General features: G+C 39.0%; 4 protein-coding genes across 5 annotated transcripts; 1 reads left to right on the top strand and 3 right to left on the bottom strand.

The window, feature by feature from the left end:
- Positions 1–11,121: 11,121 nt before the first annotated feature.
- Positions 11,122–21,510, bottom strand: LOC134302022 (cytosolic phospholipase A2 gamma-like). Its single transcript, XM_062987001.1, has 12 exons — positions 21,485–21,510; positions 20,594–20,702; positions 20,232–20,374; positions 19,945–20,146; positions 18,852–18,957; positions 18,498–18,638; positions 17,694–17,792; positions 14,720–14,827; positions 14,367–14,453; positions 13,748–13,896; positions 12,618–12,774; positions 11,122–11,291 (listed from the first exon to the last, which is right to left on the bottom strand). The coding sequence occupies exons 1-12, from the start codon at positions 21,508–21,510 to the stop codon at positions 11,122–11,124; spliced, it is 1,497 nt and encodes a 498-aa protein (XP_062843071.1).
- Positions 21,511–23,249: 1,739 nt separating this feature from the next.
- LOC134302014 (cytosolic phospholipase A2 gamma-like) lies at positions 23,250–41,017 on the bottom strand. Its single transcript, XM_062986988.1, has 12 exons — positions 40,992–41,017; positions 38,573–38,681; positions 38,230–38,372; positions 37,943–38,144; positions 37,486–37,591; positions 37,269–37,409; positions 32,890–33,006; positions 32,098–32,226; positions 30,991–31,077; positions 29,675–29,823; positions 24,340–24,395; positions 23,250–23,259 (listed from the first exon to the last, which is right to left on the bottom strand). The coding sequence occupies exons 1-12, from the start codon at positions 41,015–41,017 to the stop codon at positions 23,250–23,252; spliced, it is 1,275 nt and encodes a 424-aa protein (XP_062843058.1).
- Positions 41,018–49,155: 8,138 nt separating this feature from the next.
- LOC134309273 (chromosome alignment-maintaining phosphoprotein 1-like) lies at positions 49,156–51,859 on the bottom strand. 2 transcript variants are annotated; one of them, XM_062990927.1, is made up of 3 exons: positions 51,729–51,859; positions 50,257–50,327; positions 49,156–50,174 (listed from the first exon to the last, which is right to left on the bottom strand). In XM_062990927.1, exons 2-3 carry the CDS (start codon positions 50,317–50,319, stop codon positions 49,215–49,217), a joined length of 1,023 nt encoding a protein of 340 aa, XP_062846997.1. In that variant the 5' UTR covers positions 50,320–50,327; positions 51,729–51,859; the 3' UTR covers positions 49,156–49,214. The 2 variants fall into 2 exon arrangements, with proteins under 2 accessions (XP_062846997.1, XP_062846998.1); XM_062990928.1 differs by lacking the exon at positions 51,729–51,859 and adding an exon at positions 50,768–50,844.
- A 1,183-nt stretch (positions 51,860–53,042) lies between these two features.
- On the top strand, positions 53,043–63,867 carry nol12 (nucleolar protein 12). The gene is made up of 6 exons (XM_062990926.1): positions 53,043–53,181; positions 60,066–60,171; positions 60,298–60,346; positions 60,826–60,968; positions 61,284–61,384; positions 63,267–63,867. The coding sequence occupies exons 1-6, from the start codon at positions 53,072–53,074 to the stop codon at positions 63,463–63,465; spliced, it is 708 nt and encodes a 235-aa protein (XP_062846996.1). The 5' UTR covers positions 53,043–53,071; the 3' UTR covers positions 63,466–63,867.
- Positions 63,868–67,441: the final 3,574 nt, after the last annotated feature.

Here is a 67,441-nt window from a genome sequence, read left to right as displayed (position 1 = left end):
TTTATTAACTGATAAATATCCAAAGAAATGACTTTTAATATTTAGGCTGAACACTTTGGTTATATTTTGTAAAAATAATTATGTGTGATGCCTGCAACACTATAAAAGAGTAAATAGTTAAAATATAAAGTAATCAGGTAATCAAGGTAAGTTGGTAACAGGTGAAGGAATCAAAGAGAATCCACCAAAGGCTCAGCTTTCCAAGCAGAAATAGGCAGTGGCCACACCAATCAGCCATAACATTAAAACCACCTCCTTGTTTCTACACTCACTGTCCATTTTATCAGCTCCACTTATCATATAGAAGCACTTTGTAGTTCTACAATTACTGACTGTAGTCCATCTGTTTCTCCACATGCTTTTTAGCCCCCTTTCATACTGTTCTTCAATGGTCAGGACCCCCACAGGTCCACCACAGAGCAGGTATTATTTAGGTGGTGGATCATTCTCATCCTGACCATTGAAGAACAGCATGAAAGGGGGTTAACAAAGCATGCAGAGAAACAGATGGACTACAGTCAGTAATTGTAGGATTGTAAAGTGCTTCTATTATTTTTACATGAACTATTGTAAAAATATACATTACTGACTGAAATGGACAGCACCTAATGAAATATATCAGAAATCGATTCTCCGAGGGTGGGGACCAGCGATTTTATAAGGGTGGCCGTGTCCCCCCTCCCCTTGACAGCACCACTGGAAATAGGTCGTGGCTCACCACTTTGTGTCAAATTTCAGGAAAGAACTGCTAATCAGTTCAATCATTTCTCAACAATTAATTTAATTTAGTTGGGAGACTGGGTCTTCAGTATTGGAGTTTTATGAACACATACAGATGTATGGGCACAGCTTGGTCGACCAACAGCAGTAATAGTTCTGTCAAATGCACAAAGAAAGAACACAACTGTGCTTTGTCACGACTGGTCTTGCGTGCAAGTTAAAAAATCAAAATGTGCCCTCATATTTTTGTCACGTGTTTCCTCATTCTCTCTACTCAATAGATTATCATCAGCATCCTGAAGAATGACAGATGACTGTAAAGTGTGTTTCCTGAGTGCTTGATGTTTAATAATGAGGGTATTGTGAAACCCCTGTGGCAGTTAGACCAGTTAGAATGTTGAATTCCTTCCGAAATTAATAATAATAACAATGCATTTCATTTATAGGCGCCTTAATAAAACAACAATACACAGACAATACAAGACATATACAATTAACTCTGAACAATCAAGTGAATTAATTATAGGCTAGTTTGAATAAGTGAGTCTTTAGGTGGGATTTAAAGGTGGAGAGGGAATCGATAGTTCGAAATTCAAGCAGGAGAGAGTTCCAAAGATAAGGGGCTGAGATACTAAAAGCTCAGTGGACAGACGTATAGAGGGAATAGAAAGCTGAAAAGCAGAAGAAGATCTGAGCGTACAGGAGGGCGTGTAGATTTGGATAAAGTCAGTGTAATATTGTGGTTCTAGGCCATGGAGAGCCTTAGATGTAAATTACAATGTCTTAAAATGTATGCGGTACTGGACAGGAAGCCAATGAAGCCGCTTGAGAACCGGAGTGATGTGTTCGATGGAAGGTGTTCTAGTGATAGTCCGAGCAGCAGAGTTCTGGACCAATTGTAGTTTTTGGAGAGTTTTTTGGGGTACACCAAAGAGAAAAGAAAAGTTTGGAGTATCTTGCGTTCAGTAGCTTCAACAGGCTGAGCAAACGTGTTCCGTAAATACAAAGACAGTTATTGGGGGGTACAGTACCAGCACACAGGTTACATAAAGCTTCCCCAATATTCACAAAGCTCCTGTACATTAAATCTTTAATGTTACAAATTACTGATCACCGTTCCAAGACTTTAGGCTGGGTAGTCGAGGCTTAGGTTAGGCTACCGTAGTACTGTATGATATTTTTAGCTTACAATGGGGTTATTGAAACAGACCCCATCAAGTGGTGGAGTACCTGTATGATTAAAAGAAATTTTCTGGTTACCAGTGTTTTTTTTTTCCCTTTGTATCTCAAATACGTAAGTACATCCTTTCTACATAAGGCCAGGTAATGTTGAATAATCATGTTCTTTTTTAAATAAACTGTTTGATAACTGTATTTTGCTTTTACATTAATAAAAGGGGCCAATTATTTTACAGTACTACGATCAAAATTAAAATGGTTTAACTCTTTTGTTTACAATTCCACCCTCCAGCTTCTACAAAACTCACCAGGATCTTACTGTTAGGGAGATGTGGATCTGGAAAAAGCTCCTCAGGAAACACAATACTGGGACAGAATGTTTTCAAGAGTCCAAGACGCTACAAAGAGAAAGTGACCAGAACATGTGAGGAACACAGCTGTGATGTTGCTGGAAGGAAGGTTTGTGTGATCGATACTCCAGACCTGCTGAATCCAGATCTTACTAAAGATCAGCTCAACCAGGAGAAAGATAAACTGCTGTCTCTCTGTCAGTCTGGTCTCCATGCTGTACTGCTCGTGCTTCCTATCGGAGAAGATCTGCAGAATGAAGAGGAGATCCTGGAGTTCAGTAAAGGATTATTCGGTCCAGACATCCAGACATACACCATCACGCTCTTCACACGAGGGGATCAGATGGAGGAAAATGAGACGGTTGCAGAGTTTGTGGAAAGAGAAGGAGGTATGGAGCTCCAGCAGCTTGTTAAGGATTGTGATAACAGAATCCATGCCTTCAGCAACACCGACAAAGTGCCAAACCAAGTCACTGAACTACTGAATAAAATTCATCTCATGATCACCAGAAATGGAGATGCATTCATAGCTCTACAGAGAAGATCCAGCATTCAAATAGACATTGGATGTAAGTCAAAGAAAGACATTTCACCACTCATCACTAAAGCATGTTCAGATTTCAAAAGGGGGGATGTTTGCAAAAAAAATTAGAATAAAAATACATATTTAACCCAGGGATTGAAGAAGGTTTCTTCAAGCTTTAAAGACCAGTGTTGTCCAATCTTAACTAAAAAGGATTGGTGTGGCAACCGGCAGGAACTGACTTGCTTAGTAGTAAGACCATAAGCAATTGGTTAAACAGTGGCAGTAGCTCAGTGATTAAGGTACTGGAGTAGCACTCAAAAGGTTGCCCCACCACCGCCCCACAAGTTGCTACTCTTGGCCCACTAAAAAGGCCTTTAACCCTCAATTGCTCAGACTATACTCAGTCATAATCATAAGTTGCTTTGGATAAAAGCATCTGCTCAACCAACCCTTTGTAGTAAAGATTAAACACCATGATCTAGACTTTCCAAGTGATCTGAATGTCAAAAAAATCTTCTGTTGTAGTTTCAGGTGCAAGCAGTAGCGTGATGAGGAGTGCTGAAGAAACCCAGCTGAGACTGGTGCTTCTGGGAAAGACCGGAGTCGGGAAGAGCGCATCGGGAAACACGATACTCGGAAGAAACGTGTTCCAGTCGGCCTCTAACTCGTCCTCACAGACCAGAGAGTGCAGCTCTCACCAAGTCCAGCGGGGCGGAAAAGAAATCTCCGTCATCGACACGCCGGGCATCTTTGATACCAAGCTCAAGAAAGTGGACGTGATCATGGAAATCATGGGCTGTCTGACGTACTCCTCGCCGGGACCTCACGTCTTCCTCATAGTGATCAGTTTAGCGGCACGATTCACAGAGGAGGAGAGAAGCACTGTGGAGGAAATCAATAAGACTTTTCTCGATGCTGAGAGGTACACGATGATCCTGTTCACCTACAAAGACAATCTGGAGAAGAACATCGAGCAGTACATTCATGATGGAGACCCCAATCTCAGGGAGTTAATAGCACGGTGTGGAAACCGTTACCACTGCCTAAACAACAAAGCGCCGAGCTACAAACAGTTCAAAGAACTGATGTGGAAGGTAGAGAGGATGGTCCATGATAACGAAGGGATGCACTACTCAGATCCCATCTATAAGGATGTGGAGCAAGCCGTCTGCGATATTCAGAAACAGATCCTGAAGGAGAAAGTTGAACGGTGCAAAAAAGAGAAACCACATGTCTTTAAGACTGAATGGCAGATGATCTACTGGAAACTGATGCAGGAATCAAGGCACGAGGCACAGAAGAGGCTGTTGAAGGATGAACACATTATGAAGTTGGCCAACATGTTTGGAGCTCTGCAGGTGACTTCAGAGGAGCAGGAAGGGGCAATAAATACTGCGCTGAGTGAAGGAATTGGACCCATTCAGGCATCACAAACAGCTTTCAAGGCCTCAGTCCAACTGGCTAAACAGAAAATATGCACAATTCAGTAAATTTACACTATCAGTTTCATACTGTGCTCTCGTCCCTGCTACATGCCCAATACCTATGAACACTATGAACACAATGAACGCTGTACTCTCAGTATTCCTTTACCGCGAGAGCAATCAACTCAACCAGACTAGAAACTGCTGGTGCAGTTCAGAGGAGGTGAATCCCAACTTGATCTTCCCTTCTTTAGACAATGGTGTCTGTACAACTGTACAACAGCAGCTGTGGTGAGCTAGTGTAACTGACTGCTGGTTTTTTTTGGTCTGTCGGTCCTGGATTGTGTAAAGTTGCTTTGAGACAATGTCCACTGTAAAAAGTTCTATACAAATACATTTGACTGGACTGGACTTCTCCAGCCAAAGGTATTAATTACCCCCTTATTTATCTCAATATTAATCAGCTAGGAGCAAGGTTAGTTTAGGTTCCCCCAGTGATGGTTTAGTTTGCAGTATTAGTTTAATGTCCACCACCTAGGGACAGTGGTGGTGCAAGTTGTTCAGTTCCCACCAGCTAGGAGCAGTGGTGGTCCAGTTTCTCACAAACTAGGGGCAGTGTACGGCAATGATTGTTAAATTCCCACCAGATAGGGGCAGTGATGGCTGAGTTCCCATAGGCAAGGGACAGTGTTGGTTCAGTTTCTCACCAGCTATGTGCAGTGTTGGTTTTATTCCCAGCTGCTATGGGCAGTGATGGTTCAGGAGGTCTTATAATCTGGTACAAATCACACCTACACACGGTAATAAACACCATGAAAATTGGAAAATACCACATTTGGCTGAAAATAAACAAAATTATACTATCATCACAGAAGGATCTGTTTCTCTGTGCCATTTATATTCCTCCGTCAGAATCTCCATACTACTCTGAAGACATGTTCTCAGAGCTGGAGAGAGAGACCTGCCATTTCCAAGCCCAGGGAAACGTGCTCGTCTGTGGAGACCTGAACGCCAGAACAGGAACCCAACCTGATATTATAAATGAACAGGGAAACAGATTCATCAATAACAACCAAATTCTTAATACCAGTTCGACCCTAATCCACAGAAACAATTATGATCATGTTATTAACAAAAATGGTAAAGACCTTCTGCAGCTCTGCCGAACTTTAGGTCTGTACATCGTCAACGGTAGAACACGAGGGGACTCATTAGGAAGGTACACGTTCTGCTCACCTCTTGGTAATAGTACAGTAGACTATGCAATAACAGATTTAGACCCTTTCTCTCTCAGTGCATTTACTGTTAAACCTCTAACCCCTCTGTCTGATCACAGCCAAATTACTGTGTTCATCAAAAAGACAGAAACTAACCCCACCACACACACACAGCCCAGTAAGCTGTACAGCATCTCCAGATCCTACAGATGGGCCGAGAACAGCGCAGAGGAGTTCCAGAAAGCAATTAGCAGCACAGAAATCCAAATTAGCTTAGACAACTTTCTGGACACTGCGTACATTCACAGTAAAGAAGGAGTAAATCAGGCAGTTAAAAATAATCAGATCTTTAAAAATACAGCAAATAAAGCTCAATTAAAAATTAAATCTAAATCAAAACCTAAATCTACAAAAGATGACAGCTGGTTCGACAAAGACTGTCAAATGTTAAGAACAGAACTCCGTAAAATATCAAACCAAAAACACAGAGACCCAAACAACAGTAACACACGACTTCTTTACTGTGAAACCCTCAAACAATATAAATGTACACTCAGAACCAAAAAAGCTCAGTACACCCAAAAACAACTAACAATTATTGAGCAATCAATCAACACACATCAATTCTGGGACAATTGGAACAAATTAAAACATAGAGAACAGGAAGAATTGGCCATTCAGGATGGGGATATCTGGACAACCCATTTCCAATCACTCTTTAAAAATGTAGAATTAGATTCAAATCCTGAACAAAATCAAATTATTAGTAAATTAGAAGAACTGGAACGGGCTGTTAAAAACCACCAGAATCCTCTAGACTCTCTCATTACTGAGCAGGAACTTAAAGACAACATTAAAAAACTAAAATCAAAGAAATCATCAGGACCTGACGGGATCCTGAATGAAATGATCAAACACAGCAGCTCCAAATTTCACCTGGCGATGTTAAAAGTCTTTAACCTGGTTCTGAGTGTCGGTTCCTTCCCTGAAATCTGGAATCAAGGTCTCATAACACCCATCTACAAAAGTGGAGATAAATTCGACCCTAATAATTACCGGGGCATCTGTGTGAACAGTAACCTGGGGAAGTTATTCTGTAGTATAATTAACTCACGATTATTACACTTCCTTACCCAACACAACGTCCTGAGTAAAAGTCAGATTGGTTTTCTACCAAATTACTGCACTACCGATCATATTTACACCCTACACACCCTGATCGAAATATATGTAGTTCAAAATAACTCTAAAATATTTGCATGTTTTATTGATTTAAAAAAAGCTTTTGATTCCATTTGGCACGAAGGATTGTTTTATAAAATGTTAGAGAGTGGTGTAGGGGGTAAAACATCTGATCTTATTAAATCCATGTACACAGAAAACCAGTGTGGAATAAGAATCGGCAGTAAGAGAAACATCTCATCTCTCAGGAGCGTGGAGTGAGACAGGGCTGCTGTTTAAGTCCAACTCTATTTAACATCTATATTAATGAATTGGCCTCCATGTTAGAGCACTCAGCCACGCCCGGTCTCACTCTACACGACTCAGAGATTAAACTCCTGCTGTATGCAGATGATCTGGTCCTGCTGTCCCCCAGCGCTCAGGGTCTCCAGCACAAACTGGACCTGCTGCAGCAGTACTGTCAGACCTGGGCCCTGACAGTCAACCTCAAAAAGACCAAAATTATGACCTTCCAGAAAAGAGCCAGATCTCAGGGAACCAAACACACATTTAAATTAGGACAGCATGAAATTGAGCACACTAAAGATTATACTTACCTCGGACTGAACATCAGTTCCACAGGAAACTTTAACCCGGCAGTAAATGAACTGAGAGAAAAAGCTCGCAGGGCGCCGACGCCATAAACGTCAAACATTCGTGGAAATTCCGATTCGAATCTGGCTTAAAATTTTTGAATCAATAATTGAACCGATTGCTCTATATGGCAGTGAAGTTTGGGGTTCGCTTACACACCATCAATTCCATAATTGGGACAAACATCCATTAGAGACCCTGCACACAGAGTTCTGTAAAAGCATCCTAAAGGTGCACAGACACACCACAAACAATGCATGCAGGGCAGAATTAGGTCGATTTCCTCTAATTATAAACATACAGAGAAGAGCAATCAACTTCTGGAACCATCTAAATGAGAGCGACCCCCAAACTTATCATTATAAAGCCCTGAAACACCAAGAGCTGAGCAAACATACCAGTCCCCTCATCCAACTGGTCCTGAGTCACTGCACCCACACACCACTAATACACACAGATACACCACTAACACACACAGATACACCACTAACACACACCGACACACCACTAACACACACAAATACACCACTAACACACACCGACACACTAATAACACACACTAACACTCTAACACACACAGATACACCACTAACACACACAGATACACCACTAACACACACCGACACACTAATAACACACACTAACACTCTAACACACACAGATACACCACTAACACACACAGATACACCACTAACACACACAGACACTCTAATAACACACACTAACACAATAAAGACTCAGGAACAGGAGAAATCTGCAAACCCAATTAGAATAAACCAAATGACACAAAAACTCAGAACTAAATATCTGAATTATTGGGAAACTGAAACTAAAACTCAAAGTAAAATGCAGTGTTATTTATTGTTATTATTTATTGTTATTTGTTATTTGGCCCTAAACAGACACTACAGTGCAGCAGATTATCTGAGCACAGTATCCGACCCTAAATTAAGAAACACCCTGACGAGGTACAGACTGAGCGCACACGACCTGGCCGTGGAGACGGGGCGACACACCCGGTCCTGGCTGCCCTGGAAGGAGAGGTTGTGCCAGCACTGCTCTCTCAGTACAGTAGAGACGGAGCTGCACTTCCTCACCCGGTGTACCAAGTACCACCACGTCCGCTCCCAATTCTTCCCTAAATTTAACAACATCATCCCCAACTTCACCTCCCTCCCAGACCCTGACAAACTGCCCCACCTACTGGGGGAGCACAGAGAGAGCTGCACACTAGCAGCACTCTATACTCACACCTGTCACCAGGTGAGGGACAGTGGGTGACCATGTCTCATACACACACACACGCACACACGCACACACACGCACGCACACACACACACACACACGCACAAACTGATTGTTTTACTACCTCATTATTGTAAATATTATACTTTTTATTGTTATTATTTTGCACTGTTTTTATTAATATTTTATTCTATTCTATATTTTTTGCACATGTAACTGTTCTGTATATTTTTGTTCTTTCTTATTTTTATTGTTTATATTTCTCTGTAACTTGCTTTGGCAATACGAATGTCATTATTTGTCATGCCAATAAAGCTTCTTTTGAGTTTGAGTTTGAGTTCAGTTACTCACCAGCTAGGGGCAGCATTTTTTTATTTCCACCAGCTAGGGGAAGTGCTGGTTCAGGTTCAACCTGCAAGGGACAGTGGTGGCTCAGTTTTTACCAGCTAGGGGCAGTGTTGGTCCAGTTTCTCACCAGGTAGGAGCAGTGGTGATTCAGTTCCCACATGCAAGGGGCAGTATTGGTTTAATTTCCACCAGCTAGGGACAGAGAAGGTTCAGTAAAGAATCTAGATACAGTCGACCCTTGATTTAGTAACGCTTTACAACATGAACATTTCGGGTTATGAACGATCTTTTCGCGAAATACGTGACGTCACGAACAAGTTGACTCCGACCGTCTCTCTCTTTCTATATATATATATATATATATATATATATATATATATATATATATATATATATATATATACAGTACAGGCCAAAAGTTTGGACACACCAGCCAAAAGTTTGGACACACCTTCTCTTCAATGTTTTTTCTTGATTATTTTTATTTTCTACATTGTAGATTAATACTGAAGACATCCAAACTATGAAGAATTATGTAGTGAACCAAAAAGTGTTAAACAAACCAGAATATGTTTTATATTTTACCAACTCTACCTCTGCACAACCCAACTGATGGTCTCAAACACATTAAAAAAGCAACAAATTCCAAAAATTCACTCTAGACAAGGCACAAACATTCATTGAAAACCGTTCCAGGTGGAAACCTAATAAAGCTGGTTGAGAAAATTTCAAAGAGTGTGCAAATCTGTCATTAAAGCAAAAGATGGCTACTTTGAAGAATCTAAAATATAAAACATATGCTGGTTTGTTTAACACTTTTTTGTTTACTAACATAATTCCATATGTGTTCCTTCATAGTTTGGATGTCTTTAGTATTAATCTACAATGTAGAAAATTTAAAAAAATTAAGAAAAACCACAGGAATGAGAAGGTGTGTCTAAACTTTTGGCCTGTACTGTATATACTGAGCGAACATTCGGACAGCGGACAGTGTTTTTTTTGGTATTTTCTTTATATTTCGTAAAATTCTATATTAAAATGGCCAAAAAGAAGCTGCAGAGAAAGCGTTGTTGTGTTGTATAATTACTCCTGCTAGTAGGTGTCACGGTGTATCAGACAGAGGGGACAGTGAGTGAGAGAGAAGAAGGAACTCGGCTCAGTAAAGTATTCTTTCTTTCGTGCAGTTACACCTACAAAATACAACACTACTGAAATAAAGAAGGAAATAATAGAGAAATATGAGAGTTATTGTTGTTTCTGGTAGATACATTTTATATAAAAAAAGGAAATGTATTATGGTGTATGATACAGCACACGTACTGAACTGAAATGTGATGTATGTGTTTTATGTACAGTACTACTGTGTATTGTTTATTATTGTTTATTACAGGAATTTCTATTCTATAATTTAAGATTTAAGGGTAAATATACTTGTATTTATAACAAAAAAGACCATTTAAGACATTAGAAAGGTTAGGTAAGGGGGTGGTTTGGGAGGTCTGGCACGGATTAATTCTATTTACATTATTTCTTATGGAAAAATAGGTTTAACTAACGAACATTTTGACTTAAGAACAGCCCTTGAGAATCAATTAAGTTCGTGAGTCAAGGGTCTACTGTAGTCTGATAGTAGATAATAATATTAATAATATTAATATTGCATTGGTGTACTTGCATTTTAGAACCAATCAGTTGAATTTGATATCTGGTTTATTATATCTGAGTTAAATGTGAGGTTTTAGTGGGTTTAGTCGGTTACACTGAATGGGGTGGAACAAGTGCAGCAGTGGAAGTTCTAATGTGAAATGTTGATTATTAAAAGTAGTGGCCCAAGAACAGAACCCTGAGGAACACCTTGCAGAGTGGAACAGCGGTGGATTCGTGTTTCTGGATGGAGATAATGGATGATGGAGATTCATGTTTTCATATGATTTATTTAATTAAGAGTTTTAAAATTTTGTGGAAATAAAAGTTCCACATCCATGAGAGATCAAACAAAGAAAGTGAAAAAGTAATTATAATTTCAGTACATCGCTTATAGAACACAATCATTTCTGAGCTTAACAAAGCATTAGCTGTAAATTCAAACTGAACAAGTGCATTGTGGGAAACAAACAGGCATAAGAAACACCAAAGTAATACAGGTATTAAACTTTCAGAACCTTTTCCATCATTTTAGAAAATCCTTTTAACATCATGCATTAAATGATTAGTGTTGAGAAAGAAAAGTGATTTGTATGCAGTATTATTATAAATGCTGGCGTTGATTGAAGCCTTTTTCCCTTTTTAAAGCTTTTTTAAGCTTTATTTTTCTTATTCTGTTGAACGATTTCTTTAATTTCTTTCAGAAGTTTCTCCTTGTTGTTGTGGATGTTCAGTGCTGCTTTCTTCATCAGGTCTTTGATCTTATTATCAGAGTAATTGAGTTTTATTGTGCTGTATTTGTCCCTGTACTCCTGGACTTGTCCTGATAAAACAAATATATATAAAAACATACAGCTTTGTTATTAACATATATACTGATCAGCCATAACATTAAAACCACCTCCTGGTTTCTACACTCACCGTCTATTTTATCAGCTCCACTTACCATATAGAAGCACTTTGTAGTTCTACAATTACTGACTGTAGTCCATCTGTTTCTCTGCATGCTCTGTTTGCCCCCTTTCATGCTGTTCTTTAATGGTCAGGACCCCCACAGGACCCCCACAGAGCAGGTATTATTTAGGTGGTGGATGATTCTCAGCACTGCAGTGACACTTGAATGGTGGTGGTGTGTTAGTGTGTGTTGTGCTGGTATGAGTGGATCAGACAGAGCAGCACTGCTGGAGTTTTTAAACAGTGTCCACTCACTGTCCACTCTATCAGACACTCCTACCTAGTTGGTCCACCTTGTAGATGTAAAGTCAGAGACGATCGCTCATCTATTGCTGCTGTTTGAGTCATTTTCTAGACCTTGTTTAGTGGTCACAGGACGCTGCTCACGAGGCGCTGTTTGCTGGATACTTTTGGTTGGTGGACTATACTTAGTCCAGCAGTGACAGTGAGGTGCTTAAAAACTCCAGCAGTGCTGCTGTGTCTGATCCACTCATTCCAGCACAACACACACTAACACACCACCACCATGTCAGTGTCACTGCAGTGCTGAGAATGATCCACCATCTAAATAATACCTGCTCTGTGGTGGTCCTGTGGGGGTCCTGACCATTGAAGAACAGCATGAGGACTAACAAAGCATGCAGAGAAACAGATGGACTACAGTCAGTAATTGTAGAACTACAAAATGCTTCTATATGGTAAGTGGAGCTGATAAAATGGACAGTGAGTGTAGAAACAAGGAGGTGGTTTTAATGTTATGGCTGATCAGTGTACATCTTAATTAAACTGATATCACAGCAATAAAATACTCGTTCCTGATTGGCACTGTGCCACCTGTAAAGTTTGATGGTGGTAGTATTAAACTCTGGGTTGAAATAGAATGGAATGGAAGGAAATACTGATTCATGGCACTATGCGTTAAAATGTAAAGCTGAACCCACTGATCACATGTTTGTCTGAGCACATTACACGCATTACACGCACTGGAGATGAGAGAGTAGATACACTGATGTTATTATTTCAGAAATCTACATTTTTAATTATCTAAAATGACATTAAAAAAAAAAAACAACAAAGGGATAAACTACGTTTAAAAAAAATGATGTGTTTGTGTGTGGACAGGACCGTAGTCCTAACAGTCCCAAATGAATGTAGAAAGATTATTATAGGACTGTCTTGTATCAACTGTATTTACCTGGACAGTTAACAGAGTTGAACAGGGGGATGTGGATCACGGTCGGACCTTCACCTTTGAACACGTAGAAGTCCAGCGGATTCTCTTTGTCCCCACTTTTAACTTCAGGGAAGGGAATGTTCAGCTCCTTACATTTATCAGCGGTTGTTGTCAGAGTCTGCAGAAACAAGAAACAAGGGAACATGTTAAATACACATCCCACAAAAGGACTGATTGTTTGGACAGCTGGTAGTAGATATATAGATATCCTTTATTTGTCATACATACATATACATGTGTACAGTACAATAAAATTATTTCTTCGCATATCCCAGCTGGTTTTGACCTGGGTTAAACACCAACCTCTGCTCACTATCTTTGAGACGTTTGGACAGTGTCCATGTTGGTTGTCGAGTACTTTGATTTCCTCCTACCTCTCAAAAACATAAGAAGGCGAATCAGACACCTGAGCATGTTTCCCTTCCCATCTAATCTAGTCATTTCCAATTCTCTACTGCAGTTCTTCTGCTGCCTTCAGCCACTGACTACCACCCAGCCTGTCCAACGTGTATAGTCACCAACCGCTTGTTATCCATTTTGGTTTCGTGTATGGAGAGCGACACTGTGCTCTATGTCAATCCCCCACCCTCACGCCAGTGCTTAGATCAGTTCTGCATTATTGCAGCAGCAGTGAGAAGAAAACCTGCCCGACCTTCTCTCCATCCCTCCAACACCACCTAATTTAAACTTGAGAGCTAGAACTCAATTGGATTAGATCCTGTAAAATGCCCCCATGATGGACTTGTGTCCTGTCCAGGATGTATTTCTGCTCTGCTCTGAAGGAATTGCCTATATTAAGTTGCAAATCTAGAGGTTACAGGTTAGTTACAGCTTAAATTGCTGAGTGAACCATAATAGCAGCCAATTTTCAGGTCAACTATCTAGCCTGACCCCACACACTTTGCGAATAGCCATAAAGTACAAGTTTGTATAGTAACCAGGCCCTTACCCTAACTTAAACCCAAACCCTAAACCATATAATTATAACATTTCAGTAACCTGTTGTTACCTGTCCTATAAATCTATAATAAATTCTTTCTTTTATGTTTTTCTTAAACGTAAATACAAAGAAAATAAACTGGGCCAAATACCTCAAAGGGATCTCCATCACTGAAGTCGAGGGAAATGATGAGGTCAACTTTACGTTCTTCTCTCAGCATTGAGAAGTACGGGGAGTTCACTAACAGTGCAGTGTCCTCGTACCGTCTGGTCTCAGTTTGCAGATTACTGCAGCAAGGGTCTGTACAACAATTATAATAAACTTTTACATGGTATATCACAGAAACAAATTTATTTACACCTTAAATATCAACTGAGAAACCAGATCAGACTCAGCAGTGCTGCTGGAGATTTTAATCATCATGTCCACTCTGTTACACACTCTATTACCTGGTTGGTCCACCTTGCAGATGTAGGTCAGAGACAATAGCTTATCCATTGCTAAACAGGTTGAGTTGCTCATCCATTATCGAAGGATGCTGTGTTTTCTGTAGGAACTTCAGACTGACTGTTCTACCGAAGATGTTTTCAAATAGAATTCAGTGAACTGACTAAGAAAGTATTAAGTACAATTGTGAAGAATTATGTCCTTTGTAAAGACCAACAAGTAGAGTTATGGCTGGTAAAGTTGTAAATTAGAAGGTTAAGGTCAAGTGTTTTTTTTTTTTTTTTTTTTTTTTTTCTTTGAGTGATTGTTCCTACATTTCATACCTGTCATGCTGTAGAGAAAGTTGTTGGTCGTTCCCCATGTCCAGTTTAAAAGGAGCTCCATGATTTTCTTAATGAGACTAAGCAATCCTGAAAAAGTTGAACAAGATCACAAATCACTGTCCTATCTGATCTCAGTTCTGGTTTTTATAATCAATGGTTTCTTGTGTTATCTACTAATTTAAGTTTTAACAATATTTGAAAAACAATATTTGCCTCTTAAATAAACAAGTTTTGCAGTGACGTCATGCACATTAACTTTATAATGTTCACAGAGTGTAACACAGTTTAACTTCTAATAAACATAACACAGTTTAAATAATGAATGTAGAAGTAAACTGAACTAAACAAGCTACGTTTTAATGTAGTAAAAGGTCTCCAACTCTGGGTTGCCATAATCATCCCTCCATCCTGAAACTTTGGTGGATTTTGCTTTTGTACCAAACAATCTCCAGACAACAAATCTGCAGACAACAAATTTAAATAAAAAACATTCAAGAATTATAAAATATAATTGTTTTATCATAATAATCTATTTTACAGCTATTAAGAAATTGTAATCAAATAGTGTAATAATTAATGGAATTCACTGAGGAACATGAAATAAAATTTTAAAAAAGAAAAGAAGTCAAAAAAATAAGTTGGGACTGTGTGAAAAATGCAAATAAAAACCTGCAGTGTTTCTTACATTGACGTTTTTTTAATTGCAAAAAGGATTTACCCAAGATATTTCATGTTTTAACTTTATTTTATTTATTAATAAACATTCATTCCTGCATTTCTGGCAAGCAGCACATTCAGAAAAAGTTAGGATGGGGGCAATTTAGGGCTAGTAATGATGTCAAAAACTAAATAATGATGTGATATCAAACCGGTGATGTCAACAGGGAATTGTAATCATATTTTGGTACAAAAACAGCTTCAACAAAAGACGATCTCCAGCTTGTTTGTGTTCCATAACATTTCAATAATATTTTCACACATTTATTGACAATGTTCCTCCGTCTCAGAACGATTGGAAGGGATTTGCACATTTCTCCCTCTACAGTGCATAATATCAAGAATTCTTAAGAAAATATTAGTACGTAAAGGGCAAGGGTGCAAGCCTAAGCTGAACACCCAGGATATCTGATCCCTTAGGGTACGGGTACTGGACTGGCCTGCCTGCAGTCCTGACCTGTCCCCAATAGAGAACATGTGGAGAATTTGGAACCCTGTGCTGTTTCACAACAAAATATCTTTTAGATGTTGTGAGAAGGAACGTTGACATTATACATTGGTAAATGCATTAACGTTTCAATTTTTTTGGAATGTGTTGTAGGACTGAAATGCAGAAATGTTTATTAATAAATAACATGAAGTTGACCAAACAAAACATGAAATATCTTGGGTTCAACCAAACAAAAGGCAAAGTAGATGTAAGAAACATTTAATTAGCCTTTTCCACATTTTCCCAACTTTTTATGATTTAAGTTTGTACATTCGAAGTAAGAAGGTTTTATATTAAAAGTTATACATCAGCAGTAGTGTCTTACTCACCACTTTCACTACATCTTTTCTGCAGCTCTTCACACAGTTGCAGGGTGTGTTTTATTATGTCCTCCTCAGAGACGGTGCATTCAGATAAAATCCAGCTGGTTTTGAAAACTTCCACCCCGTCAAAGTCTCCTAAACACACAGAATTAAACCCAGTGTCTGCATTTGTAGTAAATGTGTTTCTCTGTTTATTAGATTGGTACATTCATGTTACACTGAGCTCCTGATTTATGACAAACATGCACATGCATTATGCACAGCTTAATATGACTGAAGAGCAGATACTAGTCTGAGCTACATTTCCACAGTGGCTTCAGATATTATAGTGAAATAGATTAAAGAAGAACCCATTCACCACACATGCACACAGGGCTGAGCTATTAACTTTTATTCATCAAAGTTGCTTAAAGAAGCCCAAATCCAAACACACAATGATGTAGACACTCAGTTTGAATAATAAAACAGTGTAGAGGTAAACTAAACCTTCTATCAGTTCTTCTTTCAATGTCGTCACATGAATGGATGGATTTTCAGCTGTTAAGGCAGTAAGATTCCACTGCAGATGCTGCATGAGGTGCCGGCATTCCTCATCTGTTTCTGCATCCAGCAACTCTGATGAGCTTTGTCTTTGTCCTTGAAGGCTAGCAGAGTATGTCTCTGTAGGTAAATAAATAAATAAATAAATAAATAAATAAATAAATAAATAAATAAATAAATAAATAAATAAATAAATAAATAAATAAATAAATTATATATATATATATATTAATTTAGGGCTGTCGTGCGATAAAATTTTGTAATCGAGATTAAAACTAATCATTAAGCAAAATTTGAACAGTTATGCACATTTTTATTGCAAGAACATGTTTACCAATAAAAACATTTATAAAATTATTATTTTTAGAAATCCAGCCAATGCCTATATAGAGTTGTTAACAGCTATTCATCTTTCAGTCAGTCATTTAAAATGAGTCTGTTCACATTATCTGATAAAAGTGAGGATCTTTTCCTGTTCATAAACCTGACACTGAAAACAGGTGCTCAGAATATGAACCATTTCTAGATGCAACACTAGTGGCATAACTAGGAGCTCAAGGGCCCCAGTGCAAAAACATTTTGGGCCCCCTCAACAAATTGCATATGCTGATAGCTGATCAGAATGAATTAAAGGACTCACTCAGAAGTTACACTTCAAGTCCAAATTCCCCCCACCCAGTTACAGGGGTATGCAACAGTATAATGTCCTGTCAACCCACATTGTTCACTATGTTAAAGCGTTTATACAGTCCATTGTGATCCATTTAACACCAGTCAGTGTTTGTAATGCTCTGTGTTCAGTTCATAAGCTCTGACCAAAGATGATATTAAAGCGTAAATTACTCACGCTTTCTCACGCTTTTTGAAAATGATTATTTAAAACACCCGATATTTCACAATATGTAGCAGCAGCAGCTCGAGTCATTTGTAACTCGCGACACCTGTTGTGCCCGTGTTAGCATTACAGTATAAACACAATGTTGCTGTGTTAAAGCAGCTCAAATTACCACAGTGACGCATATTTACGTGGCACAAACTTAAACCAAAAAAATAGTTTGATAAAAATGTTTAATCGCGATTAAAATTTTAACGCGTTAATCACTTTACACAGCTATTTACACAGCAAGTATTATATATATATATAATCATTAATTACATATTTTTTTCCATGTACACAAAAAAGTAATGTTTTGTTCTTTTTTTAAATATGTTATACAGTATATGTCGTATATTTTCATCATGTTAAACTTTCCATACTTGGATGCGAAAATGAAACTGTAGGCAGGATTCCTTTAACGTGCTCTGATATCCACTTGAATATTGCCGTCCTGTCAGCCAGTGCGCTGCCACACAGACCTGGACATTTCACACAGAAAAAAACCCTGTCATTAGTAGGACAGAACCAGGGTGGTCAGCTAGCACAAGTATGGCTGGATATCTGGGTGGATCTTGAACCAGAGACCTCCCAGTTTATAGACCAGTACACAGTACAAGAAGCCCAAATCCAAACACACAATGATGTAGGCACTCAGTTTGAATAATAAAACAGTGTAGAGGTAAACTAAACCTTCTATCAGTTCTTCTTTCAATGTCGTCACATGAATGGATGGATTTTCAGCTGGGCAGTAAGATTCCACCCCACATTAACTAGGGTTTGAGAACTGAGAAAATGAATTGTTGCCATTTTAAAACCTAAATGATTTGCAATATTTCAAAGAGATGTTCTTTTTGAACTGACACTTCTTAGATTTCTCATCCTGATCATGATTCTCTCAACTGTTACCAACATACCTGCTCATTGTGGAACATTGTATTGTGTAAATTATAAAAAGTATTTTATTTTAAAGTAAGTTGCATGAAACTCCTTCTTTTAGTTTTTTGTTAAATAAAGGTAAATAAAGAGTATTAACAACACACATGTAACCGGAATTTGTTTCCAACCACAGCAAATGGGAGAATATGAACTCCATTCCTCCAGTCAATGCAGAGTAAGAATTAGCATAGTAAAGTTGGGCTGTATTTAGCATGTTAAATACATAACAGTATGTTTTAATGTTTTACCTTGTAGGTACAGCATGTCCATCTCAGGCTGGGGCTCAGTCGAAGATCCATTCTTAAATTTACTGCCTAAATGTTTCGTGTCCACAAATGCTCCAGTGTGTGAATAACCAGACAGATGAGGAGTGATCTCGAACCAAACATCTGTACAGAGGAGAGACACTTTCATTATCTCACACGTACACTAGGGGTGATAAAAATAGATTGGCTCTGATGTTTTTTATTTTTAGTAAGGTTTTAGATGTAGTGTTTTTGTGTGTGTTTTTATCTGGTTAGTGGTACCATAATATACACTCACACACACACACACGCACACACAAACACACACACACACAAACACAAACAGATGTAAAATACCTTTATACTGTTTCTCGTGTTTACACTTCTGATCAATCACAGTGTAGATGGGGTACGGATCTTTGGTGGAGTACCCCTCCTGCCATGTAACACCTTCTTCATCTATCTGTAGAGAACACACAGTGCTGGCTTCACCAATCTATTCATCACTTCTACATTCTACACTTCCAATATCTGAAACTTTCACACCAGTGTAAATAAATGTGCTATGTGCAAAACCTATGACATGTTTTATATTTTACACTGTTTATTTGTGGTAAAAAAAATTCAGCACATAAAAAAGCAATTGTGCTGTACAGCTTACCATGTTTAAATTTTAACCTATTTTTCATTAAAAAATCAAACCGTGGAAATCGACCAGGGGGTCTAAACTTTTGCAAAAGATATACTAAACAAATAACATTATTAAACAAATAGAACTAGAAATAGAACAAAAAAAGATCCTGCTTCTCATGAGTTTATTATTATTATTATTATTATTATTATTAATGTAAATAATAATAGTGAAAAATAATAGCAATAATAATAATAATAATAATAATGGCAATAATTATAGTAAAAAAAATTTTGCAATAATAATAACAATAATAATGGCAATTATAATAGTAAAAAATATTAGCAAAAATAATAACAATGATAATAATAGTAAAAAAAATAATAGCAATAATAATAATATAAAAATAATAATAATAATAATAGTAAAAAAAATAATAGCAATAATAATAGTAAAAAAACTAATAGCAATAATAATAATAATAATAGTAATAACAGTAAAAAACTAATAGCAATAATAATAATAATGGCAATAATAATAGTAAAAAAAATAATAGCAATAAAAATATTAATAATGGCAATAATAATAATGAAAAAATAATAGTAAAAAAAAAATAATAATAATAGTAAAAAATAATAGCAATAATAATAGTAAAAAATAGCAATAATAATAATAATAATAATAATAATAACAATACAAATAATAGTAATAATTATAATAATGACAAGAATAGTAATAATGATATTATTAATAAGAATAAGAATATTAATAATAATGATAATAATAATAATGAGTGATAATAAGTAATGGTGTTCTTACCTCTTTCACTACTCCTGATATAATCATTGCTGCCCACGCATGTGTCAGACTGAAGTTTTCTGACTCACCAAAGTATTTCATCAGCTCGACACGTTTCTTTATAAATGGGACTTTTCCATCAACCAGCCTTTTAACAATGTCATCTGTAAGATCCTTCAGGTTGGTGGACCAGTCTTGTTTTTTGTACAGTGATGACATGCACCTTCAGAGAACAGATTAACATGTTAATGGTTTTACACTCTACAGTTCTGTTAGTAACAGTAAATCTACAGTTTAATGTTCAGTACCAGGTGGATCCAGAGACTCCACTCAGGTACATGACTGAGTCCAGCAGTTGCACTTCATCCAGAGCACCCAGTGATCCCAGCAGCGCCACCATGGCTCTCAGACCTCCACCAGAACCCAGCACGGCGATGTTGGGCATTTCATCCTGTCATCGATAAAAAAGTAAACATTGCTTATTCAGCTTGGGTGATACATTTCTACACAGTGTTCTATAAAGTTCTGTGATGCCAGAATTGATAGATTTTGTAAATATCCACTAATTCCTAATTTATATAGAAGATTGTGGTTAGTGTAGTTTAGTGTAGGATACACAATAGTACAGTGGAGCTGAGGGTATACGTCTGTGCATTGAGGTGTTTCTTACCACGTTGCAGGGTATACCGTTGTGCTTCAGACAGTTTAAAACCGTTTCTAACCTCTTCATCACGTGTTCTTTTTCACCCTGACCCAAGACGTGTCCAATTATCACATGACTGATAGAAAAAGAGAAAATAAAAACACATTTCATCTATTACATCATATACAATGTTTGTTTTAATTATAATTTACATTTACATTTTTGGCATTTAGCAGACGCTCTTATCCAGAGCGACTTACAGAAGTGCTTCCATAGTGAACATTTCATTACTCTAGTTTAAGTAGACAACAGTCCAAGAACATCCAAATCTGCTAAAATCTGTGTGTTTTTTTTTTTTTTAAAGAAATGGAAAAGTGTGTTAGTAAGTAAGTACAAGTCAGCTTAAGTGCTTAGTAAAGAGGTGGGTTTTTAATCATTTTTTAGAGATTGCAAGAGACTCAGATTATTTATTAATTTGTATTATTATTTAAAACCTCTTTATAAAGAATCAGTACTAATCAGTACTACAATTATTGAATTGGTTGTATGAGTATAATTGGGTTGGCATGGGTTGGTGTACAAGTATTATTAGTACATAATTAAGACTAGATTATAATCAGGGTCATGGTGTGTACGGTTCATGTGGGGTCACTGGGCTCAAGGCTTTAATACTCTGGAAAGGTTGCCAATCCATCGCAGGGCTTCAGCCACCCACCTTCTCCATAGCCAATCATGTGAAGCACAGCTGGGCAATAACACTACTGTGATTCAAAGCCAAATCTCAGCAGTTGTGGGTTAGTGTAATTCCTCCTTACTCAAGTGCAGTTAAAAGTTATTCTGTTAAATATTAGTCCAAACTGTCTACTGAATTACAAACATACTGAAACGATAGATAAAATAGAACAAACAGAAAATTACCTTTCATTGTTCTTTGTCTTTTCCATCTCTGAGAAATGAAGCAAATAAGAAAGTTATAAATAAAAAAACCCTGATTTTTTAACCAATATGGTTCACATACAGTGCTTCCCTATTTCTGTTCTTCTTGCATAATTGTCAAACTTGTCATTTAAAATTTAGTTTAATAAAAGACAAAGACTGAGTGAGTAACCATGAACTGTAGTTTCTAAATAATTATTTACCGTTTATCGTAGAGTTATCCAACAATAACTGGCCCTGCGTAAACAAGGAACACACAGCTTTGATTACTGAAGCATCATTTAATCCAATAGCAAGTTTATAGCAAGGTGAGGTACCAAAGGTGGCGCCCTGTGTTGTGAATGACATGAAACAGTAAACGTACTGAACGTACCAGGACATAAGAAAGAAATTAAACTACAAACATGAAGCCACAATAACTGAAGACTGGTTTCTTGTCTGAGCTTCTTAATCTTTTGATTTAAATACCATTAAAAAGATTGTTAAAATGCAGGTCTGACTTTGAGGAATTGAATACCATAATTTCTTACCTTAAACATCTGGAAGCTTTAAACTACCTATAGAAGCTAGTACTAGAGTTATTATTTATATATTCATACACACAATAACAACACGGTCCTCACGAGTATACCCCAAATGTACAAACCCAGTAAAAAGGTGACGTACGTACCTTGACGTGTAAATGCTGAGCTCTGCAGGTGAAGCTGAATCAGGGGTATTTATAGCAGAACTATAAGTGATGTCACAATCGGTGAAAAGCAGGTTTTTCATGAAAACTGTCAAATCTGGTCAATCATCTGGACGTTTCCATGTTATTTTACTGATGTATCAGACGTTTTGTTGGCACCTCTTCATAGACCATGTAAAAAAACGTGTTTGCTTTCTTTTCTTGAAAGAGATAAACATTTTACTATTCTATTTTTTTATTCTTTAATGAACTTTGCTCTTTATGCAAAACACCACAGATGAATTGTTACAGAATCTACTACAGGACAAAAGTGTGAAATTAACCAATGATTCTTAAGGCTGCAAAAACAGTGACATTTCTGAGAAAAAAAAATTAGCATGAGAAAGGACCTGGACCTCCCCACCTGGGGATCGAACCCTTCTTGCTTTGAGTGCTATCCACTAAGCCACCATGCCGCCCCATTATATTGGTGTAACATGCCCATCGGCCATTGCCCCCTTTCATGCTGTTCTCCAATGGTCAAGACCCCCCACAGGACCCCCCACAGAGCAGGTATTATTTAGGTGGTGGATCATTCTCAGCACTGCACTGACATGGTGGTGGTGTGTTAGTGTGTGTTGTGCTGGTATGAGTGGATACGACACAACTACTAAATGAGTACTACAGTGATCCACATTAAGAGTCATATCGGTCAGCAGACAGGACACAAAGGAGCAGGTGACCATTACTTCTGTCTTATAAGTGCTAACTCGCTCCAGTTGGGAGTTTTTCTATATATAACAGTTTCTTCCTCTCAAAATTGCCAGCTTTTAGGTTGGAAAACCTGCTATTGCTATGAAACTGATACCAGCCGGCTGATAGAAGCCAGGTACGACCCGCACCCTAACACTGTAAATAAATTTTATACATTAACACAAAAAAGCAGACATGGGTCATAAACAGGTCATTTGTTTATTATCTAGTGGTGAAGAGTGTGGGTCATGTGTGATGACAGTAGGCATTTGGTAGGCAGTGGGCAGTTTCATATTGACTGGACCTTGATAAGGAACCTGAATTGAGTCATGAAAATCTGTTAGTCGAAATGTTCGTTAGGTTTTTATGTATATCCATGTCGCAATAGCAAAACAGGACGTGTGAACTTGACAGTTGAGTTCATGTTTAAAATGATATTCACTGGAAGAAGCGTCTTGCTAAACAATACATACATTTCCAACTAACGGGCAACACCCCCAAAAAAGAAAGAATGCCAAGACCAGCTTTTCATTCCCCAGATGTCTGTTAAAGTATCAACAACTGTATCATGTACAGCAAACTGGTCGGTCAGGATCTTTAGAACAGCAATGATGAAATTCCCCAGTATTTTTTTTTTTTTGGGGGGGGGGGGGGGGGGGGGGGGGGGGGCCCTTTGAGGCCCCTTCATACTACAAATTAAAATGGAAATCTAAATGATTTGATGCCCATTGCATATAAGATTTATGAGGGAATTGTACAAACTGTCAGCTTTGCAACAAACCAAATCATTAAAGAACAATTTAAATCGTTTAACACAACTGAGGGCGGCACTGTCGCCTCACAGCAAGAAGGTCCTGGGTTCGATCCCCAGGTGGGACGGTCCGGGTCCATTGTTGTGGAGTTTGCATGTTCTCCCCGTGTCTGCGTGGGTTTCCTCTGGGAGCTCCGGTTTCTTCCCACAGTCCAAAGACGTGCAAGTGAGGTGAATTGGAGACACTAAATTGTCCAGGACTGTGTTTGATATTAAACTTGTGAACTGATGAATCTTGTGTTATGAGTAACTACCGTCCCTGTCATGAATGTAACCAAAGTGTAAAACATGACGTTAAAATAATAATAAGCAAACAAACAAACAAACAACACAACTGATATCAACAAACACAAGTGGCTTCTCTGAAATCTACACAAAACGCCACTTTAGTGATTGAATTATTCACCTTTACGACAAGCATCTTAAGTTAGGGTGACTGTACGTCTTCTGTTTCCTGGACATGTCCTTTTATTTGGACCGGCCAGTATTTCTAAATCACCAAAAATGTTTGGAAATTGTTATAATGAGAGAAGAAGGACCCAAAGATGCAGAGGTTAATATTATCTTTATTTATTAATAACAAACAATAAACAAAAGCGAAATAACGGGAACAAAAAACAATTCGGGAAAGCCCCGAATGATGCCGCTGGCGCCGCAGGCAACTGGAAAACAGAGAAAAAAGTGAACAAGAACAAAAATGCGAGACGCGAACCCGGGTCGCTCGGGTGCGAGGTGTTCATGTTATTCGCAATGCTACGGAGCGGTGACAATGAAAGGGCGGAAGATAACTCACCAAAAAAAAGAAAACTAATCGGTATAAAAACACAAAAGAATAATACATGTAACAGCTTAACTTAAAGCTGTTCCGGCGTTGTCACCAGCTTACTCTAGCTGGGAAGGAGCCGGAAGAAAAAAGAGAGAATGGCGCTAAAGCCAAAAAGAGCGGATTCGAACTCGCGCAGAGGGGAGCAATGAAGCCGTGGCTTCTGTCGTTACTGTACGTTGGACTTAATGAGACGTGGCTACATCTAACTATTTTATTTCTACTATGAGTTGAAGCACTTTGCTTTGTGTACAGAACACAATAAACACGTGCTGCACTTTGTTTAATATGGAGCACTTGAGGATTTGATAATATGGACATAAACCCTGTTTACATTCAGATCTGTGTTCAGCCTGGCATATCAGTCTAACCCACCAGCAAAGGGACACACAGACAAACAGACTAGAGGGCAAAATCCCAGCACTGACTCGCGTTTAATGGCTGCTTATAAAAGGCCCCCTCAGCTGAAGCGAATCACATTCAGTCAGTAACAGTAACAATGGTCAGAACCCCCCACAGGACCCCGACAGAGCAGGTATTATTTAGGTGGTGGATCATTCTCAGCACTGCACTGACATGGTGGTGGTGTGTTAGTGTGTGTTGTGCTGGTATGAGTGGATATGACACAACTACTAAATGAGTTCTACAGTGATCCACATTAAGAGTCATATCGGTCAGCAGACAGGACACAAAGGAGCAGGTGACCATCACTTCTGTCTTATAAGTGCTAACTCGCTCCAGTTGGGAGTTTTTCTATATATAACAGTTTCTTCCTCTCAAAATTGCCAGCTTTTAGGTTGGAAAACCTGCTATTTCTATGAAACTGATACCAGCCGGCTTGGTGTTGCTTCACCATGCGTTTCAGAAGCCAGGTACGACCCGCACCCTAACACTGTAAATACATTTTATACATTAACACAAAAAAGCAGACATGGGTCATAAACAGGTCATTTGTTTATTATCTAGTGGTGAAGAGTGTGGGTCATGTATGATGACAGTAGGCATTTGGTGGGCAGTGGGCAGTTTCATATTGACTGGACCTTGGTAAGGAACCTGAATTGAGTCATAAACATCTGTTAGTCGAAATGTTCGTTAGGTTTTTATGTATATCCATGTTGCAATAGCAAAACAGGACGTGTGAACTTGACAGTTGAGTTCATGTTTAAAATGATATTCACTGGAAGAAGCGTCTTGCTAAACAATACATACATTTCCAACTAACGGGCAACACCCCCAAAAAAGAAAGAATGCCAAGACCAGCTTTTCATTCCCCAGATGTCTGTTAAAGTATCAACAACTGTATCATGTACAGCAAACTGGTCGGTCAGGATCTTTAGAACAGCAATGATGAAATTCCCCAGTATTTTTTGGGGGGGAGGGGGGGGGGGGTCTCTGTCAGGGTAAAACTGGCTGATGACACGCCCCTTCATCTTACAAATTAAAATGGAAATCTAAATGATTTGATGCCCACTGCATATAAGATTTATGAGGGAGTTGTACAAACTGTCAGCTTTGCAACAAACCAAATCATTAAAGAACAATTTAAATCGTTTAACACAACTGAGGGCGGCACTGTCGCCTCACAGCAAGAAGGTCCTGGGTTCGATCCCCAGGTGGGACGGTCCGGGTCCATTGTTGTGGAGTTTGCATGTTCTCCCCGTGTCTGCGTGGGTTTCCTCCGGGAGCTCCGGTTTCCTCCCACAGTCCAAAGACGTGCAAGTGAGGTGAATTGGAGACACTAAATTGTCCATGACTGTGTTTGATATTAAACTTGTGAACTGATGAATCTTGTGTAATGAGTAACTACCGTTCCTGTCATGAATGTAACCAAAGTGTAAAACATGACATTACAATCCTAATAAACAAACAAACAAACAAACACAACTGATATCAACTAACACAACAAGTGGCTTCTCTGGAATCTACACAAAACGCCACTTTAGTGATTGAATTATTCACCTTAACGACAAGCATTTTTAGTTAGGGTGACCGTACGTTCTTTGTTTTCTGGACATGTCCTCTTATTTGGACCGGCCAGGATTTCTAAATCATTAAAAATGTCTGGAAATGTCTTTGTGCACTGATTTCACCTTTCTCTTTGGGTCCCGTCTCCTCGCACTTCTCTTTAAAAAATCCTGAATTAAAGTTTGAATGAAAAGTCAAAGACAAAATTTAAAAAAATGTCCATGTTTTTGTTTTGGTTGGGTTTCTTGGGAAGCAGAATGCATAACCTGTGTCCAATAAAGGTGCCGGTTCAGCAAAACACAAAACTGCAGCTAAAGAAGAGAGTTCATCAGGTAAAGACTGAATATCAGAAGGTGCTGTTACTGCTGCAGAGGGAGTTTTTGCATTTCAGCAGCTACAGATGGATGGACTGCAGCACGTCTGCCTTGTTAAAAAGTCATACCCTGATTCTGAAACAGCGTAAACATTTTCAAGTGCACGTACTACGACATGTTATTGTAACACAGTGATAGCGCCACATTCTGGTGAAATAACTCTACTAATGAACTATATTATTTGTTGTTTTCATTGATTAAAATAAAACCACCCCCCATTCCCAGAACCAAACCTTCCACCAAGTGCAGATGTCAGTTTGCTCCATGCTGCCATTTTACCACATGTTTTTTGAAAACCAAAATGCTTAGTACAGTACCCCTTTACTGTTATGACCTGCTGCAAACATGAAACATAGCCAGCTTCTAGCAGCGTTCCTGAGGAATCCTAGTCTCCAGTTCAGTAATATTCTTGGGTTTGTGTGGCACAACCACCTTCTTCAAACCCCAGCAAAGATTTTCTATGGGGATCAAAACAGGCGACTGTGACCACTCCAGAATCTTCCAGGACTTCTTCTGAAACCAAGCCTTGGTAAACTTTGAGATATGCTTTGGATTATTGTTTTGTTGGATGGTCCATTGCTGCCCAAGCTTCCTCACAGAAGGCATGATGTTTTCTCCTAGGATTTCCTGACGCTTCATTGAATCTATCTTTCCCCTCTCACACTGCAGGTTTCCAGTGCCAAATGAAGCAAAGCAGCTCCAGAACATCACTGAGTCACCGGCACGTTTCACAGTAGGCATGGGGGTTATTTTCAGCGTTCTTACTTTCTCTTCCAGGTGAAGTACTGTTCCATAGTAGGGCTGCCTCGATTGGTGACAGCGCCGACGTCAATATTTTAAATCGATGCATCATTTTTAAAACTATGTTTATAAATGATTCTTTTTAATTTCTACAACATCTCCATTCATATAAGCGTTCACTTGATTCCCTCAGCACTATTTGCTGCAAACTACACAGCAGCACCAGCGCCATGTTGCACGTCTATATTGTTTCATTTAACTTCTTAATCGCGGAAATCTTGGAATACCGTATTTCCTAGCAAGTTCAGTTAGGACGCATTCACATGTGAAGCAACATGCGCTGTGCACTTTTGCTGTGTTGGGCTCGCGATTTTTGCACTCAAAGCACAAACACTCACCACTGTGTTTACATGGCTCAGAATGTGAAGTAAGTGTTGAGTGAATGTGTAGGTTAGAATCTGGGCTCATTCTGTCGTTACTGTACGTTGGACTTAATGAGACGTGGCTACATCTAACTATTTTATTTTTACTATGAGCTGAAGCACTTTGCTTTGTGTACAGAACACCATAAACACGTGCTGCACTTTGTTTAATATGGAGCGCTTGAGAATTTGATAATATGGACATAAACCCTGTTTACATTTAGTTCTGTGTCATATTATTATACCGTACAGTCTGTTGTTAAAATAAAAGAAGTTTGGTAAAATAGTCTATGAATTAAATTAGTAGAAAAATAGTTGTTAGTGGCAGCCCTAATCCATAGACCTGAAATGTTCTGTTTTATTGCTTTACAAAAAATTCCCAAAACATCTGTGGCTTCCTTAGAGCTGAATTTTCTTGTGCTTTTGGGTCAGTGGAGGGGTATGTCTTGGATTTTGGACATTGAGACTTTCTGGGCCACTAAAATGACTTTGTTTTCGTTTTCTAACGTGTGCCTAGTTCAGAACTTTAACTTGGAGACCTAAGATATAGAATCAGAGATGCTGAAAGCATCGGCTGCTTAGTGTTGGTTTAAATTTCACCACCTAAAGACAGTTGAGGTGCAAGTTGTTCATTTCCCAGTTTCTCAGCTGGGAGAAGTAGTGGTTGAGGTGGTGTAGTTCCTACCAGCTAGGGGCAGTGGTGGTTCAGTTCACACCGGCTAGGAGCAGTGTTGGTTCACTTCCCACCAACTAAAGGGAGTGTTGGTTCACTTCCCACCAGATGTAGGCAGTATTGGTTTTATTTCAACATTTATTTCAACATTTCGACAGGTCGAATCCTTGTAATAATGTTAATATTGACACCTGAGCATTGGTGTACTTGCTTTTTAGAACCAATCAGTTAAATTTTATGGTTTATTATATCTGAGTTAAATGTGAGGGGGTTTTAGTGGGTTTAGTCGGTTACACTGAATGGGGTGGAATAAGTACAGCAGTGGAAGTTCTAATGTAAAAAGTTTATTATTAAAAGTAGTGGCCCAAGAACAGAACCCTGAGGAACACCTTGCCGAGTGGAACAGTGGTGGATTCGTGTTTCTGGATGGAGATAATATTTGATGGATGATGATGGAGATTCAAGTTTTCATATGATTTATTTGAATCAAGATTTTAATGATTTTGTAGAAATAAAATTTCCACATCCATGAGAGATCAAACAAAGAAAGTGTAAAAGAAATAATAATATCAGTACATCGCTTATAGAACACAATCATTTCTGAGCTTTACAAAGCATTAGCTGTAAATTCAAAATGAACAAGTGCATTATGGAAAACCCACCCGACCTTCCCTTCATCCCTCCACTTAATTTGAACTTGAGAGCTAGAACTCAATTGGATTAGATCCTGTAAAATGTCCCCATGATGGACTGGCGCCCTGTCCAGGATGTATTTCTGCTCTGCACCCAGTGGTTACGGATGGTGCTAGACTTCCCCTGATTACAGGAAAAGGTAGGTAGCTGAAATAACTGCATTTATCAAGCTGCAAAACTAGAGGTTACAGGTTAGTTACAATCTTGATTGTTAAACATAAACACAAAGAAAATAAACTGGGCTAAATACCTTAAAGGGATCTCCATCACTGAAGTCGAGGGAAATGATGAGGTCAACTTTCCGTTCTTCTCTTAGCACTGAGAAGTACGGGGAGTTCAGTAACAGTCCAGCATCCTCGTACCATCTGGTCTCAGTTTTCAGATTACTGCAGCAAGGGTCTGTACAATAATTATAATAACAATTTACACAGTATATCACGGGACCAAATTTATTACATTTAATTTCTGTTCTACCTCAAATATCAACTAAAAAAACAGATCAGACACAGCAGCGCTGCTGGAGATTTTAATCATCATGTCCACTCACTGTCCACTCTGTTACACACTCTATTACCTGGTTGGTTTACCTTGCAGATGTAAAGTCAGAGACAATAGCTCATCTGTTTCTGAACAGTTTGAGTTGCTCATCCACTGGCCACAGGACGCTGCCCACAGGTGGCTGCTGGCTGGGTACTTTTGGTTGGTGAACTATTCTCAGTCCAGCAGTGACCGTGAGGTGTTTAAACACTCCAGCAGCACTGCTGTGTGTGATCCATCATTAACAGTGCACCACCCACTAACACACCACCATCATGTCAGTGTCACTGCAGTGTTGAGAACCATCCTCCGTCCAATACCTATTGGACGTAATACCTGCTCTGTGGGGGTCCTGACCACTGAAGAACTGCATGAAAGGGGGCTAACAAATCATGTAGAGAAGCTGATGGACTACAGTCTATAATTGTAAAGGTACAAAGCGCTCCTATATGGTAAGTGGAGCCGATATATTTAGGTTAAGGTTTAATCAGTCCATAAAACATTAGTTTTGCAGATCAGCCAGGTGCTCTCTTCAAACGTTGGGTAAGCACTAATGTTTTTTTTTTTTTGGGTTAGCAGGGGTACCGTCATTGATATCCTCCCATGAATCAGATTTTGGCCCAGTACCCTTTGTTTTGTAATGTCACGTACACTGAGCTTAGCTGAGGCTTTAGAGGACTGTCGTGCTTTACATGTTGCTTCCTGAAGTCACTCTCATTTAGAGATATTGTTTCCCCCTGTGGTTCACTGGAGTCCCAGAGTCTTTGTATTTTCTGTAGGAACTTCAGACTGGCTGTTCTCCCGAAGATGAGTGAGATGACTGTTTTCAAATACTTAAATGTGCTTTCAAATAGAATTCAGTGAACTGGTTGATTAAATATTAAATACAATTGTGAAGAATTATGTCTTTTGTTAAGATCACCAAGAAGAGTTGAAGCTGTTATAGTTGGAAATTGGAATGGAATGACCAATAAATCGAAGGTCAAGTGTTTTTTTTAAAATAAGTGATTGTTCCTACATTGTTCATACCTGTCATGCCGTAGAGAAAGTTGTTGGTCGTTCCCCAGGTCCAGGATTTAATGAGCTCCATGATCTTTACAAGGAGAATAACCCATCCTGAAAAAGATCACAACGAACGAGATCACAAATCACTCTGATCTCACTTTTGGTTTTAATAATCAGTGTTTTCTTGTGTTATCTAGTAATCAAAGTAGTAACGATCTTTGAAAATATATATACACCACCCCAAATCTGAAAATGTTTGGACAGTGTGGAACATGCTTTTCTGATTGTAGATGGTATGAACTCAAGATATTTCATGTTTTATCTGGTCAACCTCATTTCATTTATTAATAAACATCCATTTCTGCATTTCAGGCCTGCAACAAATTAAAAAAAATGGTTGGGAGGGGTAATTTAGGGCTAGTAATGAGGTTAACAAAAGTAAATAATTATGTAATTTCAGACACGTCAACAGGTGAATTTCTGATCTTCTGATGAGTAAAGATGATCAAAGGATCCAGTTTGTCAACAAATGTGTGAGAAAATGATTGAAATGTTTAAAAACAATGAACCTCAAAGAAAGATTAGAAGGGATTTGCATGTTCTCCCTCTACAGTGCAGAATATCATTAAACCATTCAAGGAATCAGGAGGAATTTCAGTCTGTAAAAGACCAAGGGAGTAAGTCTAATCTGAAAATCCATTAACTCTGATCACTTAAGGAAGCGTATTTAGAACCATCCAGCATGATAACCTTGCTGTTATCAGCAACAGGTCACAATCTGTCATGGTATGGGGTGTCAGTACCAGGTTCTGTCATAGTATGAGGTCGTATCAGTGCCAGGGTCTGTTATGGATTGCAAAAGAAGAGGGTACGGGTACTGGAGTGGTCTTCCTGCAGTCCTGACCTGTTTACAATAGAGAATGTGTGGAGAATTTTGAACCCCGTACTGCTGCACACTTTAAGACGTGTCTGTAGGAAAAACTAACACCCAGATTTCTCTGATTTGGGGTTGTACATTTTCCTTTGAAGAATGATAGAACTGTAGTTTGCTTGAAATGTAATTTTTGGTTGTTGAAGTGAGAAGGTTTTATATTAAGAGTAGTTATATATCAGCAGTGGTGTCTTACTCACCAATTCCGCTCATTCTTTTCAGCAGCTCTTCACACAGTTGCAGGGTGTGTTTTATTATGTCCTCCTTCGAGATGGTGCGTTCAGATAAAATCCAGCTGGTTTTGAAAACCTCCGCCTCGCCAAAGTCTCCTAAACACACAGAATTAAACCCAGCGTCTGCATTTGTAGTAAATGTGTAAGGATTTCTTTACTTATCATCATTTTATGAAATATGGACTCATTTAGGAGACCATAACGTGACTGAAGAGCAGATACTAATCTGAGCTACATTTGCACAATGACTTCGATATTAGAAGGGAAAAGATTAAAGAGGAACCCATTCACCAAACATGCACACAGGGATGCTAAGCTATTAACTTTTATTCATCAAAGTTACATAAAGCAGCACAAATCCTAGCGCTCACAATGATGTAAGCACTCATATGTATCTGATTCATGTAAAGATTTACTATATTTTAGTATTCCAGGACCTGAATGTTTGATTATGATAAAGAACAGTACAGTTTGAACACTAAAAATAAACTGAACCTTTAATCAGTTCTTCTTTGAATGTCGTCACATGAACTGATGGATCTTTTGTTGTTAAGGCAGTAAGATTCCACTGCAGATGGTGCAGGAGGCGCCGGCTTTCCTCATCCATTTCTGCACCCAGCAGCTCTGGTGGGATTTGGCCTTGTACTAAACTCTCAGCAGATATCACACCTGTAGATAAATATAAAAAAAACAATCATTCATTCCAGAATTTTTTTTCCACGTGAACCCATTTTTTGTTTTGGGTAGAACTTTCTATACCTGAATGACAAACCACAGACGAGATTCCAAAAATGTGCTGTAATATCCAGTTGATTATCCAGTTGATTATCCATTCAATATCTTTACGAAAATCAGCCAGTGCACTGCCACATAGACCTGTAAATATCACACAGAAACACACACAGTCATTTTCTGCTCAAACATAATGGACAGACAGATAGATAGCTTATGGAGTTAGCATCTACCAGAAGTGCAAACAGACGAGCTACTGTAGCTCAAACTGCTGAAGAAGTTCATGCTGGTTCTGATAGAAAGGTGTCAGAATACACAGAGCATCACAGTTTGTTGCTTGTGGGGCTGCATAGCTGCAGACCAGTCAGGGTGCCCATGCTGACTCCTGTCCATCGCCAAAAGCACCAACAATGAGCACGTGAGCATCAGAACTGAACCACAGAGCAATGGAAGAAGGTGACCTGGTCTGATGAATCAGGTTTTCTTTTACATGACGTTGTGTTTTGAAGGTGTGATTGCACAAAAGAAAGAAATAACAGGACTAATTATACAACACAACAAGAAGGCGAGTTGGCAGAAGCAGTGTGATGCTTTGAGGAATGTTCTGCTAGAAAACCTTGGGTCCTGCCATCCATGTGGATGTTACGTTGACATGTATGACCCACCTAAGCATTGTTGCAGACCATGTTCACCCTTTCATGAAAACAGTATTCCCTGAAATCTGTGGCCTCTTTCAGCAGGATGATGCACCCTGCCACAAAGCAAAAATGGTTTAGGAACGGTTTGAAGAGCACAACAAGAAGTTCAGCACATCTCCCAATCAAGCATCTGTGGGACGTGCTGGATGGGAAGTCTGATCCATTAAGGCCCCACCTCACAACTTACAGGAGTTAAAGAATCTGCTGCTGACATCTTGGTACCAGACATCACAGCACACCTTCAGGGGTCTAGTGGAGTCCATGCCTCGATGGGTCAGGGCTGTTTTGGCAGCAAAAGGGGGACCAACACAATATTAGGAAGGTGGTCATGATGCTATGCCTGATTGGTGTATATAGATAACAATGGGAATAGCTAGAGGTGTATCCTACCTACTAGACCTAGTAATAAATAGGTTAGATGTTTAGCAGGTCGATCTTAAAACTGTGGTGATCTGTAGAAATGAATTTGGGGAACACTGGCGCAGCAACCAGAAAACAACCAAATCCTGGTGACACTCGGTTTTGCAAATTCAAGCCAAATTTTTAAACTTTTTAAACTCTATTTATTAAGAATTACAAAAGCAAACTCCATCACTTTTCTACACAGTCGCCTTCCGGTGCATTTTTCCAGCCTCGTACCAACTGTTTAAAGCCATCAGCAAAAAAAGTTGAGCTCGTAGCCACTGATGCAGCGTTGCTTTCACATCATCATCATCATATGAAAATCTTCTTACCCTTAAAGATTCTTTAAGCGTCCAAAAGGGTGAAAATCAGATGGAGCTAAATCCGGACTATAAGCGTCTCTCAGTCTCTCAGTCTCTCAGACACGACTAATTACTCCTCCTCTCACTCTCACCGCTTATAACCAAAATATAAATCAATCAAAAATTAAGCAACTTGGAATTGTGGGTCTGGACAGTATGAACAAAAAGAAGTTTAGACAGAGATTGAGACGATGTTAATTGTTGTGAATCTCACTTTTGCTTGATGTAACACCCACATTGCTTAACGGTTGTGGTGGAAAAACCCCTTTAATAAATATCTTAAAAACTGGATTGTAAGTAGAAAAGAGGTTTATTCTTATCTGCAGATAAAGATCACACTGGCAAGCCTTTCACATACACTGCTCAAAAAAATAAAGGGAACACTAAAATAACACATTCTAGATCTCAATTAATGAAATATTCCAGTTGAAAATCTTTATTCATCACATAGTGGAATGCGTTGAGAACAAAACAACATAAAAATGATCAATGTAAATCAAAATTATTATCCCATGGAGGTCTGGATTTGGAATCATACTCAAAATCAAAGTGGAAAATCCAATTACAGGCTGATCCAACTTCAGTGGAAATTCCTCAAGACCAGTTAAAATGAGGCTCAGTAGTGTGTGTGGCCTCCACGTACTTGTATGACCTCCCTACAACGCCTGGGCATGCTCCTGATGAGGCAGCGGATGTTCTTCTGAGGGATCTCCTCCCAGACCTGGATTAAAGCATCAGTCAACTCCTGGACAGTCTGTGGTGCAACGTGGCATTGGTGGATGATGTCCCAGATGTGCTCGATTGGATTCAGATCTGGGGAACGGGCAGGCCAGTACATAGCATCAATGCCTTCCTCATGCAGAAACTGCTGACACACTTCAGCCACATGAGGCCTAGCGTTGTCATGCATCAGAAGGAACCCAGGGCCCACTGCACCAGCATATGGTCTCACAATAGGTCTGAGGAACTCATCCCGGTACCTAATGGCAGTTAGGGTACCCCTGGTTAGCCCATGGAGGGCTGTGCGGCCCTCCAATGAAATGCCTCCCCACACCATTACTGACCCACTGCCAAACCGGTCATGCTGGAGGATGTTGCAGGCAGCAGAACGTTCTCCACGGCGTCTCCAGACTCTGTGAAGTCTGTCACGTGCTCACTGTGAACCTGTTCTCATCCATCAAAAGCACAGGGCACCAATGGCGAATCTGCCAATCTTGGTGTTCTCTGCCAAATGCCAATCGCCCTGCACGGTGTTGGGCTGTAAGCACAAGCCCCACTTGTGGATGTCAGGCCCTCATACCACCTTTATGGAGTCTGTTTCTGACAGTTTGAGCAGAAACATGGATATTAGTGGCCTGCTGGAGGTCATTTTGCAGGGCTCTGACACTGCTCCTCCTGTTCCTCCTGGCACAAAGGAGGAGGTAGCGGTCCTGCTGCTGGATTGTTGCCCTCCTACGGCCCCCTCCATGTCTCCTGGTGTATTGCCTGTCTCCTGGTATCTGCTTCATGCTCTGGACACTGTGCTGACAGACACAGCAAACCTTCTTTGCCATAGCTCGCATTGATGTGCCTTCCTGGATGAGCTGCACTACCTGAGCAACTTCTGTGGGTTGTAGACACACGTCTCATGCTACCTCTAGCACGTGGAGGCCACACACACTACTGAGCCTCATTTTAACTTGTCTTGAGGAATTTCCACTGAAGTTGGATCAGCCTGTAATTGGATTTTCCACTTTGATTTTGAGTATGATTCCAAATCCAGACCTCCATGGGATAATAATTTTGATTTACATTGATCATTTTTATGTTGTTTTGTTCTCAACGCATTCCACTATGTGATGAATAAAGATTTTCAACTGGAATATTTCATTAATTGAGATCTAGGATGTGTTATTTTAGTGTTCCCTTTATTTTTTTGAGCAGTGTAGAAACCTCAGCAGTGCGATCCCAAGAAAGAGAATGATCAACCTTATATACATGAAGACATGTCCTTGTGGGACAGCGGGAAAGTTTACACGTTGACAGATGTTACTTAGGTAGGAAGTAGGAACTGTTTGAAGACAACTACTACAGGATCTGTAAGTCGTAAAACTGTGAGCAACAGGATTTGTAGGTCACTTAATTGCAAGCAATGCATTCTTTGTTATGTATGAATTAACATTTTCCTTCACACAGTGCAGGATCTTAGTTGTTGTGTATTGTGCTTTAATCTACCACACATCTAATGAGACACAAGTCTGGACTGCAGGCAGTGGGCCAGTCCAGCACTTTTACATTTCCAGCATTTAGCAGATGCATTTTTATCCAAAGCGACTTACATTACTGTGACAGTATATTGTCTAAGCAACTGAGGGTTAAGGGCCTTGCTCAAGCGCCCAACTGTGGCAACCTGGCAATGGTAGGGATTAAACCAGTGACCTTTTTGATTACCAGTCCAGCACCTTAACCACTGGGCTACAACTGCCCTTGCACTTGCATTGTCTTACTGCTAAGCGATGGCATTTACTCGCAAGGGTTTTCATGTGGTTATATTTATTAAAGAATGTTTTTCTGCTATGATAAACTTTTCCTTCCAGTAACCTACATTATGTTCATGATTTTTTACCTGAACCATGCAACACAAACGATGCATTTTACTCTCTCTGTACAATCTGGTCCCACTATAGTTTACAAGATGTAACATAAAGCCTCCACAAGGGGACGTTTGCATAGAAGTTCATTTTGTGTTTATGTTTGTTGTTATTACTTCTCTTTTTTTTGGCTCACGACCCATCCTTGCAGCTATCTTGAAACCTAAATTATTTGCAATATTGCAAAGAAATGTTATCTTATTCTTTGGTGGATCCTTTTATACCCAGTAACGATTCCCTCACCTGTTACCAACTCACCTGCTCAAAACTGTCTACCTCAAACATGTTATGCTAAATACATAGCAGTGCTTTACCTTGTAGGTACAGCCTGTCCATCTCAGACTGGGGTTCAGTCAAAGATCCAGCTTTAAATTTACTGCCCAAATGTTTTGTGTCCACAAATGCTCCAGTGTGTGAATAACCAGACAGATGAGGAGTGATCTCGAACCAAACATCTGTACAAAGGAGAGACACTTTCATTACCATCCACATACACTCAACCATTCAACCATAACAAACAGAGAAAAATACCTTTATACTGTTGCTCATGTTCACAGGTCTGATCAATCACAGTGTAGATGGGGTACGGATCTTTGGTGTTGTACCCCTCCTGCCACGTTACACCACCGTCACCTATCTGTAGAGAGAATACACTGTGCTGGCTTCACCAATCCATTCATCAGTTCTACATTCCACACTTCCAATAACAATAATAGCAATAATAATAATAATAATAGTGATAATAATAATAATAAAGACAATAATAATAATAAATTTAAAAATAATAGCAATAATAATAATAATAAAATAATAATAATAATAAATATAATAATAATAGCAATAATAATAAGTGATAATATTAATAATAATAATAATTATATCAATAATAGCAACAATTATCATTATAATGACAACAATAATAGTAACAACAATACTCCTACTACTACTACTAATAATAATAATAATAATAGTTTATTATGGTTCTTACCTCTTTCACTTCTCCTGATATAAACATCACTGCCCACACATGCGTCAGACTGAAGTTGTCTGACTCACCAAAATATTTCATCAGCTTGTCATATTTTCTCCAAAATGAGACTTTTCCATCAACCAGCCTTTTAGCAATGCCATCTGTAAGATCCTTCAGGTTGGTGGACCAGTCGTGTTCTTTGTACAGTGATGACATGCACCTTCAGAGAACAGATGGACATGTAAATGGTTTTACACTCTACAGTTCTGTTAGTAATGTTAGATCAACAGTTTAATGTTCAGTACCAGGTGGATCCAGAGACTCCACTCAGGTACATGACTGAGTCCAGCAGATCCACTTTATCCAGAGCGCCTACTGATCCCAGCAGCGCCACCATGGCTCTCAGACCTCCACCAGAACCCAGCACGGCAATGTTGGGCATTTCATCCTGCCATTGATAAAAAAAGTAAACATCGCTAATTTAGTTTGAGTGATACATTTCTACACAGTGTTCTAAGTTCTATGATGCCAGAATTGTTTTGTAAATATCCACTAATTCCTCATTTATATAGAAGATTGTGGTTAGTGTAGTTTAGTGTAGGATACACAATAGTACAGTATACGTCTGTACAGTGAGGTGTTTCTTACCACGCTGCAGGGTATACCGTTCTGCTTCAGACAGTATAAAACTGTTTCTAACCTCGTCACCACATGTTCTTTTTCACCCTGACTCAGGACGTGTCCTATTATCACATGACTGATAGAAAAAGAGAAAATAAAAACACATTTTATTACATTCAGATAATTTTTTTTTTTAAACCTCTATATAAAGAATCAGTGATATTTAAATTGACTTTATCGAGGTATGGTTGTATAACTTGGAGAGCATCATCCTGTGATCAAAACAATAGACAAAATAGAGCAAAAAAATTACCTTTCACTGTTCTTTGTCTCCTCCATCTATGAGAAATGGAGCAAATGAGAGAGTTATAATTAAATAAACAATTACTTTAATCAATATGGTTGTCCTTTAACAATCAGATTTAATCCAGTTTATATTTACTTGTTCGTTTGTTTATTAGGATTTTAACGTCATGTTTTACACTTTGGTTACATTCATGACAGGAACGGTAGTTACTCATTACACAAGATTCATCAGTTTACAAGTTTGTATCAACAATTTAGTATCTCCAATTCACCTCACTTGCATGAAACCAGAGCTCCTGGAGGAAATCCACACAGACCCGGGAGAAACATGCAAACTCCACACAGAAAGGACCCAGACCGCCCCACCCAGGACCTTTTTGCTGTGAGGCGACAGTGCTACCCACTTAGCCACCGTGCCGCCCTATATTTACTTGTAAAAAGCATTTTGTTTGTCTTGGCAGTTTTGGCATTTCAAAGATTTCTGCAACTGGTTTCTGTGACTGAATGATTGGAACACAAGCATTGTCATTTTAAATTCAGTTTAATGAAAGGCAAAGACAACCTGAGTAACCACGAACTGTAGTTTATAATAATTTACTGTTTATTGTAGAGTTATCCAACAATAACTGGCCCTGTGTTAAAGGAACACACACAGATCTGATTATTGTATCATCATTTAAATCAATCTTTTATAGCAAGGTGAGCATGAAACAGAGCACTTAATAAACGTACCAGAACATATGCAAGAAATTAAATCTAAAAATTACGAGATGATAACCCCAAACGTAAAGCCACAATAATTGAAGACTGGTTTCTAAAAGAAAGAAAATGTTCTTGTACAGGATATTTTATAATCAGAAGATTATAAACTATTTTGCAGTTGCAGGTCGGTCAGAGGGACTTTGAGGAATTGAATACAATAATTCTTTACCTTCGACATCAGGAAGCTACAAAAGCTTTGCAAAACTACTACTTGAGTTATTATTATTATTATTATTATTAGTGGTGCTTGCATAATATTTGTGTCTATTTTTGTTTGCATACATGCATACATGCGTACATTTTATTTATATTAATAAGAATTATAATACCACACAATAACAACACACGAGTGTACCCCAAATGTACAAATGCAGTAAAAGGTGACGTATGTACCTTGGCGTGTAAATGCTGAGCTGTGCAGGTGAAGCTGAATCAGGGGTATTTATAGCAGCACTGTGTGTATAGGTGTTAGAGATGGGTGTCACAATCAATGAAAAGCATGAAAACCGTCAAATCTGGTCAATCGCCTGGACGTTTCCATGTTATTTTTTTATTTCATAACGGATTTACCAGCCGTTTTGAAATTGTTGGCAAGATCCCAAAGTCCATTGTTGCATTATGGGTGCAGAATTCTTTTAGTAGAACAAAAATCAACCACTTCCTTCATCATGAATGCAGTGTATTTATAATGACACCTCTTTAAGACCATGTAAAAACAGCTTTGTTTTTTTTTCCCTTTTATTTTTTGACAGAGATTAACCTTTTACTATACAAAACTCCACAGATGAGTTGTTAAAAAATCTACTACAGGACAAAGGTTAAAAAAGGAATCAAGGATTCTTAAGGCTGCAAAAACAATGACATTTCTGACAGAAGACACATGATTTATAGGCCTGTTTACCTGACAGGTAATTGTCCACAAAGGTCAGCCACGCTTTCTTGGATCTGGCAACCCTTACCATTTTTTACAAGCTCTGCATTTGTTTTTATCTCGGTAATGGAAATTGTCATTGTATTGGTGTAACATGCCCATCGGTCGTGCCCATATGTGCTTGTGGTGGTGTGGAGGTGCAGGTTAACAGAAAGTGGACTTCTCTGTGCCTAATTAAACATGATCTGCTTTAGCTGAGGGGGGCTTTAAACTGGGCTCAGTGCTGGGTTCTTGTAGCCGGCTTGTTCATATCTTTTGTTGGGTTATGATAGCTGTACACAAAAATGAGTCTGCAGGTGTTTGTAGGATTCTTAGTTACTTCATGAATGATTTCATTTGTAGGTTAACGTCTGGTCAAGTATTTTGTATTTTAAGAAAAAAGAAAGAAAGAAAAAGAACAAAAAACTATTATGTTCCTTCATCTGAATAAAGAACATGAGAGCTTACCCGGTGTCGCAGCATTTGGTCTTCATGATGGAACGGCCTTGGAGGAGCAAATTGCCCCAGCAGCGACGTAATGTCTTTTTCAGAGCGGACCCGACCCGAATTGGGGTTCCACTCACACATTGCTGGTTCTGGCTGGTTCTGAAGGTCCCCCAAAGTTTATGACCTTACACACACACACTACAGACGCACAATACATATACACATACACTACAGATAAGCATAATACATATACACACACACAGAGAGACTACACCTGCATACAATACACACACAATACATATACACACACACAAAAACACGTCATCCCCAGAGCTTCTTGTCTCTCTTTCAGCATCTTCAGATATTCTTTATATCTCTAAAACACAAAACAACACAATAAACAATTTAATACATCACTAACCCATTCACTCACCTCCTCATTCATTTACTCACTCCAGACTCCTATACATGTACAGTGCCTTGCAAAAGTATTCAGCCCCCCTGAACTTTTCAACCTTTTGCCACATTTCAGGCTTTAAACATAAAGATATGAAATTGTAATTTTTTGTGAAGAATCAACAACAAGCGGGACACAATCGTGAAGTGGAACGAAATTTATTGGATATTTTAAACTTTTTTTAGAAATAAAAAACTGAAAAGTGGGGCGTGCAATATTATTCAGCCCCCTTGCGTTAATACTTTGTAGCGCCACCTTTTGCTGCGATTACAGCTGCAAGTCGCTTGGGGTATGTCTCTATCAGTTTTGCACATCGAGATACTGAAATTTTTGCCCATTCTTCCTTGCAAAACAGTTCGAGCTCAGTGAGGTTGGATGGAGAGCGTTTGTGAACAGCAGTTTTCAGCTCTTTCCACAGATTCTCGATGGGATTCAGGTCTGGACTTTGACTTGGCCATTTTAACACCTGGATAAGTTTATTTGTGAACCATTCCATTGTAGATTTTGCTTTATGTTTTGGATCATTGTCTTGTTGGAAGATAAATCACCGTCCCAGTCTCAGGTCTTTTGCAGACTGCAACAGGTTTTCTTCCAGAATGGTCCTGTATTTGGCTCCATCCATCTTCCCATCAATTTTAACCATCTTCCCTGTCCCTGCTGAAGAAAAGCAGGCCCAAACCATGATGCTGCCACCACCATGTTTGACAGTGGGGATGGTGTGTTCAGGGTGATGAGCTGTGTTGCTTTTACGCCAAACATAACGTTTTGCGTTGTGGCCAAAAAGTTCGATTTTGGTTTCATCTGACCAGAGCACCTTCTTCCACATGCTTGGTGTGTCTCCCAGGTGACTTTTTATAGATATCTTTGAGAAATGGCTTTCTTCTTGCCACTCTTCCATAAAGGCCAGATTTGTGCAGTGTACGACTGATTGTTGTCCTATGGACAGAGTCTCCCACCTCAGCTGTAGATCTCTGCAGTTCATTCAGAGTGATCATGGGCCTCTTGGCTGCATCTCTGATCAGTCTTCTCCTTGTTTGAGCTGAAAGTTTAGAGGGACGGCCGGGTCTTGGTAGATTTGCAGTGGTCTGATACTCCTTCCATTTCAATATGATCGCTTGCACAGTGCTCCTTGAGATGTTTAAAGGTTGGGAAATCTTTTTGTATCCAAATTCGGCTTTAAACTTCTCCACAACAGTATCTCGGACCTGCCTGGTGTGTTTCTTGGTCTTCATGATGCTCTCTGCGCTTTAAACAGAACTCTGAGACTATCACAGAGCAGGTACATTTATACGGAGACTTGATTACACACAGGTGGATTCTATTTATCACCATCAGTCATTTAGGTCAACACTGGATCATTCAGAGATCTTCACTGAACTTCTGGAGTGAGTTTGCTGCACTGAATGTAAAGGGGCTGAATAATATTGCACGCCCCACTTTTTAGTTTTTTATTTCTAAAAAAAGTTTAAAATATCCAATAAATTTCGTTCCACCTCACAATTGTGTCCCACTTGTTATTGATTCTTCACAAAAAATTACAATTTCATATCTTTATTTTTAAAGCCTGAAATGTGGCAAAAGGTTGAAAAGTTCAAGGGGGCTGAATACTTTTGCAAGGCACTGTATTTAATAGTCACTCCCTCACCTCCTCTCTGACTCGTTTCTGCTCCTCTTTCAGTTTGTTCTTGATCTCCTCCACTGCTGCTTTACGTCTCTCGTTCTTTCTCTTGCGGAATCCTGTAAGAAACTCCCTGTGATTCACACACACACACACAACTGAGATAAATTGGACTGATAAATTGAACTGATTTTAAGCCAGGCTTCATCAACCATAATCAGTGCCCAACCTGAAGAATGTTGGTACAAATTCCCAGAGAGACACTTCTAAATGTTGTTGAAAGCTCTTACAGAACAGTGGAGGAAGCTTTTATAACCACAAATGGAAGGTCACTTAAGTCAAACCTTTCATATTTCCCCCATAGTTTGCAACCTACATATGTATCTGTTGTTATTCTGGCCACTTGATTTTTGTTAGTTTTTTTGAACACAGAATTGTTCTACCTTGATTAATAGATTTGAATTTGTGTTGTTTTAATTTTGTAGGTGTGTGTGCTCATCATGCGCTTCAGAAGCGAGGTATAACCTGCGCCCTAACACTGTACATAGATTTTATACATTAACATACAAATACAGATGTGTTCATTCATTATCAAGTAGACTCACCACCTGCAAGGTCAAGAGTGTGGGTCATGTATGATGATAGACAAGCAGTAGGCATTTGGTGGGCAGTGGGCAGTTTTAGATTGACTGGACCTTGGCAATGAAACTGGTTTGAGTAATGAATATCTGTTAGTGGAAATGTTTGTTAGTTTTTTTTATGTATATCTATGTTGCAATTGCGAAACAGGATGTGAACTTTATGGTTTCATGAGAAATTTATAATCACAGGAAAAAAGCATTTTGTTAAACCACACACACCCATTTCCAACTAACAGGCAACACCCTAAACAATTTATGTCAAGACCAGCTACATCCGACGGATGTCTGTTAAAGTATCAACAATTGTATCATTTACCGCAAACTGGCTGGTCTGGAACTTTAGAACAGCAATGATGAAATTGCCAAGTATTTTTTTTAGAAAAGTCTTTGATGAGGGGTGAGACAAACTTTCAGCAGTTTGCAACAAACCCATCAATCAATAACAATTTTAATAGTTTAACACAACAAATACTTACTAACACAATGTCAAATCAAATTTGTTTAGATCTTTTTACAATGAACACTGTCTTAAAGCAACTCTACAGAATCCAGGACCAACAGACCAAAAACCTTCTTTTGAGCAGCCGAGGGTGACAGGGGCAAGAAACAGCCCTTTAAAATGACAGGAAGAAACCTCGAGAGGAACCAGACTCAGCAGGGACATCCATTCTCATGTCATGGAGGATAATTTAAATAAAAAGGATTTACACAAATCACACAAACACAAAATTAAATTGAACTAAAAGTTGTAACTAGCAAAATAATAATAATAATAATGTAAAAAATGTGAGTTCTTCATTATTCAGTACAGTCTGTGATAAAGTCTGTAGTGGGTTCTTGACATTTTTGGTGCAAACACGCCTGGTCCCCGTCAGAGATGTTCACAAGTCACAAAAATACGAGTCCGAGTCAAGTCACGAGCCTTTAGGCTAGAGTCCGAGTCAAGTCACGAGCCTTTAGGCTAGAGTTCGAGTCAAGTCACGGGTCTTTAGGCTAGAGTCCGAGTCAAGTCACGAGCCTTTAGGCTAGAGTTCGAGTCAAGTCACGGGTCTTTAGGCTAGAGTCCGAGTCAAGTCACGGGTCTTTAGGCTAGAGTCCGAGTCAAGTCACGAGTCTTTAGGGTAGAGTTCGAGTCAAGTCACGAGTCTTTAGGCTAGAGTCTGAGTCAAGTCACGAGTCTTTAGGCTAGAGTTCGAGTCAAGTCATGGGTCTTTAGGCTAGAGTCCGAGTCAAGTCACGAGTCTTTAGGCTAGAGTTCGAGTCAAGTCACGAGTCTTTAGGCTAGAGTCCGAGTCAAGTCACGAGTCAATATAATCTACACAAATCATATATTGGAAATGTAGCATAGAAATAAACAAATAATCTGTAAGTTCAGATAAAAAACAACAACAGATTAGCGACTGTATTTAGCCGTTTTACTTTGTGCCTTTACTTTCCTTGTCATTGTGCAAATTACTGTAATTTTCATAACAAGAAGGTTCCAGTTAAAAGCTTAAACTGATACATTTTGTTTTCATTGCAAAACAAAAGCGCGGTAAATCACGGCACAGCGGCCAAAATCCAAAACACAGCAATAAAATCATAACCGCTGCTTACCTTAGCTTATGTTCTTCCAGATGCTATAACATTTATAAGCGTGTGTTCCATTAGGAATATAATCCGTTATTTTGTAAATGTGCTTATAATTAAAAACCTCCAAACTTTTCCAGGTTGTGAAGTAAAACACCAACTCGTTAGAAAGCCGATCAAGCGTTTCATTGACAATCATCTGTGTGACGCAAACTGAATAAATGCAAATAACAGCATTTCTTACCAACAATTACAATCAGAAGCTCTGATTGGTTCAGAAAGCGGCTCTTTCAAGCATTAGCGCCAATTCTATAGGAGCGTTCCATTCACCCCAGTTGTTCCTGTGAAGTGCACTATGTAGGGTATTCCACCATTTTAAGGGAACAGGGAACTGTGCTCTCCCCCTTCCTCTTCACCCTGTACACCACCGACTTCCAGTACAGGTCAGACCTCTGCCACCTTCAGAAATTTTCTGATGATTGTGTGGTGGTCGGATGTATCAGGGATGGGCAGGAAGGTGAATACCTTGTGGACGGCTTTGGCAAGTGGTGCGTGAGGAACCATCTGCTCCTGAATATCTCCAAAACTAAGGAGATGTCCGTGGACTTCAGGAGGAAGAGGACTGTGACCACCCCTGTTACCATCATGGGTCAGCATGTTGAACAGGTGGACACGTACAAGTACTTGGGTGTCTGGCTTGACAACAGACTGGACTGGAAGGCTAACACAGAGGCTGTGTACAGGAAGGGGATGAGCAGACTACTTTCTGAGAAAGCTCAGATCCTATAATGTGTGCAACAAGATGCTGACCATTTTCTACCAGTCTGTTGTTGCGGGGGCTGTGTTCTTTGCAGCAGTGTGTTGGGGAGGCAGCATCAGAGCAGGAGATGCAAAAAAAATTTAATAAACTGATCAGGAAGGCTGGCTCAGTCTTGGTCTGCTCACTGGATGGCTTCGAGTTGGTGGTTGAAAAGAGGTCTGTGAACAAACTCATTTCCATACTGGACAATCCATCACACCCCCTCCATGACCTCCTAATCAGACAGCGGAGCACCTTCAGTAACAGACTCATCCAGCTCCGCTGTAAGAAGGAACGATACAGGAAATCGTTTGTACCAACAGCGATCTCACTGTATAACTCATCCCCACTGTGCCGGGACATCATTGCTCACTGAGTTAATACTAGGACTATTAGGACAGACTCATGGAACATGATCTGTCACTCTGTTTATTTCATTACACATCTGGACATTTAATGACAAGACACATGTATTTTTTCTATTATATTACATATTGCATATACTAGTATACTGTATTTATTTCTACCAACATTGTACTGCAATGCTTACTTATTATTCTTATGCACCGTAAGCCTATTTAATTAATAGTTTTTAACTGAGTCTTTTATTTACTTAATACGTTTTGCTATTGGAACTTGAGCTGTTGTAATACTTGACTTTCCCTCTGGGATTAATAAAGTTATCTATCTATCTAAGTGAGATTCCAATCCAAAGGTAACGAAAATCTTCAAATGAAGTGAACTTAAGACTGTGTAAGGAGTAGGGAGCGACACTTCATCACTACGCTGGAACATTTACCCATTGCGTGTGTTGCGGGTTAACACAGCCGGAGCGTTATTAGGGAGCAGAAATTTTATAATAATAATCATTATATATATATATATATATATATATATATATATATATATATATATATATATACTGTATATATATATTTATATACAGTATATATATATATATATATTATAATTGTCACACATAACTAATGTTAACACATGCTGACGCTAGTGACTAGCCATTTTTTGCGAGTCATGAGTCGAGTCCGAGTCATTTGAAACGAGTCCGAGTCGAGTCTGAAGTCGCTGTGTGTGTGACTTACGTGCGACTCGGCCTCAGGTCCCCATCTCTGGGCCCCGTCACATCTGCAGGAGCAGCATTGTTCGCACAGCAGTCTCGACTACAAGTGGCTTCTCCAAATTCAAAACACCACTTTTAATGACTGAATAAGACAAGCGTCTTTAGTATTTAGTACAGTACCCTATTACTGTTATGACCAGCAGTGAACATAAAACATAGCCAGACACCAGCTTCTAGCAGCGTCCCTGAGGAATCCTAGTCCATTCCTCATGGGTGATAGCCTCCACTTTACAAATATTTCTGGGTTTGTGTGCTGCAACCACCTTCTTCAAACCCCAGCAAGGATTTTCCATGGGGATCAATTCCGGCGACTGTGTCGACCATTCCAGAATCTTCTTCTGAGGTATGATTGGGATAATTGATTGTTGGATATTGATGCTGCAGGTTTCCAGTGCCAAATAAAGCAGTATGCTTCTTTCTTCATGTTCCAGACTGTTAGAAATTCGGCATACAGGAGTCAGGAGACTCCTTCAGTAGGGTCTTTAGTAGTAGAGTTTTATTAAACACATACAGACATATGGGCGCAGCTAGGAAGACCAACAAAATCTGACTGGACATATTTTAGGGGAGACTTTATCTACACTAGAAATGAAGGGAGGAATTAAGAAAAAGAGAGGGAGGTTAAGGGGGAAAGGAAATAAGAATGGAGAGAGGGGTAACACAGGATACAGGATCAAACAGAAGGGGTCATTTCAATACCCGTGTTAGAAGATCAGGGCCATGTAGGACACAGTGTTTTCTCTCATGACGTAGTACTGATCCATATGCCCGAAAAGTTCCAGTTTCAATTCATTGCTTCCCAAAACATCTGTGTCTTACTTATATAGTTTTGAGCTAAATTTTTACATTTACATTTTCGGCATTAAACAGACGCTCTTAAAAGTGCTTCCATAGTAAACATTTTATTACTCTAGTTTAAGTAAACAACAGTTCAAGAACACAAATCTGCTAAAACCTGTTAGAACCAAAGTGTTTATTTTGCAGGAAATGAATGAGTGTTAGTAAGTAAGTAAGTACAAGTCAGCTTAAGTGCTTAGTAAAGAGGTGATGAAGGTTTTTAATAGTTTTTTGAAGACACTGAGAGACTCAGATGTTTGGACAGACAGAGGAAGTTCATTCCACCACTTGGGTGCCAGAACAGAGAAGAGCTTTGATGCTTGTCTTCCTTGAGTCCTGGGTGGAGGATCAAGTCGAGTGAGACTAGTGGCTCGGAGGTTGCGTGGTACAGAGTTGGGTTTGATTAGACCTCGAAGGTAGCTTGGGGCTGCTCCATTTTTGGCTTTGTAGGTGAGCGTCAGTGTTTTAAACTGAATGTGTGCAGCTACAGGAAGCCAGTGAAGAGAACGCAGCAGTGGGGTGATGAGGCAGTGTTTAGGTTGGTTAAAAACCAGGCGAGCAGCTGCATTTTGGATAAGTTAAAGAGGTTTAATAATGGACATAGGAGAACCTACCAGGAGGGAGTTGCAGTCGTCCAGCCGTGAGGTTACAAGTGACTGGACCAGAATCTGAGTAGCTTCCATGGACAGAAATGGCCGAATTTTCCTGATGTTGTACAGGAGGAACCGGCACGATCTTGTCATGTTGGCTATATAAGAAGAGAAGGTCAGCTGGTTATCCAGGACAACACCAAGGCTTCTTACATTATCGGATGGTCTGATCTGGGAGTCATCAAAAGAGATGACTAGGTCCTGGGTTGGAGATTGATCTCCAGGAATAAATAACAGCTCTGTCTTGCTGGGATTGAGTTTTAGATGATGAGCTGATTCTTGTCATTATGGGTCAGTACAGGTGTACGTCTTGGAGTTCGGACATTTGATGTTTAGTATGTGCCTTACTGTGCAAACTGAAACCTTAGCATTTTTAGTTTCTTAACAAATGATCACTATGCACTTTCACATGTGAAGTACATTTTTATATGAACAAATACCATGTTTAATCCGTTTTAACAATAAAAAAAGAATAATCACAATGTAAACTTTTATTTGATTAAATTTACAACCAGAGATTACAAATAGCTTTTGCTTAGTTCCCCGATCCCTCCTCCACTTTACAGGTACTGAGGTGTTGGTGGATGCCTCTGAGGCTGGACTCAAAGGTACAGTATGGACACTGGTAAAGTCCTTGTCTGTGGTGCAGTTTGACATGGAAGTTAAGCAGGCTTTCCAGGATGAAGCTCTCACTGCAGTCTGTACAGGCGTATGGCTTTGGGACGTCGTGTTTCCGGTTGACGTGGCGCAGCAGAAAGCCCTTAGTCTTGCAGCACCGTTGGCAAAACTTACAGACGTAATCTTGGGCGCTCGAGTGCTCGGTGTATTTTTTGACAGCAGCGTCTTGCTCTTTGACAGCCTCTGGGCTGATACCTGAACCCTCTGTGTCCATAGCTTCATCATCATCATCATCACTGTCACCTTCACTGCTAAATGCAGAGCTTCGTTTCCTCTTCAGCAAGTCCATAGTGGATTCTTCTTCAGTCTTATTGAGCTTCTCTGAATGGTCCTCACTTACAATCTCAGGATTATCGGCACCTTCCGGTTCCATTCCATCTTCATTAACACCCTTGGTGTTGACCTTGATACCCTGATGTTCTTCCTTGGCTTTTATACCTTTAATTATCTTTGGCACCTTTTTAACAGCGAGGCAGTGCCGAGCCAGTATGTGTTCGAACAGTATGGCGTAGTCCTTGGACGTGAAGAAGCAGATGTGACAGTGGAAGAGCTTGGCTGTGCGCTGGTAGATGACGACCTTACCCAAGCGTCCTACAGGCACGTCCTCACAATGCAGGGGATGTTGGGAGCCGATGTGAATCTGGAACGAGAACTTGGTGCCACACCGATAGTGGCAGTACTGACATCGTATTCCAGAGCTTTTTGCCCGCTTCTTGGAGTGTACCGAGGTAAGGGCAGGAGGTCCAGGCTTGTCTGGCTCGATGATAATACAGTCTGAGTCCGCGTCTCTGCACTTAGCTGGGTTCTGAGTCGAACTCTGTTAAAAAACAAAGTAAAACATTGAGAAGAAACAGGAAAACTAAAACAATTATGAACAGCTGAGTGATCTTGTCCGTTACCTCTAGAAGAATAACATCGTTTGTATCTGAGGAATTTTCTTCCTCCATTTTTGCATCTTCCATCTATCAACCTTTAAAAAGAGAACTTTATTACATTGGGCTGTAACGATTCACCACAAGACAAAAGTTACATGATTCAACTCAATTTGACATGTACAATAATCGATATTCACTTTAAACAGCAGAGGGCGCTGGTGCTATTCACCTCGCCTGGTTGCCAAATTCGGGGGTTTTCAGCCAAATTCGGGGGTTTTCAGCCAAATTCGGCTTAATTCAAAATTGTTTTGCATAGTTTGTACCTACCTCAGAAATAAAAGGGCATTCATTATTTAGATAAATAAAAGATAATCACAAATACAGTAATTATTATTAATCTAAAGTTTATTTTATTAAATTTTTTTAAAGAAATAATAACACGAAACTTTGTCATCATTTTAAAAAATCAATCAAATCAGTCAATTTCACTTTAAAAAATCGAGAAAAAAATTGATGGAGTTTTTAAACACCTTACTGTCACTGCTGGACTGAGAATAGTCCACCAACCAAAAATATCCAGCCAACAGCGCCCCGTGGGCTGATGAAGGTCTAGAAGATGACCGACTCAAACAGCAGCAATAGATGAGCGATCGTCTCTGACTTTACATCTACAAGGTGGACCGACTAGGTAGGAGTGTCTAATAGAGTGGACAGTAAGTGGACACGGTATTTAAAAACTCCAGCAGCGCTGCTGTGTCTGATCCACTCATACCAGCACAACACACACTAACACACCACCACCATGTCAGTGTCACTGGAGTGCTGAGAATGATCCACCACCCAAATAATACCTGCTCTGTGGTGGTCCTGACCATTGAAGAACAGGGTGAAAGGGGGCTAAAAGGGTTTGTAGAGAAATATATGGACTACAGTCAGTAATTGTAGAACTACAAAGTGCTCCTATATGGTAAGTGGAGCTGATATAATGGAACCGTTTTAGTCAAATATAATTTTGGAATCTGGCATCTAGTACCATCACACCCCCTCCAACGTGCCACATCCTTTTATCTAACCACAATGAAGTCTCAGAGAGAGCTGCATCGCACACTGAGAGACATGCTAAGCCCTCCAGATCATCCATCACTACAGTGCCTATAAATTTCACCAGACACAGCCAATCAGGCCTGTGTGGGACCCAGCCAGATTAATAGCACTGCCTGAAATGACTTCTTATTCTATTCTATATAATTATACCGGCTTCACACTCTTTACAGACAGCCAGGTTCTGTGTTTTAGGCTGAACTTGTCTGACTAATTCTAAATACTGACCCATTTACCTTTATTCTGTATAATTGTTTTCTGATTTGCATAATGCGTATGTTTAATTAAGTAGATCTGAGCTTAGCATTAGCATAGAGAGCTAGGTTAGCATTAGCATAGAGAAAACAACGATCTAGTTAACATTTAAATTAAACAAAGACGTAATAAATGCTTACTGTTTAAGCACTCCTCTTCCACATATGATATTTTAAATATATAATAAACCGTTCGTGTTTTGTTAATTTAAGGATTTTTGAAAGATTTTCATTTAGCTCATTTTGGTTTCGGTTTTGTGTCTCTTCTTCGTAACGTTCTGAGCAGGAAGAATCTAAACATGCTGAAACACAACAGCGCCACCTGCTGTCCAAATACAGAACATACAAGCACAAATCTCAACGCTCTGTCTTCACATATACACATACAATTACTGACTGTAGTCCATCTGTTTCTCTACATACTTTGTTAGCCCCCTTTCATGCTGTTCTTCAATGGTCAGGACCACCACAGGGCCACCACAGAGCAGGTATTATTTAGGTGGGGGATGATTCTCAGCACTGCAGTGACACTGACATGGTGGTGGTGTGTTAGTGTGTGTTGTGCTGGTATGAGTGGATCAGACACAGCAGCGCTGCTGGAGTTTTTAAATACTGTGTCCACTCACGGTCCACTCTATTAGACACCTAGTTGGTCCACCTTGTAGATGTAAAGTCAGTCAAGCTTTTTCGGATCAACATGCTTGTGTGAATGAGGCTTTTCCCACATGAAAATAATGAAGTGTAAATATGGATCCACACTCACTGATGATCACCTGAAAATCTACTTGAGCATCAGCAGCTCCTGTCCAGATACATAAACCTGACTGATACCATTCAGAGCAAATAATCAGAAAGAGGTCAGTGTGATTTATCAGTCACTTGCTCTGTAAAGCTGAATATCAGTACAGGAACTGAAGCGCATTTTAAAAAGCTTTAAAGCTTTTCTGGAAAATGATGAGGCCAACCTTAAAAAGTAGATGGTGATGACCTGTAGACTGAAACAGTAAATCTCAAGCCATGAAAGTGTGTAAACCCCTGGTCTAGATGTACAGAATGAAGAGGTATTTGACAGGGATAAAAAGAAAAACAGCCACTAATACAGTGATAAGACTTGAACTCTCACAAATTGGCACAGATTGAACTTTGTTATCTTTTTTGCAGTGTTTGCAAATTTTATTTTATTTTTTTATTTTTGAAATAGCAGACTGATTGAAGGAGCAGTCCAGTGATGTCAAAAAGTGGTTTAATAAAGTACAACAGAAATGACTGATATAAAGGTGACAAGAACATTCATGATCTTTGAAGTTATTTTAACAAAGTTAAAGTTGTTGGGGGGGGGGGGGGGGGGGGACACAAAAAGTTTGGGAACCACTGGATTAAAGGATGAGTTGAACCTGACTGTTCGACAGTGATCCGCACGTACATGTTTGAGTGATGCACACAGAGCGGAAGTGGTTCACACGTGTAACTCAGATTGCGGCGTGATGGGTAAACAGAAGAAACATGGAGGATTTAAATCCGCATCTAAACACAAACCTGCTGCTAAAAAGAGACAAAATAAACTCGTCCTGGTGTTCGATGATGAAGAGCGACAGTGAGTACAAACACACACGAACTATGCTAAGCTAAAGGCGAACATAACGGAAACAGAAGGTGGACGTAAAGTCCATCATAACACAGGCATGCACACCAACAGATACCATCAAAAGTCCATCATAACACAGGCATGCACACCAACAGATACCATCAAAAGTCCATCATAACACAGGCATGCACACCAACAGATACCATCAAAAGTCCATCATAACACAGGCATGCACACCAACAGATACCATCAAAAGTCCATCATAACACAGGCATGCACACCAACAGATACCATCAAAAGTCCATCATAACACAGGCATGCACACCAACAGATACCATCAAAAGTCCATCATAACACAGGCATGCACACCAACAGATACCATCAAAAGTCCATCATAACACAGGCATGCACACCAACAGATACCATCAAAAGTCCATCATAACACAGGCATGCACACCAACAGATACCATCAAAAGTCCATCATAACACAGGCATGCACACCAACAGATACCATCAAAAGTCCATCATAACACAGGCATGCACACCAACAGATACCATCAAAAGTCCATCATAACACAGGCATGCACACCAACAGATACCATCAAAAGTCCATCATAACACAGGCATGCACACCAACAGATACCATCAAAAGTCCATCATAACACAGGCATGCACACCAACAGATACCATCAAAAGTCCATCATAACACAGGCATACACACCAACAGATACCATCAAAAGTCCATCATAACACAGGCATGCACACCAACAGATACCATCAAAAGTCCATCATAACACAGGCATGCACACCAACAGATACCATCAAAAGTCCATCATAACACAGGCATGCACACCAACAGATACCATCAAAAGTCCATCATAACACAGGCATGCACACCAACAGATACCATCAAAAGTCCATCATAACACAGGCATGCACACCAACAGATACCATCAAAAGTCCATCATAACACAGGCATGCACACCAACAGATACCATCAAAAGTCCATCATAACACAGGCATGCACACCAACAGATACCATCAAAAGTCCATCATAACACAGGCATACACACCAACAGATACCATCAAAAGTCCATCATAACACAGGCATGCACACCAACAGATACCATCAAAAGTCCATCATAACACAGGCATGCACACCAACAGATACCATCAAAAGTCCATCATAACACAGGCATGCACACCAACAGATACCATCAAAAGTCCATCATAACACAGGCATGCACACCAACAGATACCATCAAAAGTCCATCATAACACAGGCATGCACACCAACAGATACCATCAAAAGTCCATCATAACACAGGCATGCACACCAACAGATACCATCAAAAGTCCATCATAACACAGGCATGCACACCAACAGATACCATCAAAAGTCCATCATAACACAGGCATACACACCAACAGATACCATCAAAAGTCCATCATAACACAGGCATGCACACCAACAGATACCATCAAAAGTCCATCATAACACAGGCATACACACCAACAGATACCATCAAAAGTCCATCATAACACAGGCATGCACACCAACAGATACCATCAAAAGTCCATCATAACACAGGCATGCACACCAACAGATACCATCAAAAGTCCATCATAACACAGGCATGCACACCAACAGATACCATCAAAAGTCCATCATAACACAGGCATGCACACCAACAGATACCATCAAAAGTCCATCATAACACAGGCATGCACACCAACAGATACCATCAAAAGTCCATCATAACACAGGCATGCACACCAACAGATACCATCAAAAGTCCATCATAACACAGGCATGCACACCAACAGATACCATCAAAAGTCCATCATAACACAGGCATGCACACCAACAGATACCATCAAAAGTCCATCATAACACAGGCATACACACCAACAGATACCATCAAAAGTCCATCATAACACAGGCATGCACACCAACAGATACCATCAAAAGTCCATCATAACACAGGCATGCACACCAACAGATACCATCAAAAGTCCATCATAACACAGGCATGCACACCAACAGATACCATCAAAAGTCCATCATAACACAGGCATGCACACCAACAGATACCATCAAAAGTCCATCATAACACAGGCATGCACACCAACAGATACCATCAAAAGTCCATCATAACACAGGCATACACACCAACAGATACCATCAAAAGTCCATCATAACACAGGCATGCACACCAACAGATACCATCAAAAGTCCATCATAACACAGGCATACACACCAACAGATACCATCAAAAGTCCATCATAACACAGGCATGCACACCAACAGATACCATCAACTGCTGCTAAAAAGAGACAAAATAAACTCGTCCTGGTGTTCGATGATGAAGAGCGACAGTGAGTACAAACACACACGAACTATGCTAAGCTAAAGGCGAACATAACGGAAACAGAAGGTGGACGTACAGTCACGGTGTTCCGTACAGCCGAACTTAATAAAAATCTTATAATAACAGCGCAAACATAAACACCATCATAATGTAGGCACACATTCAAATACACACCAATATAGCATAGAACTTAGTAGTATATTCAGATACACATCACTACATACCATCATAACACAGGCATGCACACCAACAGATACCATCAAAAGTCCATCATAACACAGGCATGCACACCAACAGATACCATCAAAAGTCCATCATAACACAGGCATACACACCAACAGATACCATCAAAAGTCCATCATAACACAGGCATGCACACCAACAGATACCATCAAAAGTCCATCATAACACAGGCATGCACACCAACAGATACCATCAAAAGTCCATCATAACACAGGCATGCACACCAACAGATACCATCAAAAGTCCATCATAACACAGGCATGCACACCAACAGATACCATCAAAAGTCCATCATAACACAGGCATGCACACCAACAGATACCATCAAAAGTCCATCATAACACAGGCATGCACACCAACAGATACCATCAAAAGTCCATCATAACACAGGCATACACACCAACAGATACCATCAAAAGTCCATCATAACACAGGCATGCACACCAACAGATACCATCAAAAGTCCATCATAACACAGGCATGCACACCAACAGATACCATCAAAAGTCCATCATAACACAGGCATGCACACCAACAGATACCATCAAAAGTCCATCATAACACAGGCATGCACACCAACAGATACCATCAAAAGTCCATCATAACACAGGCATGCACACCAACAGATACCATCAAAAGTCCATCATAACACAGGCATGCACACCAACAGATACCATCAAAAGTCCATCATAACACAGGCATGCACACCAACAGATACCATCAAAAGTCCATCATAACACAGGCATGCACACCAACAGATACCATCAAAAGTCCATCATAACACAGGCATGCACACCAACAGATACCATCAAAAGTCCATCATAACACAGGCATACACACCAACAGATACCATCAAAAGTCCATCATAACACAGGCATGCACACCAACAGATACCATCAAAAGTCCATCATAACACAGGCATGCACACCAACAGATACCATCAAAAGTCCATCATAACACAGGCATGCACACCAACAGATACCATCAAAAGTCCATCATAACACAGGCATGCACACCAACAGATACCATCAAAAGTCCATCATAACACAGGCATGCACACCAACAGATACCATCAAAAGTCCATCATAACACAGGCATACACACCAACAGATACCATCAAAAGTCCATCATAACACAGGCATGCACACCAACAGATACCATCAAAAGTCCATCATAACACAGGCATACACACCAACAGATACCATCAAAAGTCCATCATAACACAGGCATGCACACCAACAGATACCATCAAAAGTCCATCATAACACAGGCATACACACCAACAGATACCATCAAAAGTCCATCATAACACAGGCATACACACCAACAGATACCATCGAAAGTGAATACCATCATAATGTAGGAGTATATTCAGATACACATCACTACATACCATCATAACACAGGCATGCACACCAACAGATAGCATCAAAAGTGAATACCATCATAATGTAGGAGTATATTCATATACACATCACTACATACCATCATAACACAGTCATACACACCAACAGATACCATCAAAAGTGAATACCATCATAATGTAGGAGTATATTCAGATACACAACACTAAATACCATCATAACATGCATGCACACCAATAAATACCATCAAAAGTGAATACCATCATAATGTAGGAGTATATTCAGATACACAACACTACATACCATCATAACACAGTCATACACACCAACAGATACCATCAAAAGTGAATACCATCATAATGTAGGAGTATATTCAGATACACATCACTACATACCATCATAACACAGTCATACACACCAACATACCATCAAAAGTGAATACCATCATAATGTAGGAGTATATTCAGATACACAACACTAAATACCATCATAACACAGTCATACACACCAACAGATACCATCAAAAGTGAATACCATCATAATGTAGGAGTATATTCAGATACACAACACTACATACCATCATAACACAGTCATACACACCAACAGATACCATCAAAAGTGAATACCATCATAATGTAGGAGTATATTCAGATACACATCACTACATACCATCATAACACAGTCATACACACCAACAGATACCATAAAAGTGAATACCATCATAATGTAAGAGTATATTCAGATACACATCACTACATACCATCGTAACACAGTCATACACACCAACAGATACCATAAAAGTGAAAACCATCATAATGTAGGAGTATATTCAGATACACATCACTACATACCATCGTAACACAGTCATACACACCAACAGATACCATAAAAGTGAATACCATCATAATGTAGGAGTATATTCAGATACACATCACTACATACCATCATAACACAGTCATACACACCAACAGATACCATAAAAGTGAATACCATCATAATGTAGGAGTATATTCAGATACACATCACTACACATCATAACATAGTCATACACACCAATAAATACCATAAAAGTGAATATTATTATAATGTAGGAGTATATTCAGATACACACCAACTAATATCTTCATTATATAGACATACATTCAGATAGGTTCCATCATAATGTAAACATACACACCAATAAATACCATCATAATGTAGGAGTGCTTAAAAATGGAAGGAACTTTACATGCTGGATGTTACACTGATTCTGTTCACCATGTTTATGTTCATTTTACTGTCTAACATCACTGCAACCTTCACCACATTTCACTGTTACTCATTAAATAAACACGTGTTGATATGAAGCTCAGTGATGTTTTAATGGGGCGCTTTATACCAGAGGTGGGCAATTAAATTCTCCAAGTGGTCACATGAGAAACTGGGACTGTTGTGGCAGGCCGGATCAACAGGGTGAACTTAATTCCGCTTGATATTAATTTTATCTCTGTATAAAGGCAATAAATTGTACAGTTCTGATAATCTGTTACTGTTAAGAGTCGATGTTACAATCAGGTAATGAAAATGAGAAACAGGCAGTAAAAACATCAACATTTTTTCACTATTTAATCAACTTTCATGAAAACAGGTGTGAACAAAATGTGCAGGTTTTATATTAACGTTACACAAAGTGCGGGTAGCACTGTCGCCTCACAGCAAGAAGGTCTTGGTGGGGCCCCAGGTGGGGCGGTCTGGGTCCTTTCTGTGGGTTTCCTCTGGGAGCTCCGGTTTCCTCCCACAGTCCAAAGACGTACAAGTGAGTCCATGACTGTGTTTGATATTACACTTGTGAAGTGAAGAATCTTGTGTAATGAGTAACTACCGTTCCTGTCATGAATGTAACCAAAGTGTAAAACATGATGTTACAATCCTAATAAACAAACACACAAACACAAAGTGCTGCTGAAATTTAGTTTGGAGTCTAATTACATCATGTGGTGTTTTTCAGTCCTTTGTTATTGTTGGATATTCTTTCTAGAAATCACAAAGCGGATCTTGACTGCTCCAGTCCTGCATCGTACAAGTTTAGTACTATGATGTTGATTTAAATTGTAATTCTTAAACACAGCGATCTGTTCTCCATTAACTAAACACACATCTTTAAATCTGACTTAAATAATAAATACATAGAAGTCCATGTCCACAAACGTATACATTTACGTCAACTGGAAAAAGACAATGCTATTGTATTGCACCCAAAGAGGATGGGGGTCCCTGCTGAGTCTGGTTCCTCTCAAGGTTTCTTCCTGTAATTTTAGGGGAGTTTTTCCTTGCCACTGTCACCCTTGGCTTGCTCAACAGGGGTTTTCAGGTTGTTGGTCCTGGATTCTGTAAAGTTGCTTTATGACAATTTCCATTGTAAAAAGCACTAAACAAATAAAATTTACATAAAATTGACATACACTTATTTACGTCTTATTTCTTATTACCTGGACCTTATGCTGGCCGGTCAGAGACACCCAACAGGGGCCGTACAATGTGTGCTATAAGCTTTTTGTTTATCGGTTGAGTGTTGACTAGTTATGGTCAGTTATCAGGTAAAATAAAACGCTAAATTTGCATCCTTAAGTTTAAAGTAACAGTAACAGTGAACATTAACACATTTACATGAAATAATTCACATGAAACGTTTACAACAATTAGAACAATTAGCCACGTGTAAACAATACAGGTAACATTTACAACATGGACACAATTAAAAAGATGAATAAATAACCACAGGCTTTTCCACTTCAATTGTTTGATTTAAATGACTGTTGTGTCACAGCAGACTCGCTTGTTGACATCTCGATGTATCTGCTGTGTAAAAAAATATTTATTCCTTCCATTTGTGGTTATAAAAGTGTGTGTGTGTGTGTCTGTGTCTGTGTCACAGGGAGTTTCTTACAGGATTCCGCAAGAGAAAGAACGAGAGACGTAAAGCAGCAGTGGAGGAGATCAAGAACAAACTGAAAGAGGAGCAGAAACGAGTCAGAGAGGAGGTGAGGGAGTGACTGAGTGATTTATTAAATACATGTATAGGAGTCTGGAGTGAGTAAATGAATGAGGAGGTGAGTGAATGGGTTAGTGTTGTATTAAATTGTTTATTGTGTTGTTTTGTGTTTTAGAGACATAAAGAATATCTGAAGATGCTGAAAGAGAGACAAGAAGCTCTGGGTATGACGTGTTTTTGTGTGTGTGTATATGTATTGTGTGTGTATTGTATGCAGGTGTAGTCTGTGTGTGTGTGTATATGTATTGTGTGTGTGTGTGTTGTATGCAGGTGTAGTCTGTGTGTGTGTGTGTGTATATGTATTATGCTTATCTGTAGTGTATGTGTATATGTATTGTGCGTATGTGTAGTGTGTGTGTATTTTGTGTGTATGTTGTGTGTGTATTGTGCGTATGTGTAGTGTGTGTGTGAGTATTTGTATATTGTTTGTGTGAATTGTGTAAGTGCGTGTGTGTATATGTATTGTGTGTGTGTTTTCTGTGTGTGTTTCTCTGTGTGTGTGTGTGTGTGTGTGTGTGTGTGTATATGTATTGTGTGTGTGTGTTTTCTGTGTGTGTATTGTGTGTGTTTCTCTCTGTGTGTGTGTGTGTATGTGTGTTTCTGAGCCCCTGATGTTTAATCTCAGTGTTTTTGTTCTCCACAGAGGAAGCGGATGAACTCGACGACGCCGTCACGTCCCAAACCGAGTGTGTGCAGTACAATCATCCCAACCACACCGTCACCGTGACAACCATCAGCGATCTCGACCTATCAGGAGCTCAACTGCTGGAGCCGCCAACCAATCAGGTAAATAAAACTTTTTATACCATCAAATAAAGACATAAAATTCAACCAATAGATCAAAACACCCAGAGAGATTAAATGAGTCAAGTAAGGAATGAAATGAGTCAAGTAAAGAATCAAATAAGTAAAGTGAAGAATCAAATTTGTGAAGTAACGAATCAAATCAGTCAAGTGAAGAATCAAATTAGTCAAGTAACGAATCAAGTTTGAGAAGTAACAAATCAAATCAGTCAAAGGATCTGGATTATTCTGTGCTGATATGTGAACTCGTCCCGTCGTGTTTAAAAGTCTGATTAAATGTTGTTGTTTGTGTAGCAGGAAGCAGCAGGAAGTGAGGGTGAGGAGGAGAAGGAGAGGAGTGATGAAGAGAAAGTGAAAGCATTACCGAAGAAAGCTGGAAATCCTCTTCTATCCAAAAAGTGACTGAATTATTCTCTTTTATTCTTTTATGTAGTTTATTTAGTTTTTTTTTCTTTTTAAATGTTTGTTTAAATCTTCCATCATTTTTTTTATCTTTTTATATTTCTGTGTCTTTCATTCTTTTTCAAGGTTCATTCTTTTTCTTTTTTTATTTATTTCTATTTGTATTTATTTTTATATCTAATTTTTTATATATTGTTTACAATTAATCTCCTCTGTAATTTTTTTTAACTTCTTTTCTCATTGACCTTTTGTTTCTTTTCTCCTATTTTTATTCCTGAACTTACTGAACTTTCATAATTTTTTTGCTCTTTTTTACCTTCTTTTTTTAATAATTTCTCCTTGTTCTGTTGTTTCTTATGTAATCTTTTCTTTTTGTGCTTAATGCCTATAAATAATCTATAAAATAATTTTAATAATAATAATATAGTAAAAAATAAAACCTCTGCTATTATATTCATTTAATTTCATAATTATATAATATTAAATGTTTATAATAATAAAACACCTTGACTAATAATATTATATATAATTTCATAATATATTACTATTTATAGAAATCTATCAAATAAAATCTTAATATAATCTTAAATAATAACTGTACTGATAATATTATATCAATAAAATTATCTTTGTGTAATTGTTTTTCCCCCAAATAAGTTATCTATAAAACAATTTATAATATAAAATAATTAATATAAATATGATAATGTATTAAAAATAATAGTAATAACACTAATAATGTCATAAGTGTCAATAATAAAATTAAAACAACAAAACTGTTAGTCAGTTTAACAGTAATAATATCATTATAATATTATTATAACTAATACTACAAATGTAACATTAATAATCTAACAATAATTAGGGATGAAACGATGCACAACATATGACAGTTAAAAATCGGTGCACATGTGCCAGGATTTGAATCGTTATTCATTTAAAATGAATCGATATTCACTTTTAACAGCAGAAGGCACTGGCACTATTTTATTTATACAATAAGGGAAATGTGCAGCATTGTTTTTCATAGTTTGTTCCTACCTCAGAAATAAAAGACATTTATTATAGAGATAAATAAAAGATAAGCACAAATACAGTATTTTATTTTTTATTTTTTTAAACAGAAATAATAAAAGGAAACTTTGTCATAATTTGTCTTTAATTTCATTTTGTTTAAAAAATTGAAAAATGGGCGGAGTGTTATCATCATCATTCTAGTCTGCGTTTTTGACTTGGCACAGTTTTTACCCAGCATGCTCTTTCTGACCCCACAGTCCTGTTTTTAAGAAATAAGAACGCACTGACAAGTCAAGTGCACACCACAATGGCCAGGCTGTTCAACCTCGCCCTTTCCCAGACATAGCTAATCATGTCTGTGTAGACGCTTGACCGGCTGATAGCACCGCTGACATAGTGACCACACCAGCGCTGTAATAATAACAATAAATTAAAATAAAACTGGTACTGATGTTAATATAATAATAACAATAAAATACAGTTATACAATACAGCTATGAAGTGTATAATATTCCTAATAATAAATAAAATATCTAAATCTAACAATCAATACAATAAATGAAATATGTAAAACTAATAAAATCAATAAAATAAGATTAATAATATATATAAAACTAATAAAATCAATCAAATAAAATAAATGAAATATGTAAAACTAATAAAATCAATAAAATAAAATTAATAAAATATATAAAATTAATAAAATAAATAAAATGAAATAAATAAAAAAAACTAATATAACAAAAAAGTTAAATAAATAAATAAAATATCTAAACTAATAAAACAATTAAAGTAAAATAAATGAAATATGTAAAAATAAATAAAACTAATAAGTTAATCTGTGTCTCTGTGGCTGTGTAGGATTCAGTCTCTGTCGGCGTCGCTCAACACTTTCACCAAACAGAAGAAGAACAAAAAGAGTAAACAGGATTTTAGGGGGAGGAGTCAGCAGGGGGACAGGAAGTCGTCAGCCTCTCAGGGCAACAAGCATCGGCAGGGTAGAACCACCAAGAAGCAGCGGCGACAGAGGACCGGCAGGAGGGGGCGGAGCGACGACTGAGGACTTCCTGTTGTGTTAGTGACGTCTGTGTGAACTGTCCTGATAAAATCATCAGCCTTATATAAGAGAGATAAAAACATGAATAATTGTGGATGTTACAGCTTCAGTCACTGCACGGTCAGGTTCAGGCTCAAACACACCGGGCGGGACGTCTCTGGGTCCAGCAGTCGGATTGTAGAATTGATGACTGGGTGTGACTGATTTTTACTGATGAATGTTAATGGTTACCAGTTAAACTGTACAAACGTTTGGAGGTTTTGTTTAATTCTTCACCCTCTGAAACTGCCTGTTCAGGACTGAAGTCACCATGTTTATGAACTAAACAATTCCAGAGCTGATTTTGTACTGTTTTTTATTCAGGTTTATTATAATCAGGCTTTAGAATAAATTCTTTCAAAAGAACTTTGTGTTCTGCACATATTTTCACATTGTTTGTAGTTAAAACAACAAAATACTGATTAGGACTGGGCGGTATGACCAACAATTTGTATCACAGTATTTTTTATTTTTTTTATATACTGTATATATATATCCCCCCCCCACACACACACATTTTTCCCCCAATTTTCTCCCCTGATCTAGTCGTGTCCAGTTACCCTGATTGCTCCTCTATATGATTCGACCCTTCACCGCTAACTGAGGACGCCTCTCAAATGACATGCGCCCCCTCCGGCACGTACAGTCAGTACAGACTGCATTTTTCACCTGCATGAGTCGAGTTCATACACTTGATGGGGCACTGTGTATGGAGGGCCACACCCCCATCAGCATTATTCCTCAGCCCTGTGCAGGCGCCATCAGTCAGCCAGCAGGGGCCGCAGTCGCACCAGTTATGATCAGACTTTTTTGCCCCTATGAACAACAGCCAATCGTTGTTCATGCTGCCGCCCAGCCCAGTCGGAAAGGCCGAGCTGAGATTTGATACGATGTATTCCAAACCCCAACTCTGGTGCGCTAGCGTACTTTACCGCTGCGCCACCTGAGCGGCTGTATCACAGTATTTTTTTGAATTCTGGAAGTTGCACGGTTTATCCCAGTATGTTTTATTTGTGTGACTGGGACTTTTTATGTGTCTGTGATTTATTCTACTGTCAAAAGTACATAAAATATAAAACGTTTTAATTTCACATAATAAGGTGGTATATGACGGTTTTAAGTAGGGCTGGCTAGATATCACTTTTTCATGTCCGATACCGATACTGCAAATACCGATACCGTCATTTCTCCTCTCAAACAACTAAACAGTAATAATACACGTCTCAATGCACCATGGGTAAACTAGCTATCTAAATAACAACGCTCAGACTGTGAAACAAATATTGTAAAGGAATAAATACAGAAGCTACATCACACTTTTACAAAACTGCTGTTTTTATTTTCACTTTTACACACAGAACATTTAGCAGTATTTTTGGTTTCACTTACATTCAAGCTGTTGTTCACGTGACACATCTCGCTTTACGGCGTGTCGTCCAAAGTGCCTACAATTGGAGATGTGTTATTTGCTTTACACACAAACAATGGCCTTATTTACATTGTGTTATTTACATTGTGTTATTTACATTAAGCAACAGTATCAGATTGGATAACACGTTTTTTTCCTTCTGATATCCGATTCAGTGATTTGGGCCAATATCAGACCGATACCGATACAGAGTATCGGATCGGTCTCAGCCCTAGTTTTAAGGACTATAAGCTTTGCTTGGCCCCACAAAATAACACAATATATGATGGAATCAGTACACATGAAACAGGTGCAATAAATACAATTTTTATTGTGTATTTAATATTTAAATAATATACATTTACCCTTAGCTCTCCCTTTAACTAATAAAACCATGTTTGCAAACTCCACTGTACAACCTGACCACTGGTCTGTTGTTGAAAAGTGGATGACTTTAAATCTCTCCGCTTCCAGTTTACTTATAACGCTGGTTTAGCGACTGACCTGAAGTATTTTCACCTTGTAAGACAAACCTGGAATCCAGAGTTTTAATTATCGCTCTGAAAGCTTCTTTCTCGTCTGTCTATAGAGGAATCGTGTCCTTGCATATCGTCGCTCAACACGTATCTCCACTTTTAGCAGTTTTCACTTTTTTACACGTGTTGATTGTGAGTTTAAATCTGTCTGTCCATAGCAGCGAATATCAAAATGACCAATGAAAGATAAAAAAATTACACAATCTCTGTAACGAGTATCTCCATTGGCTGCTAGACCTGTCCATCAAAACCATGTATCTCCTCCTCCTTCCCCTCTGTTACTGTGTGAGAAATGTGTAATGTTTCATCTATACAGTTTATTCAGGTTATTCAAGTGCATGGTTGTAAACATGATTTATATTTGTACACGCGAGTCCATTTTACATATGAAACCAACGAACTGACGACCTGGTAAAGATGTACTTTCTGTGCTGAATTGTATCTAAATGTCACCATCTGTGGTTTGCACCATTACTGTCAGGGGCAAAAACGTTTTTTCCTTTTTCTTAAAAGTTGAGTTTTTGGAGATACGTGTTTTTCATCGGACGGCGATGATATGTGGATCGTTACTGCGTTCATAATGTCATTCTTTGTAACGGTCGTGGCTCGACAAACCGTGCGGTATGTCGTGTTTTAGTCGGTTCTTCTGGTGCATATTTGGTCTTCCTCTCTTTATCCTCCATCTGTTTTTGTTTATTTTTTTCCACCATATTGAGGAAACCTCTCTCATCTGTTAACACTGTCGTGCTAACGCTAACCAGATAACTACTTAATATGCACGGCGCTCCATAGCGCTTTTAGCGATGAACAAAGCTTTTCTGATTTAAAAAGCTGAACGGATCACTTACTGTAAAGGTCAGTCTGTTTTAATACGGTGCTGGGGAGGGGAAGTGACACTATACTACAACATTATGGACTACAGCTGTATCTGGTAGGTGAATCTAGAGTGCACGGTGAGTGTAAATAAGCACATTTCCACCAAAATATCAATTATTAGTAAAACCAACTGCATATATGTTTGTTTTTCGAACAGCGCGGTCGTTTTCCACAGAACTATTGTTTTATCGGTATGTAAATATCTGGCGCCACCTGCTGGTTGAGTGTGAAGTCGCAGGTTCTATATGAAAATCTGAATTTGATGAACTGGCGTTATTACCAAGCTACGATTGATAAAAGCCTTGGTCTGACCAGTAGTCCAAGGCTACATATACACCCATCAGCCATAACATTAAAACCACCTCCTTGTTTCTACACTCACTGTCCATTTTATCAGCTTCACTTACCATATAGAAGCACTTTGTAGTTCTACAATTACTGACTGTAGTCCATCTGTTTCTCTAAATGCGTTGTTACCCCTTTTCACCCTGTTCTTCAATTATCAGGAGCACCACAGAGCAGGTATTATTTGGGTGATGGATCATTCTCAGCACTGCAGTGACACTGACATGGTGGTGGTGTGTTAGTGTGTGTTGTGCTGGTATGAGTGGATCAGACACAGCAGCGCTGTCACTGCTGGACTGAGAATAGTCCACCAAGCAAAAACATCCAGCCAACAGCGCCCCGTGGGCAGCGTCTTATGACCACTGATGAAGGTCTAGAAGATGACCGACTCAAACAGCAGCAATAGATGAGCGATCGTCTCTGACTCTACTGACTACTACAGTCAGTAATTGTAGAACTACAAAGTGCTTCTATATGATAAGTGGAGCTGATAAAATGGACAGTAACAGTGACGTACACTATGTGGCCAAAAGTATTTGGACACCTGACCATGAGCTTGTTGTGCAATCCATTTAAAAAACGAGCGGTATTAAAATAGAGTGACCCTCTATGTGATATTTTTTTAGCTAGAACAGCAGCCACTTTTCTGGGGAGGCTTTGAAGTGTATCTGTGTATGGGAATTTGTGCCCATTCAGTCAAAAGAGTATTTGTATGACTGGTCACCAATGATGATTTTCTGGTTCATTCCAGAGCTGTTGAGTTAGGCTGAGGTCA

The sequence above is a fragment of the Trichomycterus rosablanca genome, chromosome 2 (assembly GCF_030014385.1).
Source record: "Trichomycterus rosablanca isolate fTriRos1 chromosome 2, fTriRos1.hap1, whole genome shotgun sequence".
Classification (NCBI taxonomy): domain Eukaryota; kingdom Metazoa; phylum Chordata; class Actinopteri; order Siluriformes; family Trichomycteridae; genus Trichomycterus; species Trichomycterus rosablanca.
The sequence above is the reverse complement of the archived record's forward strand: the minus strand, read 5'-3'. Positions and strand labels throughout refer to the sequence as shown.

Excerpts from the sequence above, each read along its gene's own strand:
- LOC134302014 (XM_062986988.1), bottom strand. The coding sequence starts at position 41,017 with ATGAAGACCAAATGCTGCGACACCGG. Across the intron at positions 37,410-37,485 it reads ACATGAGCAACAGTATAAAG|ATGTTTGGTTCGAGATCACT; the intron begins GTATTTTTCTCT and ends TCCTTTGTACAG. Across the intron at positions 24,396-29,674 it reads GTGATGGAGATCCCTTTAAG|TTGCCTGCGGCGCCAGCGGC; the intron begins GTATTTAGCCCA and ends TCTGTTTTCCAG.
- LOC134302022 (XM_062987001.1), bottom strand. The coding sequence starts at position 21,510 with ATGGAAAAGACAAAGAACAATGAAAG. Across the intron at positions 14,828-17,693 it reads AGTTTCATTTTCGCATCCAA|ATTTGTTGTCTGGAGATTGT; the intron begins GTATGGAAAGTT and ends TGTTGTCTGCAG. Across the intron at positions 11,292-12,617 it reads CAACTCTGTTAACTGTCCAG|GACAAGTCCAGGAGTACAGG; the intron begins GTAAATACAGTT and ends TTGTTTTATCAG.
- LOC134309273 (XM_062990927.1), bottom strand. The coding sequence starts at position 50,319 with ATGGAAGATGCAAAAATGGAGGAAGAAAATTCCTCAGATACAAACGAT. Across the intron at positions 50,175-50,256 it reads ACGATGTTATTCTTCTAGAG|AGTTCGACTCAGAACCCAGC; the intron begins GTAACGGACAAG and ends GTTTTTTAACAG.
- nol12 (XM_062990926.1), top strand. The coding sequence starts at position 53,072 with ATGGGTAAACAGAAGAAACATGGAGGATTTAAATCCGCATCTAAACAC. Across the intron at positions 60,347-60,825 it reads AGAGAGACAAGAAGCTCTGG|AGGAAGCGGATGAACTCGAC; the intron begins GTATGACGTGTT and ends TGTTCTCCACAG. Across the intron at positions 61,385-63,266 it reads AATCCTCTTCTATCCAAAAA|GATTCAGTCTCTGTCGGCGT; the intron begins GTGACTGAATTA and ends GTGGCTGTGTAG.